This window comes from Pinus tabuliformis, chromosome 3_1, assembly GCF_031772625.1.
Source record: "Pinus tabuliformis cultivar Carrire ecotype Pingquan chromosome 3_1, CPIR1, whole genome shotgun sequence".
NCBI lineage: Eukaryota > Viridiplantae > Streptophyta > Pinopsida > Pinales > Pinaceae > Pinus > Pinus tabuliformis.
The window spans coordinates 505,917,052-505,989,140 of record NC_142301.1 but is presented as its reverse complement, the minus strand read 5'-3'; the positions used below and the strand labels follow the sequence as shown (position 1 = coordinate 505,989,140).

General features: G+C 37.1%; 1 pseudogene; it reads right to left on the bottom strand.

Moving 5' to 3' along the window:
* Nucleotides 1–25,896: 25,896 nt before the first annotated feature.
* On the bottom strand, nucleotides 25,897–59,841 carry LOC149188028 (uncharacterized; annotated as a pseudogene).
* Nucleotides 59,842–72,089: the final 12,248 nt, after the last annotated feature.

Below are 72,089 nucleotides of genomic sequence, written 5' to 3'. Positions count from 1 at the left end.
GAACCTTCTAATGACGATTCCAATAGAGGATCTAGATTATCCTCATCCAACAGAAGCTCCTTTCATGATGATGATGTATGATGAATTCCTTCTATCATGCTAGATGACTTTATTTCAACCATATGTATTATACATGTTTTCAATGAGGTTACCATGAGCTACTTCCTTTATATGATGATTGCTACATCCATGTAGACTTCTGCTTCAGCTCTCCTTTTCAAGTTGTTATAATGAGCTCTTGCTTCAATCGTATGATTCTACCATGATGCCATCTCCTAATATGATGCATCCTATCATACTTACAATGGTTCCTATCATGATAGATATTATTTCAAAAACTAAAAATAACTTAGTGGAGGAGATTATCTCAGTCATAGTAGAGATCTCTCACTTCCTCCTTTGATTTCTTCTTCTCAGGTTCTTCCACTTCTTTGGTGATATGGGCTTCTTCCCTTCCTCTTTTTTTGTTGTTTTTCTTGAGTTTAGGACAATCTCTCTTGTAGTTCCCGTATTCATGTCAACCATAGCATTGGATTTTTGACATATTCTTCTTGTTCCTTTTTTGAGGAACAAAATCTCCTTTATTCCTAGCCATGGAAAAAATTGCTCCTTTGATCCTACATCATTTTTTTCCTTTAACCTGGTTTCGTCAATTTTACACAATGAACAAAGTTCACCAAATGGGGTGGCTTCCTTCTTTCCAAGTACACTATATGTGAAGTTGCCCCATTCCACTAGAAGTGAAGTGAGCGCTATGGTGGTCATTTCTTTATCAGACATTATTTCTCCCAACTCTTGTAGTTGGTATTTTATTTCTGATACCCTCATAAAGTATGAGGCTATTCCATCTTCCTTTGAGATCTAAATTTTGTACAACTCATTCCTTAAATATATCACTTCTCTTGTAGTACCTACAGAGAACTATTCTATTAACTTGTCATATATTTCTTTCGATGTACACAACTTTGATACATAAGGTATGAGGGGATCCTTGATGGATTCTATGAGAATCATTTGAGCCCTTACTTCCCCTTTCATATAATTTTCAAGAGCTTGAGCTTCTTCCTTTGGAGGTTTAGTAATTGCACCCTTAACATGTTCAACAACTTCATTTTATATGAGAATCAAATCTGTCCTCTTCTTCCATGCAAGAAAGTTTGATGATCCAACAAATTTGTTGCTTTCCTTGCAAAACGAATTCATTTTGATAATAGATTTAGTCATAAATATAGAGGTACTTACTTTCCAAGTGAATATGATCCTTGATGAAAATATATTCAACTTGATGCCTTCTTAATTTAGAGGATGATGTTGATAATAGAAGATGTCTTCCTTCAAAAGTGATCCTTCAAAGAGAGGGAGATCACCTTCATTCTTTGATGATGATGACTATGCTTCTTCTTGATTCCCTTGGATGTATAGACTTAAATATTCTTTAATGAGTTTAAGTGGAGGTAGGGTTTTGTAGATCTTTTCTTTGCGATGATGATGTGAGCTTTTCAAGATTTCTTCAAGTATATAACCCTTCTTTGGATGAGATAGGGTTTTGAGGTCTTCTTCCTTTGAGATGTGATGATCCTTGAGATGAATGGTCCTTATTGATGATTTATTATCTTGATGATATTCTAGTGATTTGACCCTTGAGTGTCCTTATTTCCTTTTCTTGTCACCTTAGCTCTAAAACTATGTTGAGAAATCTAAGGGAAGCTAGATTAGGTGATTTCTCTTCTTTGATAACTGCTTGTGATGTATTTCTATTTAAATTGATTATCTTATTCTTTCACTTGATTATTAATAGTATTTTGTTCATCAAACAACTAGAAAACCATAAGTAACAATGAGATAAAGGGCACAAGATATAGACAATCAGCGAAGGCCAAAACCTCTCCAATTGAGAGGAAAACCCGCTAGAATTCTTCTCTTCTTATAGAATCTTCAATTGACGAATTCCAAGACCTGTGACCCTTGACCAAGACCCTCCAAGATGAAGTCTAATTTTTCTTCCTTAATGAGCTTTCCTCCCAACAAATTCTGCAATTTTGACCTCCCAACAAATTCTTCTACAACTTTGACCTACCCAACAAATCCTTTTGCAACTTCAACTTGCCCAGCAAATTTTTCGGTAACTTTGACCTGCCCAACAAATTCTTATAGAGCTTCAACCAAACCATTTCTTCATAGCACTTCGACTTTCCCGTGAACAATTTGACTTTCCCAACAACTTTCTAGCACTTTGATTTACCCAACAAATTTCTAGAACTTCTATTTTCCCATCAACTGTAGAAAACCTAGCACGAAAGAGAGAGAGAGAGGCCTAAAACTTTGATCTTGTTCTTTTCCTTATTTTTCGTCCTTTTCCAACTACTTTCTTGAGGATATCAAGCTTTCTTGAGAGTGTTTCCAAATTAGGTCGAGTTCCTTCTTATTTATAGGCTTTTGAGGGGTACAAATTGCTATATTTAGGCCAAATTATCCCTTCATGTAAGACGACTTGATCTTTGCACCATGACGAGGTCTTGGAGGGTCTTTTGACTTTCTTTTGATTCAAATAAAGTTTCTTTATAATATGTAACATGCCCAAAACGGTATTTCATACATGACAATGACTCAAATGACTAGTAGACTTAATGACAAGCCCTAGAAGAACTCAATGGGTGCTTGACCTAAAAATAAATTTCCCTTGAGCATGAAACCCATGCGTCAAGAATAAAAATAATAAATTTATTTTTCTCATTACATCAAATACATAAAATCATGATTACATATGTCATTATGAATACCAAACCTAGTTACATATTTCAACAAAGCAAATTTGGTGAAGGAAACAACCAAGAAAAAGTGGTTGAATTTCTACAAGTTTGGATTCCCAAGGGAGTTGCTCACTGATTAAGGAGCTCAATTTACCTCAAATATGATTGAAATCATCATCGAGTGGCACCACATCAAACACATGAAATCCACTTCCTATCACCCTCAAGAAAATGGGAAAGTGGAGGTAACAAATAGAGTCTTGGAGAATATTTTAACCAAGGTTGTCAGCAACAACAGAAGGGGTTGGGTAGACAGACTTGTAGAGGCCACTTGGGCCTCCAATATCACCTAGAAGACCACCATTGGATTCACCCCATGTGAGATGGTTTATGGGAAGAATGCCCTGCTACCCACTGAATTTGAATACAACACCTTGAGGATTGAAACAAAGTTGGATTTGGACATCACTACAACTCAATAAGAAAGGTTACTCCAACTCAATGGTTTGGATGAGTTCAAATTGCAGGTTCTCATGCATACTGAGGTAGTCTAACTGTAGAGGAATATTTGGCATGATAAAAACATTAGGTAAAGAGCCTTCGAAGAGGGTATTTGGGCCCTTTTGTATGATTCAAGGTTCAAGGATTTCAAAGGGAAACTAATGACAATACGGTTGGGCTCCTATCTAGTGGAAAAATGTTATGAGAATGGTTTTTTTCAAATAAGCACAATTGGTGAGGAAGGCATTCCGCTGCTTGTTAATGGTTATAAGTTAAAGTTGCATTAGAGAAATTTTGAGGTCTAAAATGGGTCTCCTATGGAATATTATACAATAATGTGGAAATAATAAAATAAGATTAGATTACATCATCAATTTTAAAGGGAAAAAAGAAAAACTACTTTTTCAACTCGTATTTTCAACTTATCTCCCTACGATTTTACTCAAATTTCGAGCAAGATAACTCATTGGATGCAAAATTTAATTCCTCATCTAAAGAGTACCCATGTTGTATACTTTCATTGGATCTTGCTACACGAAAATGATAATACATGAAAAAATGTGATTGCAATCACATTTTTTCATGTATTTCTCATTTTTTGTGTAGCAAGGTTGATCGAAAGTATGCAACATGGGTACTAGTTGGATGAAGAATTAAATTCTGCATCCAATGAGTGATCCCGCTCAAAATGTAACTAAAACCGTAGGGAGATAAGTTGAAAATACGAGTTAAAAAAATAGTTTTATTTTTTATATTTTTTAATATTTTTACTTTTTCACTTCAAAATTGGTGAATCGTCCCCCATGGTTGACATCATCATATTGAATCCTATTTTTTCTTATAAAGTTTATTTTGGTTGTACATTTTTGTTTTGAGACCCATTTTTAACCTCAAAATTTCTCTAATGTACTGGATGCCTCTCTGAAAGGAGGAATTCACTAGTTCAATAAGAAAGGAGTTGAATGTAATTGGGGATCACAACCCTTCATTCCTCCAGCCTTTGATAAAAAAAATAAGGGAAAAAAAATGCCCAAGTAAAAACCTCCATGAGGCACCCGAGGCTAACTCTAGTATTGAAAACCTCCATGATGAAACCCAAGAGAAGAATAAAAGAGAAAAATTAATGAAATGATCCCCAAGTGAAAACCACCTTTGAGACACTTGGGGCAATCCTGCAGATTTAAAACCTCTTTAGAGGTAGCGTGCAGGTCTCAAAAAAAAAATTGAAAAAGGGAAAGAGAAAGCAACACATAGGTAAAGTATCTCTTACACTAGTTCTGCTAACAAGTTTTTGCAAGGTTCCAATCACAGTCAAAGGGACAACAATTGAAGGAAGCAGAGTTCCACATCCCACTTTTCCACCTCTCAATATATCCTCTTGCATGTCCTTTATCATTCCACCCATCTCCCTACATTCCTCCATCATCAGGAAACCCATCTCACTCAATTCTTCCTCAATCCTACAGTGCTACAGGATTTTCCTAAACTGCTACAGGATTGACCATGATTGCTACAGGGTTGTGATCATCATAAGGAGAGGGGTTAGATATCATTTTTTCCTTGTGGGAATGGAAAGGGAAGTACACCACACCTCCATCATCTTTCATCCACATTGTTTAGCCATTTTTACATCCAAATATACGTCTTTGTTCATGAAGAAACTCCATTTCCACCCCTTCTTCCACATCTTTCACCTCCATAAAAATTTCCAGCTCCTATCAATGGGCTCACCATGAATTATCTGAGCTGCTAAATTCATTTCATGAAGGATGTTTTGATTTTGGAAGGGTTTTTGTGACTGCTATAGGAAAGGATCCAATCCTGTAACATCCTACACAAACCCTATAAAACCATAGTCGAAGACACTTGATAGCACCAGAACGAAGACTTGGCTATCCTGAAGCATTAAGAGACCATCCTTGAGATTTGGGAAGCTACACCACACTTGAGGAGAAAATACAGGGTTATTGATCACCTCTAATAGTAGTAGATTGATCCATCACTTGGAGAACATGCATCAGTAGACTTCATTCATTCAGGCAGCTACCAGAGGATATCTGTAAAATATTTTTTTCAGACAAAGGAACAGTTCATGAAAAAACCAGCATGAAAGATAACACCTCCAAAGACCAACAAATCAATCACCATATTGAAGCAGCTCAAAAATCACCAGGTAGGCCCAGGTATGACACTCCTTGCCTCTTCCTTTAAGTCCATAATGGCTCAAAACTATTTTTAATGAATGAGGAACAAATTTTATAGGTTGGAGGTGGCCAGTAAACTTGGCCACCCTCAAAGAGTTAAAGTGCAGTTCACTCACCCTTCCATGTAATGTGGAAAAGTCAAAATGAGAGGTTGATAATTACAAGGGGTGGGGGCCAATGGTCAAAAAAAGGAAATAAATGAATGGTAGGTAGGGGCCAACTCATAAAGTTCAATGATCCCACTACCACAAGACGAAATAAAAAGGTTCGATGGGCCTAATTTCATTTGTACTGAGAAGATCATCCCCAAAACAGTTAGAGTGGCCCATTAAGACATCGAAAATTGAGATAGCTATGACTAGGGGTCCCCTAGGGTGCCACAGGAAGTTACAGGGTCAGCTAGCAAGTGCTACAAGATAAAAGGTAGTTTCTACAGGATCGTAGAACTTGCTATATGATTGCAAAATAATGCTACATGACCTCGACGAGAAGTGAAAGAGGATTCAATTTGATAAGAATTTTCCTCCAAACCCCAAAAATATTGAATAAATCATCTAGGGAATGGTAAGTAGTGTTTTATCCTCACCTTCCATGGTCAAAAATATGAAATAATTTGGTTGAAATTCTTCCTGTACAGACATCCTGTAGCAAACCCTTGTAGAATTGAATTTCTCTTAATTTTATTTATTTATTTTTTTTTTTCATATGAGAGAGGAAAGGTGGCAGCAGAGGTAGTTTACTTGAATTTTGGCATATAATTCTCCTCCCTCTAACTAGAATAAGATTACCAACCCTCTCACCCCTGTCTTGAAACCCTAGGCTGCTCAGAACACAACCCTTCATAGAAAATTCTTTGAGAAAACTTGAGGAAGAAATAGTAGGAAACATGGGAGGGGGTTTCAATAGAAGGGAGCCCACAAACACTAACAAAATCCATCAACATCCTCCTGTCATAGATATCTTCCTAAGCCACTAATGGATGGGGTTCTTTGAAAAATTAAAGGGGTATGATGATGAGATAACCCATGAATTTTCCATGGCCCTTCACTCTCAAGGGGAAGACAGTGCCACCACTGTTGTAAGGGGACTTGCCATCCATTTGAATGCATAGCTCATTAGCAGAGTCACCACCATTCCTTTAGGATTTATATGGGGTAAGGAAATGATAACAAAAGCCATCACAACCAAGAAAAAATTCTTCCTCCCTGAAGAAAAGCTAGTTGAAGACAAGAATGGAGTTAGAAGGGAGAGCCTTCCTTACCCTTGGGATGAAGTGGCCTATAGCATCCTAAAGTACATATCTTGTGAAGGAAGGTTGAGTGTTGTGTATGCCTATCAATTTAGACTACTCTATGAGCTAAGGTTCCAAACAGAGTTTCCCATCCCAAGTAGGCTCAATATTCCACATTTTCTCCTTCAGTCAATGATTGAAATGATCCAGAGGGTGAGAGAGGGAAAGAACTCATATATTTACTATCATGGACTCATAAGGCTCATTATTATGAATGACTTAAGTCACCTCAGGAGCCCTGTGCTAGGATTGATTTTGTTGACATGGATAGGGAGGACTTCGTCAAAACACAAGCTCAATCTCTAACAGAACATGAAGAGACAACCAAATCTAGCAGTACTATGGAAGAAGGTGAAAAAGAGAAGGAAGATGAAATTGAAGAAGAATTTGGAAAAGAGAGAAAGGAAAAGGAAAGGAAAATAAAGGCATCAAAAGAGACCCTTGGGGAGCCCTCTAGACCTCAGAAGAAGAGAAACAAAAGCAACAGGTAAGACTCTTAGGAGGGGATGCAGAACAAGAGGTGGCTGCCACCATGGCAACCCTTAGCACACCCATTAAACCCAAAAGTATAAAGCCCAAGTAGGGCCCCTTATACTCAAAAGGAGGAAAATCACTAGGATCAAATAAGGGAAGCCTCAACCTCCTTCAATAGTCCCAATCACAATTGAGGAATTTTCCATCCATCGAGAAGGAGAATTGGGACGAGAAAAAAGGAAAACTGAGGAAGTCACCTTCCTCAAATCTAAGGGAAATAAACGTCAGACATACTAAAGGATTCCAACCACTAGGGTATATAAAGTCAATCAGTCACAAAAAGAAACTACCCTACTACAGGAAAGAACATAATTGCTACAGGATAAAGAGAAACTACTACAGGAAGGGATAACAACACCTCAGGAGGGAGAATGAGGTCCACAAGGACTCCAAGAGCCTGATCCACAACCTGATCTTGGATCCTATTACAATTTTGTTGAAGCAAGAAGAATTATACCTGAAAATTTTGCAATTCCCCTCCTATTTGAGTTAGAAAAGGAGAGAAGTCGAACTCACCAATGGATGCAGATTTCCAAATCGAAGAAAGTGGAGGATGTAGGCTTCATGTAGGAAAATATGCAACAAATGGGTAAGGAAATGGCTAACTTAATATTCAAAGAGTCAATCAAGAGATAGTAGTGCAACTAGAAAATCAAAGGTTAAGAGAGCACCTACAAGAAAAGGAGACACAACTTGCCAACATGGAAAGTTTGTCCATGGAGGTCATCTAGTGTAGGCAACCATCCAAATCATATGCCATCTTCCTCAAAGAATAATGGTTGAAATTTCAAATAAAGGCATTGGCACAATATGGCTCTCTCCCATTTCAGGATTATAGGAAGTTCATTGACTTCTGCCAACAAGCAAGCATTGAAGACAAGGCCAAATTGGCTGAATTCTATATGCACAACATGATCCTCATAGACATGAAATTTTGGGACCCCAATTCAAGGTTGGGATATGCACAACTGATGGCCCTATCCTCTTGGCTTGTCCATGAGGAAGCAAGGGCTGAGGAAGTGAATAAAGTTATGGCCAAGGAAGCAAGTGAGCCTCTATATATCAGAGCAAAACTAACAAGTCCCAAGGCTATCATAAGCAACCATAGCCTCATCTCTGCAAACCCTAAACTAGCCCCTCACTACCTGGAGAAGAGAAAGTCATCCTTCATTTTGAAGACATTCTTAGGCTTTTGGGGGCTGGTATTTTGTAGGTCTTCTAGAGGAGATGGCATGCTCTTCCCCACAGTCTATAGATCAGGGAATACCACTCCCTTAAGAGGTTGAGGAATGCCCTAGAAAGGACCCCACTCTACAAGAGAATTGTTCAAATATTGAAGATCAATTGGATAGGGCTAAATCTCAGTCCTCCATTTCTATTAGGCTTACAGGAGAGAAGAGATCAAGCAAAGTAAAAAAGGGAGTGGGAAGCCATAGAGGCAGATGCAAGGTTTTATCCACAGTAGGGCACACCATCTGAGGTAACCATCTGAGGTACCTTGGTATGTTAGAGAGGCCACTAGGTCCATGCATGAGCTACAAATCAGTGAGTAAGTTTCTCAAAGGGTGAGAAACACCTTCAGCGGGGGGGTGATGATGGGCTCCATCAATTGGTATATTATAAGGCAAGTTTCGTTATCCTTCGGCCTATAATTTCCTCTTTTCTCACATTAATTAACATATGTTTGGCCATAATGTGCTTAATATGAAGACTAAAGGATGTTTTCCATACTTCGTGGCCTAGTGTGGTGAATGTGCAGGAAAAAGAGCATTTCTTAGTGCATTTTCTATGAAGAGGCAAGTTGGAGGAAACTAGAGCAGATGTAGGAGGTTTCCCCTTTCATTTACTTTCCTTAAACTCAACTAGATCCCTAAAATCACTCATCTAGTTCCAAGGAGGTTTCCCCTCAATCATCTTTGTATAAATAAACAAGACTAAGGGTTCAATAGGATTGGAATTTTTGAACAACAAAAGAGTTGCTAAGAGATAATAGATTGAGACTGTCATTTTAATTTTCCTTTGCATGATGTACCTAAAATTTATTTTAAGTTAATGAAAGGCTTATTGTTGTCTCCCATTTGATTTTGTTTTAAAGGGATGAGTCCTCTTGGGCTAGGACCCAACTCAAAGGCTCCAATCTATCTTTATGTTTCTTATATATGCATTAGTTTTTTAGTAGCAACATCTCTTTCTTTCTTAGTAGAAGTTTAATCGCAAAAAATGTTGTTGTTGGTCTGGTTACCACCTCTCTTGTGTGAAGTGTGGTTGGACTATGTAGTAGCAAGCCAAAAATATGTGGTTATTTTCCTTTGCAAATTGTTAGACCTTAGATCAATGCTCTTTAACATACTCTATTTTTGCATATTTAGGAGTTAAATCACATTCTTCTTTAAGATTTCATGGATATATGGCAGAAGCATGTTGCAAGATAGATTTAATTTTGATGAAATGAAATTTAGCCCATCCTTTTGTGTTATTTGGTTTCATAAAATGAAACTCATCTTTTCTTGTTTAATTCATTTTGTTGCAATTTGATCATTAGTTTAGCATTCTTTTCAAGTGAAAAAAGGGATTTTTTGTTGGTCTACAGGTGCTACCAGTGGCTTTTAGGGCCAGCACACTCATCCTACATTCCTATTAGGGTCATCAACCTCTTCCTTTTAATCTCACATTTCCCTCAAAACTCTATCACTGAAACCATATTTCTAAGTCATTGAATGACACCATGTGCATTTTATTTTGTGCAAGATGGGCCTTTGAGAGGTGCTAGGCTTGGGAAAAGCCTCATCTAGCCTTCATATACCTTCATTTACCCTTTTCCACCTTCAAGAATCATTTTCCACCCTAAGGATGCTCACGAATCCAATCTTGTAGCAAAACAGGGAAATCCTAGAGGATCCTGTAGCAATCTTGTAGCAGTCATGTAACATTCTTAAGCATTGTGTAAACTTGACCAAATGTGCTCCAAAAGATTTATTTTTGTCTCTTAGGCTTGAATAATGGCGCCTACGCTCTGAATCCATGATTAAGGAGGACCAAAGACCACTTTAGACCTGCCTTTTCTTCACTGCAACACAATTATGTAATCAAGGTTAGAGGACATATTTTCAAATTTGTATAGTAATGATGATTTTCTTATGAAATGTATATGGATTCTGTCACTAAAGCTAAGTTTCTTTCAAAACAATGATTGAGAGGGTGATTTATCGATGCAAAGTAGATTAGACCTATTTCCTTGAATTTATGCTCTCTTAGGGTTTCAATTACAAGCATTGTTATTTCATGAGTTCATTTCCTTTTTAAAGCAACTTTTCAGCTTCTACAATTAGACCAGTGCTCACATTCTTGCAAGTAGCATAGATTTTACATTCTCCAAGTAGATTAATATTTCCATTTTTGCAAATAGCACAATCTTTACATCCCAACAACTAGGGTTAGCTTTTACATTTGGATGAATAGAATTTTCATTGCTGCAAGTAGAATAATGTTTCCATTCCTGCAATTATAATAGAACTCTATCTTTTCATGCAATTTCCTTCCTTGAGCTAGCTGAAAAAGTGGTCTCTATATGCCTTAATATGGTCCATTGCTTGAAGATGGTATGAGTAGAACTTGACCCACTGTACATATAGCACTATCACCTCTTGAGTTTGTACGAACCCCAAGTTGATAATTAAAGTTGCTAGCCATGGGAATCTCAACATTCTTATTATGATACTAAAGCTCATCACATTACAACATGATAAGAAAAATCAATTTCTTTAATTAAACCATTAATCTCAAATAAAAAAATCAACAAACACTATCAAATCAATTTCCATAACAATTGTGAACTAATTCTATCGGACCACAAGTGCCACAAGAATAAACAACCTATGTGATTTAATTACAATAGTCATATTCATGATTAAAAAGTTATAAACTCTTATGAGCTTTTATCTCTCTTACCCTATGTTGACCTTAAATTCTATCTTTTTTTCCTAATATGCACTTAAATTATTTATTTCCCATATTTACTTTCTAAAATTTCCAATGTTTGAATATTTTATGGACTTCTTTTTTATGGCTTCATTGTCACATTTCGTTGTTTATCTTCATTCCATGTTGCCTTTTTTTGGTTCACACATTTCCTTTTTTGCTTCATTCCCTTGTATTGTGTTGTCTTATTATAATTTTTCTTTTCCCCTTGAAATTAATCCATATTCTATTTTTATTTTAGAAATACATAGAAAAATCATTTATCTTTCTCAACTTGAATATTAAGATACCAAATTTTCCATGATAATTTGGTTATTATTAAAATTATCATCCTCTAATTTCTTCTAAATTGTCAATTCATTAATAAACAAGTGGTATAATCATGTCTCACGTAATTTACATTGTTTATCTTGTTTTACATGTATAAAAAACAATATCAATTACATAAAATATAGTGTATCTATAATGATATACTAATTCTACATAATAATTTCATTAATAAACAAGTGATGTGGCATGAATTAAAAATTGAGATGTGAAGTGAAGAAATTAATTATTTCTTTAGGCCAAAGATCCTACATGAATATTGGTGGGTAGTCACTGCTAGTAAGTCTATACGTTTACAATTTTACAAAACATAAGTGCTAAGAAAAACATAAATAATTGTGGGAAGTAACTCTACGTAAATATATATATATATATATATATATATATATAGTATTCTTGTTATTCATGTGCATTTTTTATGCAAAGATTTGCATAAATTATGGGGAAGTAAAGTATGAGCTATTTTCAAGGATTTTTTTGAATGGTTTTAGTGCATAAGCTCAAGAATAAAAAATCACTACACAAATAAAAATCCTACATGAATATTGCTACCACATCCATAAATTATGACATAAAATATGTAAGGGTGTTTCCCACATGACACTATATTGTGGAAAAGATGCAATAAAACCCTCAAATTATGATCCAATCAAATATTTTTTAATAATTTTTTAATAATATTAAATAAATATTATTTTTCAAAATTAAACATTATAAGTTACATTAATTAATGCTAAACTAATAATAGTCTCCTAGCAAATTGATTACTACAATCTTTACTTGACAAAGACTAATAAACAATATAATCACGATATTGGTCTGAAATAATTTGCATTATTACATTATTTTTTACATCTACAAAAAGCAATATCAATTATATGAAATAAATATATTAATAAAAAGACAATTACCATCTTCCAATTTCTACATGCATATAAAACAATATTTTTCCATATCTATACTATTTTTTACGCATAAGAATGTCTCAATGGTATGAATTAAATGTGATAATAAAAGCATAATTGCCATCTTCCAATTTCTACATGTATATAAAACAATATCAATGATTGAAATACACTGCAGCAATAAGCACATCAATGTCAAATTTTATTATCCCCACATGTTGATTGATTGGATTGACAGTGAAAACTTTGGCATACACATTCCACAGTATTAGGCTTAAACTTGTAATGATGTCTTTAAAGAATATAAAAGGAAAATAATGGATTCACATTACAAAATTCCTTTCATCTTTCCTTTCAAGGAATGATTCCTTCGAACCACATCATTAGATCTTTAATCGAGAAGTCTCTTTCCCCTCTCATAATATGACCTTCACTGAGAAAGCTATTCGGCATGTGCATGGTGGTTGTCATCTGCATCTCTGTACTGAGAATAACGATGTAGGCAAACCGTCTTATTTTTTCCAGGGGAAGTGCATCTTTCTGAAGAAGGAACAATTACATATATATGCCGAAGCGAACAGATACAAACAGCCGAAGCTATAGAGCGAATCCATCACAATACACTGATATACATTCTCATTACATTCTCAATGAAACTTTATATGCTGCAGCGCAGCGTCACAAATTGAAATTCGATCGCTGGTGGGGTGGGTGGCAGCCGACTGCCCCAACCGTTGACCCTTGCACTCCTGTGCAAACAGTCCCATGTGAGCGGTGCTTTGTTGTTTATGTGGGTTTTCAACTCTCCAATAAGTTTCTGTCAACCAACCGACAACATAATGTCAATGTAGAATAATAGTGAAGAATTTAGTTTTTGATATGTGATAAACTGAAGATATTAATAATTATATGAGATAATAATTATATGAGATGGAATTTGATGAACAAATTGTTTAAGTTATTTTTCCATAAATTAAAAATTTTACAAAATTATGGAAAAAATTTCATTTAATTTAGTAAAAAGGTGTTAAAACCATCCATTCTATTTTGAAATTTCAACCCTCAAAAAGCAACCAGTCCAAAGGAAACTTGGCGATATTCACTTGAATTTATGAGGACAAAGCAGCTTCAACGTGTCTGTCTATATACCAATCACTGAGGATTGATTGTCCTGACAAGGATGGGGAATTTGGAATAAACTTTAAAGCCTGTGAAACGAGTTAGAAATCCTGCAGAAGATTTCAAATATGTACGAAATGGTAAGTAGGAAACAGCTTGTGCAAGCTGTTTTGGGTCCCATGATATCTCTAGACATAGGAACAATAATTAAAAGGATTTGATAGACAAAAGAGAGTTCATATTTTGCTTTCACAATAGTTTTCATGAGGTTTGGAAGAGAGTCAACTTCATTCCTGAGATATTAGTTTAAAATATCAGTTGTTAAGTAGTGGCTTCTATTTTGGAAGGTGAAAACTAGCCAATGAAAAAGGTGCATACTCCATAATTATGATAAGTTGTATTTTAAATATTTTCCAAATTTTATATTCATTTTCTCATTCATTATATATATAAAAAATAAAAAGCTTATTGAGCCAATATTACTGGTTTCAATTACATTATTATATTTTAGTGAATTAATTGGTCGGATATATATTTTATCTAAATTACATTTAGATATTTCTCAATGCACTTTCCACATTTTTTAAACATTTATCCAAATTACATTATTATATTCCAGTAAACTAAGTTTACTAGATTGTTAGTTATATATTTTATAATAAATTGTATTGAGATATTCACAATATTTCACATAAGTTTTCACACCTAAATTTTTTGGTCCATAACACTTGTCCATATTACATCACTATATCGTATTAAACTAAATTGTTGTGTGTGTATTCCATAATAAATTGCATTTAGATATTAACTCCTCATATCACGTACACTTTTTTTTTGGTGAGTAACACTTGTCCAAATTGCATCATGATATCCTTGTAAACTAGATTGTTTGTATTTATGTCATATTTAATGAATTTCTTTAGATAGTTGAGGACTTTTCTCACATCCACTTAATATTGCCCCATTGGATTAGCCATAAAGTAGCCAACAACTCCCATTTATTGTATGATGTCTAGCTGTTTATTAAGCCAATCACACTTTTAGCTAGACTTTGATGTAGGAACATTTTCATTAACTCATGTTCACGATGGATTTAAAAAGTCATTAACCTTGATTGTTTAAAACTAAGTTTTGTGACCCACTTAGAAAATTTGTAATTTATTGTTTTGCATTTTCCCCCATTGTTTTTTGGACTTTCTTTTCCTTTTTCTTTTCAATTCTTAGATGTTAATATCTATTGAATTAAAGTGTTACATAAAATTATATGATTTATTTTTAGATTATAGTTTCAGCAATGATAATAAGCAAATATTAAGTTTCTTGTGAATGTTATTTCAGTTAAAATTGTTTTTGATTTTAGAGTAAGGCTTAAAATTGGTTTTAATTGGTTAAGAATTTGTTTTTTTTAAACATAAGGAAATAGATTATGTATTTCATAAGAATGAAAATTTACCTTTTTATACAACTCCAAATGGTTATTTCACATAACATGATTTTCCTTAAATAGCAATGATAAGTCAATTCAAATTCACATATAATAATTAATAATTAGTATCCACATTACTAAATAATAACTAAATTATAATAAATTTTACTACCTTAAAAAAACATTTCTATAATATTAAATCTTAATTTCCATTACTAATACATTGAAAATGTTATCTCACTATAAATTAACATGATAATCAAACCTTCACTCAACCCTATCATTCCTATGTCACCTTTGATCATAAGTTTTCATTCACATACCATATTGATTACCACATGGGATAACCTAAAGTGGATTCAGTGGTCCTCCCCGAGGTTTTCTTGAGTACATATACAAATTTTTCATATATATATATATATATATATATATAGAGAGAGAGAGAGAGAGAGAGAGAGAGAGAGAGAGAGAGAGAGAGAGAGATTTATACATCTTTATCTAAGTATGTATGAAGAAATATTGTCTTTCCAAGTACATGGAGAAATAGGAGAATAAAATCTAGATTTTTCAAAAGAATAAAAACAAAAAATAGGCCATGCAAATAATCATGGAATTATTTCTCAATTTTTCTCAAAAAATAGTTTATGGCTAATAGCTTTGGTGCTTTAAGAAGAATCATCATTGTAAAGTTTCATTATGTTTCAATGATTTTATTTACTTTTTCATAATATCCAACTACTTGTTTGTGCCTTTGTAACTAAGTGAATTTAGCATTGGTGTTGGTTTTTATGTGAAAATTGGTAACTCAAATAACATAAGTAGTTCATGGGGCATGCTTATCTATAGAGATGTACACACCAATTCTATTTATATTAACTTATCTCTCTTCACCTTCTTTGACATTGTCAACTTCAACTTGGTCCACATTGATTTCTTCATCACTAGGCCAACCACCAATCAACCAAGTATTTGTTAACTTAGTACCAAAAGTATAAACAAGGTCAAAGTGTTTTCCTTAAGAATTTTCCATATTTTTATTTAAGAGAACATCTATTCTCATTTATTTATGTTTTCAATTTCGAAATAAATAACATAAAGATACGTCTTTTTAACTTATTGTCAAACTTTGAATTGAAATTATTATATATACATCGCATCCAAACATTCTTAAATGCCAAGCATAAGGATTCACACTTATCGAAATATTCTTATAGAATGACACCTTCCACTGTACATTAGGAAATCATTTATTGAGGTAAGTCATCAATTGACTAATCTTTACCGAAAATAAGTTGTCAAGTCTTTCTTATGTCACCATGCACATAGCCTTCTTTTATAAATTCTTATTTTGTTGCTATATCACTATCTTTTGTCTTGGTGTATAAAACATTGACGGATAACTTAAACTTACTTTATTTTTTACAAGAAACATGTACACACATAATTCTTCTACCAAAGTTTCTTCCCCAATTATTTTAAGGATTGACTTTCAAATTAGCTACATTGTTATATCACATTTATAGTAAAATAATAGAGGAAGAAACACAACAATGAAGCTCACATGAACACAATCATAAAATGCACACCAAATTGGATTTTTTATTTCATTTATCTCAAGTTCAATTTATAGACATAGGTATTTTACTAAAGATAGACACACTATCTCATTGAAACTTTAAGCCAACGACAACTCAACTCCACATTTTAATATAGGAAAAAATATACTTAGAAAGAATATATGATATCCAACTAAGATTAAATAAACTTCACAATGATAACAATTGCATATATATGTATACAATTTAAAACACTCATTAGACACACCAATAATAAACTCTAGAGATATAATGATTTCTTCAACTACTAGACTCATTTTTTCTAACACTCCTTGAGGATAGTGGTAGGAATGCACAAACCAAGTTTGGTCCTACAATATTCAAATTTTGGCTTATGTAAGTCTTTTATGAGTATATCAACTACCTTATCTTCAACCTAATAATACTCTATGTGAATCTTCTTCCTGTTGATCAAGTCTTTGATGAATGTACTAGATCTCATGGGTTTTGACCTATCATGAAATAAGATATTGGTTTCAAGCTTCACAAGTGACTGATTATCAAAATAGATAAGAGCAGGACCCTTCTCCATCACTTTAAGATGAAGAATCAATTTTTTAAGCCATATTGATTTACACCTTCCAATAGTAGCAACACTATATTCAACCTTTATGACAAAGCAATAGAAGTTATCTTATTCCTCAATATATAAGAGTACAACTTTTCTCCATCATTTCAAGCTCAAGAAGCAATTTCTTAAGCCATATTGCTTCATGATTACAAGTAGTAGCAATGCTATAATTAACCTATGTGGGTAACAAAGCAACATAATCTTGTCACTCCAAGAAACGATGCTAGAACTTAATGGGAAACAATAACTTTGTTGTCGCTACAACAAACGCCCTCCAAAATTTTTCCTACATACAAATTTTGGAGCCTCCTTATGATCATGACATATTTCATTTCAAGCCCTTAATTTCATGCTTAGTCATGTCATTCAAGTGTTCAAGTCCTCCTTTAATAATTCTAAGTGTCAAAGCGACCTGCTTTTACATACCTATCTTGTCATGCCTCCATAGCAAAGTTCTTCTGAGTAAGCCTAACAGTCAATGTGTACTCTTTAAATTCAAGCATTGTGTAGTGCTTAATCATAGTGACTCTGCAGTCTCTAGAGACAATGCTTGAGCAGTCCTTGATGTCAATTCTTGCACAGTTCCTAGAGACAGAGACTATGTAATCCATATCAATAGAGATAGTGTGAGGGCATCCTATGCAGATAGAGATTTCACACTCTTCATCAATAGTTAGAGTGTAATTATTCAAGTCATTCAGTTCAATTTTGGATCCTAGTAGCCCAACAAACACTAGGCACCCTCACAAATCTTAACCATAACTACATTTATGCTTTCCCTATGTAAAGATTCTAGTCTGGAGATAATCTTTACATTCATATTTTGCTCATGAGCTCTGAACACTTTTGGAATATAAGGATCGTCCTCTCACTCATGGTTGCAAATGCTTCATCTTCTAGGTGAGCTTCTCAACTGTCACTTTTTCTTTTACAAGATTCGCTTTTTCTTTCTTTTTCTCGTACATGCATTAAATTTTCTTGCTCTATCTTTCCAAGTGTCGCTTTCACCTTCTTTCACTCTTACACATGTCATTTGTGTTTTTTTGTGTGTGTTTTCATGCATCGCTTTTGCTTGTTTTCACACATCTTTAATAGCACCATGACACACCTTATAGAGGCAGCTCCAACACACTCTCTTGCACTCATTGATGCTATCTGTCATAAGAACATGTGTCGGACACTCTCCCATGGCATAGTGCATATTTTGACTACAGTCAACACTTGTGTCACCACTTGTATTTTAAGTTTCAAAATCTTACATTTTAACTGTCGCACTCAAAAACAAGTGTCGCTTTGTTGTCGTTTCAAGTTATGCATGTTGGTTTTGGCTACTGTACATCTTTTTACCTTTTATTTGATGGTATACATGTGTGGGATCTCTTTTGGGACTTGTCTGGATGTATTTTTCTCTCATGTTCCATTGATCCCACACTTAGCCATTTTGGAGCTCTTCTTTGTCCTCCCATCAGGCATAAGTTATGAAAGCACTAACCCTCCACCAGATGATGAGCATTGCGCATTCACAAGCCTAAGTTATGAAACCATTACCTCATGGACCTACACACTGATCCTTTCTTAAGGACAACTCCCATTATTTTTCTTTGAGCACTTTCAGAGCATAGTCATTAGAACCTTGTTGCTTGTACTACCTCACTACACAAATCCTTGATCACTTATGCCCTGTATGGTGCATTAATCACTTCTAGTTGATAGTGAGTACTTCTCTATCTCCTTGTAAGGACAAACTGTGTAATACAAAATATTCCTCCCCTTCATTGTGTAGTGAGCATCCCCAGGGTATAGTGACCTAACATTTTATTACTTACGATGATGTCCTCTACAAATTTTCTTCACTAAATGTTACTCCTATTGCACATTGCACAAATCTAGTAGACAATAAGCCCATCCCTAGGGCACTGTCAAGGAAAATTTTAAGGACAAAAAATTATCTTAAAGTTTCAAAACCTTGGAAAATGTTACTAGTCTCTAATATGTAAACTATAAAATATTTGGTGGTATCTTTCTAAAAATATTCAAATTTATAATGATTTTACATATTGTATTTATATAATTTTGATGATCTTTAAGGTAAAATAATTCTACACTATAGAACTTGGGCAATTCTTCCTTAGAAAAAAAATGAAATTGGTGAATCTTATTTTTTGAAAAATGATGGAAAATTATCCCACCTGCAATTATTAGCCCCTAAAATTTTCTTTGGGCACTGTTGATCTCAATTGCACAATCCTAGAGTCTTCTCCTGAAACATTGTACATTATGCAGTTACAATGCATAAGTAAATTTGTCACTCTTGTTGACTGGATCAACCTACTGTGCAATTCCTTATCCTTCCTTGCCTCAACTACACATTGTGCAGATCTAGTGGACAGTGGGGTCATCCCTCAGTCCATGTAGATCTCAACTATGTAATCCTTGCTTCCTCTTCCTTGAACACTACACATTGTGCATCCTTAGTGAGCAAGGCTCATAACCCTTGCCTCCTGGACTTTCCCATTGTGCATGACCTTGATAAGCCTTCCCTAACTATGCATTGTACAATTTCAAAAGATAGCATGGTCATCCCTTTTTCCCTACAGTTCTCAAATGCGCAGTTCGTAAACCTTTTCTTTCAAAGCCCTTGCATATTGCCCCATCACATTCAATATATTACATGGCCAAACAAAGTTAGAATAGGTGATTATGGGATTGATGTTTCATGAGTGAGTTTCATTCGCAGGTGATCTCATGTCACCATGAAAAGGTTAAGTCAAGGAGGTCATGAAGGAGAGTTTCAAGAAGGACACTTGTAGAAGCAAGACACGAAAATGCTTTCATTCAAGAGTAAAGGAATCTTGGACCACTACAAAGAGATGGAAACTCATGTTCACTTAGAAGGTTATAACACTCATCTAGGCCCTTTTGAGGGTGAAGATGAAGCACATCCTAGATCAGTCATCAAGAGTTGAAGACATAACAACATAGAAAGGAACCTCACATCAATATGTTGCTATCAAGTCTCATGTCACAGTCACCAAACTATGTTCATTCAAAGTGTCAACACAAGAGTGTTTTTTGGTCCCATTTATTTTTCCACTTTATATGTGGAATGTAATATTGTATTTTAAAAAGTAAAAAAATGTAAAATGTGTGGAAGCCCAAGGGTCCCACATGGAATGTGAAAAGTCACTAGAAAGTTCTAAATTCATCTAGAAACTCAAAGGTTGCATAGGAATTTGAAAAGTCACATGGGAGTTAAAGAGTCATGAGGGAAGGTCAAGAGTCACAAGGGAGGTGGAGAGTCACCTAATTTGTTATATATACACTCTCATAGTTCAATAAAAGGAATTTTCACCTTGGATTTTCTAGCTTGGCATAGGAGAGAAGATCATTATTTGGAGGAGCGAGTGGTGACTTAATGTTCCACTATTGGGGTTAGTGTTGCATCGTTGTAATCATATATCTTAGGAATTTCACTTAATATACGAAGCTCTTAGAGCCAACGCACTTTCATGCATATGTCATGAATGATTGTAATATTATTCTTTCATTATTTGTGGTATATGTTTATGTTTACACATACTAATGAAAATGAACTATTTCGTTGGATTTAGTAAGCATCTTGTTGAATGTGCATTTTTACTTGCTTTCATGATTGTTGTTAATATGTGAACTATTTCGTAGGTTAACTAATGATTCTTTCCATGATATTGTGTGTCTTTACTAGAATAATACTATTATTTTTCTCTCAAAGGATCACTCTTTCTACTCTGTTTGTGGAAGACCCTTATATGCATTACAATTGTATGCCTCACAGCGTCAACTTGTTTCAAAGGTTGTTTGCATAATCTCTTATGTTGATAATTACAACCAAGGAAAATATCTAAGAAGAATGGTGGTTAGGCCTACTATCCAGATGGGGCTCCTACTCCAAACGTTTTGAGGTCTAGTTGGGACTTCATACATGAACACCCTCCACCCACATTTGCCCAAGTTAACTAGTCCCCTGGGGTAAAAATGTGACGAGAGGCTACTATGATGTGATTCAACTCCCCATGTACATTTAAAGAAGTGGAACCGATAAACCCAAACCAATATGACCTTCCACACATGTTATAGAACCTTTAGGAGCCAACCAATAATTCTAGGTGACCAACCCTTGAGGAAGCTTGACATTTCACTGATCAGGACCCCCAACCTCTCACATGACAAGCCATGCATGCAACTGAGGCCTTCCAGTCACTCCCACAGCAATGGCATCCTAGCGACTGTGGACTTTTCAGCTAGTTCTGAGCTAGCAACCCCATATTTTGTGCCACTTTTTCAAGGCCAAGACTTAGGCCACTTCCTAGAACTTCATGAAACTTTCATAAGTGATAAATGATATTAGAACAAAGGTACTAATGAAAACACTTTATAAATGACTTGACTGGACCCCTACTAGCCATGACATGAATTTTGTCAAACATATCACAAATATGTAATCTACAGGTCATAACAACATATCTGAGCATAAGGGCCTCATATTTATCCAAGAATCATAAAGAAGCATTGTTTCCATATCACAATAGATGCATTATCATTAACTAGGTCATGTATTCATTGTACTATAAATTAATAATCAAAACATTATGAGAGCCATAGATCAAGTTTGTCATAAAACAAAATCATAACCAATATATAACCAACATAAATAATAGTGAATATCCTACAATAAACTAATGAAGAGCAGTAGAGATATTAAAAAAATGAACATACTAGTAGCACTACTACACCAAGGGAACTTTTAAGACATTTTTTCAAGACAAAAGAAATCTTTTGTCTTAAAAAGTCACTTTTTATTTTAGTTATTTTATATTAAAATTTAATATCAATTGAATTGTCTTAAATATAAAATTTAAGACAAAAACAATTTGAGACAAAAATATTTTAAGACAAAACTTTACATTTAAGACAAAAATATTTTAAGACAAAACTTTATATTTAAGACAAAAATAGTTTAAGACAAAATATTTTAAGACAAAACTTTATATTTAAGACAAAAACAGTTTAAGACAAAAATATTTTAAGACAAAACTTTATATTTAAGACAAAAACAGTTTAAGACAAAATTATTTTAAGACAAAACTTTATATTTAAGACAAAAATAGTTTGAGACAAAAATATTTTAAGACAAAACTTTATATTTAAGACAATGGCCACTTAAGACGAAACCCATTTAAGACAATTAACAATTAAGACAAAAACATATCAATTTAAGAATTGACTATGAGGATACATTTTCTCTTGTAGCAAGGTACTCATCCATTAGATCAATTCTTGCTTTGGCTACACAAATGGGGTGGAAGATCCACTAAATGGATGTAAAAACAACATTTCTCAATGGGGTTATTGAGGAGGAGGTGTACATCGAGCAACCAGAAGGTTTTGAGACATTTGAATGGGAGTCTCATGTGTGCAGACTCAAGCGAGCGTTGTATGGTCTCAAACAAGCACCCCGTGCTTGGTACACCAGGATCGATAGTTATCTCACCAGTTTGGACTTCACCAAAATTGAAGCGGATGCAAACCTAAATCACATCTTGATAGAAGGTAAATTTCTTATTATTGTCTTATATGTTGATGATTTTATTTTAACTAATGATGAGCAGTTGATCAGATCTTGCAAGGAGGACCTTGCAAGGGAATTTGAAATGAAGGACATGGGTCTCATGCACTACTTCCTCGGATTGGAAGTATGACAAGACGATGGGGAGATTTTTGTCTCTAAAGGCAAGTATGCAAATGAGATACTCCAGATATTTTGCATGGATATTTGTAAACCCATGGAGACACCTCTAACAAACAATTGGAGGAAGGAGGATGCCACTTCAGGTGAAGAAGTGGATGCTACCATTTATTGACAGCTAGTGGGTTCACTCATGTATCTTATGAACACATGACCATAAGTGTGCTATGCAGCCAACCAGCTAAGCCAAGCTATAGTTAGGCCAACCAAATTATTTTGGAAGGTAGTTAAGCATGTTTTACAATACCTCAGAGGCACTACCCAATTTGGACTATGGTACAGACAGGGAAAGGGAGTGAAGTTGTGTGGCTTCACAGATGTAGATTGGGCATGAAGTCCATCATACCAAAAGAGTACATCAGGTGGAATTTTTAGTGTTGGGTTTTCATTTGTTTCTTGGTACAATAGAAAGCAAAGATATGTGGTTCTCGGCTTGACAAAAGTAGAAGACATGGTTGCAAGTCAAGCAGCATAAGAGGTGATATGGATGAGAAGGACACTTGTTGGATTGTTTGGTCAGATGATGGATCCAACTGTGGTCTACTGTGATAATAAGAGTTGGATCAAACTCTCTAATAATCTTGTATTTCATGATTGATCCAATCATATATATATCTGGTATCACCATTTACGGGACTATGTGCAGAGGCAGATAATGTTGCTACACTACATTCTGATAGAGGAACAAGATGCTGACATTTTGAAAAAAGCTTTTTCAAGAGGGAAGTTCGAGTTCCACAGGTGTAGGATAGGGGTGGTTGATAATCCCTTTCTTGTTGAGAGGAGTGTTTGAAAAATGGAGCAAGAAATTCTCAATTTGATTTTGCCTTGATTAAATTGATAAAATTTGAATTTCCACATCAATAGACAACTTGGATGCAGTTAACTTGTGTGACATGGCTTGTGTCACCCAATTTACTCAGTAAATTCAATTTGGAGGAGTTAGATTTTAGTTAAGCATGTGTGATTGATAATTTGTAGCAATCAAAGTCAGTTATCTCAAGTTATTTTCAATTAAACTAGATCCAATTGTTGAAGGAACTAGTGTAAGGTCAGTTGTGTAGTGGGACTTCAATGGCAAGACACATGTGGATGGTGACTACAAAGTGAGTTGTGAATTGATGAATCCAACAATAGACCTTGTTGATGATGGTGAAGCTTCCAATAAATAAGTGAATAACATGTGTGATCTAGTTGGTATGATTGTAGTTGATGATGACCTCTTTGCATCAGAGTTTGAGGCATTTAAGTTTGAGAATAGATTCAAAAGATAATATTATTGGTATTGACTGCACCTTATTTGGAGACATCATTTGTATTGTAGGGGTTGGTACCTTTCCATTGGATGTGGTTGGTGATGTGAAGACTACTCAACTTCTAGTAAAGATTCATACTGACTCTAACAATCCTATGGATGCTTGTTTACAAAGGGAGACCCCTCTCGACTCAGCTCATTGGATTCTTTGTTTGTTCATGCTATTTTTTGTTCTCAAATTTCCTTCTCCAAGGGGTTGAGATTGTTTTCTTCATTTATTTTACATGGCCCAGTGAAATAATAAGAATGGAGCTTGTCTCCACAACTTTTCTATTTCGACAAGTTACAAATAAAAAGAGTCCAATTCTATAACCAATAAACTAATAGCCTCTTGATACACCTTTAGTGAGCTATGCATATCTCTCACCTATCACTATAGCTCAATGAAATAGAATCTAATAGCTCTGGCAGGAAAGGGTCCAATTTTATGCCCAAAACACTAATATAAATGGAGTAGTTGTGAAGGAAATGATATCCATTGGGGATTTCCATTTTTATTACAACAGACAAGAAGAATCTTGGTGTTGGAGGAAGAGATAAAATATATATGCCAAAAACACAATATCATCGCTCTCCTGTTGCCATTATTTTTTGTTAACTCATTCAAATGCAGGTAATGCATAAGGATTCGTTAGTATCTATGAAATTTTCTCTCTTTCCAATAGAAAAATAGGTTCATCCTAATATTAATATATAAAATAAGGTTCATTAATATGTATGGTTCAATTTTGTTTGATGATCCTATTTCTCCAAAGGATATATTTTTTTTGAATTTTGTTTGGTATAAGATATGGTGATACCTTTAAATATGAGGTAATTTTGGGTAAAATTAGAAGTGGAACAATAAGTTGGGGTTTGAATTTCCTTTGTAGTAGTAGGCTACATGAAATTTCTATCGAAATGTTTTGTTGTGGCCCAACATAGAATAATATTTGGATGGAAAGGTTTGTTATGGGTGGTATGTTTTTTAGCCCTTCAACTCATTAGATTCTTTGTTTGTTGAAGGTATTTGTTGTTCTCAATTTTCCTTTTCCAAGGGCTTGATACTATTTGCTTTATTCATTTTTCATGGCCTAGTGAAAGAAGAATAATGTGCCTTGTCTCCACAGCTTTTCCATTTCACTAAGTTACAAATAAAAATAGTAAAATTATATATCCAAGAGACTAATAGCCTCTTGATACACCTTTATTGATTTAGGCACAAAGACCTTGGATGAGCGTATAACTACAATCTAGGTTTTTGAAATCAAGAGTTGGTTGTTACACATATTTAAAATCTACCCCTTTTCCCATTTGATCATTGTTTTCATACCGATGTTTTATATTTTAGATCATTTGATTAAAATTTGTAAGTCTATCCAAATGTATTCATGATTTCGCAGGCATATTTTGATGTAAATGAAGCTTCTATATCTTCAAGCAAGACCTTTCCTAGAGTGGACAATGAGGTAGTGAAAAAAGTTATATGTTCACAAATTCTTTGTTCCTAGTGTTTGGATTATTATCTTTAATTTATTGGTTATATCATTGTTTCCACTTCTTGCATCTTAAATTAATTTGTTCACATTTTATGCTCATGTTTCTTGGGCTATATTGATCTCAGTTTTTTGGTTTTGCTCTAGATATCTTAGTGAATTGTTGTCACTATCTTTTAAATCAATGGTTGTAGATTCTTCACTAGCATCATAAAGTGGAGGCAAATAGTTGCAACTATTTTTAGTGCCATGGTTATATTGTTAGTTGTTGTATAAGCACTTGAAATATCATAAAACAACCCATTATAGTTGGAACCAGATTCCCACAATCTATATATGTAACGATGATCAACAGGATCCAATGTTTCATGATGAGAATAAATTAACAGTCTCATATGCGGGGATATCATGTAGTCACTCTCATTCATGGATGATGTAGTGTAAGTCCATTACTTTTTTCTGAATTTGGATTATAACAAAAGGAGCCTTCAATTGGGTTCAAGATGTTGTAGCCATGCAATGTATTTGAAACTAGAAGTCCTTGAATCTGCAAACCATTGTGCCATTGTAATATATATTGCAAATTATTATTCTTACATTTTTTGTTTCTAGAGATGGTTAAAATTCTTGAATTTTTATCATCTTACTCTCATTGATGAGAGTCACAGATTATTCAAACAAGAACTATGGAAAATTAATATGTACTTTGGAAGCCTCAATATTCTTTGAGATTATCTCACCCTTAACAAGCTCTTTCTTTATCCAAGAGTTCTAGTAATTTTAAATATCATTATCTATTCTTCTAGGTGGATGGAATGCTATGTATGCACACCTACACATATTCAATCCATTAAAATATATCAAATTTCAATCCTTAATGCACCACCATGAACTAATAAATCGATGAAACTTAAACCAACTTGTTTCTAAAAATGGTATGCAGATGAGCGATAAGCTTTTATTCATTTGGACTAAAACTACCTCACTTGATATCAACTCTCAAGTAGTTGATCCATCGTAATCTGTAGCTCTTTCCACAATGAATGTTGAAGACCTGCCATGAAAGTAAATATGAATCGATGCACAATAATGCTAAAAAAAACCATAGTTTCGGTTGTTGTTAGGCATCTTATTGTTGGGTAAGGAGGGTTTATAGCAATAGGAATTGTTGGTCCCACATTTGTTCAACCAATATTTGCACAAGGATGGATTTTTAGGAGTCTCTTGATTTATTGGAGATTTGACAAAGAGTCGTGGCCTTACCTTTTCCACACCAGAGGAACCCTTGGAGTGGACTCACTATGCAAAGCCTTGGAAATTTATTTTCCCTGCTAGACTCACTGTGCAGAGCCCCAAAAAGTTATTTTCTGGGCTATTGATGTGATGATTAACTAAAGAAACTTTACCAACTACATTCAATGGTTATGTGCTTAAACCCCATGATGAGAGAATAACAATGTTCAAAGATGATGAGTGAAGCCCAATAAATTCCATATGGCCAGAGCTAGATCCTTCAAAGGAGAGTCTCAAAACTAACCCTATCTTCGTGACTCATCATTCTCACTCATGGTTGAGGTTGCATCCACACTTATGTTGACCAGGCTATTGAAAAGGATCTATTAGATTTTCCACAACATCAAACAAACAAAGCATGTTGAAACATAGCAGCAGATTATGGAAGTGGGATAGAGAAAGCGTTAAAGAGTTGTCGCATGTAACATCCCTCACTAGGGATTCCTCGAAAAACCTCAAGAACACTAGAGATTTTTTTTTTTTAATAACATATTTAGAGTGCACTCAAAACACACTACCTCTAAACAACAAATAACATCAACCATATATATAAGTAATTACAAAAATAAAAATCTTTCAACAGAGAAACAAATTCATTGAGAGTTTATTAATTCATTATAGTTCATAGTCTCTCTTTAGAGTTTGGACTTTAATCTATGAGACATGAAGATGGGAGTATTTTTCTTATTAGTCCTTGTCATCTACGACATGGGACTATAGTAATCAATTGTATTAGTTAGAATTAGTAATTGTGCATATTAATCCAAAGTTTTTATGAACTTTACCCTGTTCATAAAATGATCGTTGTTCTCAACCTATCAATTTATCAATTTCACTTTGAGGACTAATAAGATAATTTATGGTCTTATTTTTCCTCTTCCCAAGGCAAAAGAACCATATCATTAATATTATTCATACAATATATTTGTTCCATGCATTTATTTGATTCATATTTCCAAGATTTGAAACTAATGCTAGCATTAGTTTATAAACATTAAATGCTACATATAACCATGGATACACTGACTATAACCATGGAAACACTGAAGAGGGCCAGATATTTGTGTGCATATTGTTGTGGTGTATAAGGAACGAGACACTTGTTAGTCTTCTTATTCTTCTCCTGAGAAAAATCAGCGGCTACCTTCAGATTTAGTTGCAACTCCAGACTTCTTAGCAGGGTGCACAACCTCTCCTCTGCTTTATCTTGACAACCCAACTTCAACTCTGAATGATTTAGCTTGACAACCCAAATTCAACTCCAAGGAAACTGATTTTATCTCTGACAATGGAGTTGTGGTTAGCGTTGGTGCCAATGGGATCTAAGACTCGTCCAAGCTACCTAATGTCTGCATCTGAGCTTTGGTTAGTGCATCTCACATAAAACTGCAAACATTCGAGGGAAGACGACGTCTAGAACCATGATCGATAGAAATTTCATTTGGCAGTATGCGATGGTGGATTTGAAAGGATTGGTAGAAATGTCATTTGGAGGTACCGAGTATGCTAAGAAAAATGTCATATTTTGATTCTAGAAATTTCATTTGGAGGTACCAAGTATGCTGAGAAAAATGTCATATTTTGATTCTTGTAACACTTATCTGTTGAGTAGAGCACTTACTGGAACAAAATACCATTATAGGGATATTCCATTCTAGTTCAATAAGTTATATGATGTGGAACTGTCCAACTAGAGTAGACAACACCGTTTTCACACTTATCAACTCTCTAGTTTTATTAACCCTTCAAGCTTGTCTTCATGCAATCAAACTGTAAAACAAAAGTAAACCTAATCCACTCGCATAAGGAATCATAGCCTATATGAAAATCTCTAAAGCCACCCTATTGGAGGTGCCAATCCTGATTTCATGCATCTGTTGGACTTGAGACTAGCTCACATGTTGATTAGTCCACTAATATATCGAACTTATCCTCATGCAATAAAATTGGAATAGACTAGAGGTCATGCAAATGCTAAGCTGGGGTGGTGGATTCCATGCACCAATCCTATCTAATGTTGTTTTTTTTGTACTTGCAATATCATTTTAATGAAATGAAACACTAACCTTCAAATAATCAAAATAACCATTTGCGATGACAACCTTGTCAATGCTATAACTTCGTCTATACTCTTATCACCTTCTTATGTCTTCTATTCATTATTGTAATGCAATCAATTTAGTGTTTATTTACAAGTCATCACCATAACAAAAACCATAGAAACTTTTAACCTTTAAGCCTATTTTTTTCCCATAGTAGGATAGTGTTGTAATATTCTCTAATGTCATCTGTAACAAACCCAACACCTTGAGTGTTATCCAAGCGATAGGGTCAACTTCTCTAGAAACACACAATGGGAGAGAGAGATATTATCACTTTAAAAGTCAACTTCCTTGCGATAATGGCTATAGGTATCACTTGAGATGAACCCAACACCTTGAGTGTTATCCAAGCAATAGGGTCAACTTCTCTCAAAACACACAAAGAGAGAGAGATATATTATCACTTTAAAAGTTAACTTCCCTACAATAATGGCTATAGGTATCACTTGAAGTGTCATTTATCCAGTGATGTAGGGTATAGTGTCACATAGACCAAGTGATGTAGGGTATTGTGTCACATGGAATAAGTGTTTTCTAATGATAAGGGGGTTGGAGATCTTTCTTCATTACATCAAAATTTCCTTCTCTAGTGACATATGCTAGATATTGACATATTTCCCTCTCAAAGAAGATCACTGAGCATTATACACTAGACCCATCAAAGTTGAGCTCAAGTCCAAACTAGACCCATCAAAGTTGAGCTCAAGTCCAAACTATTGATCAATACACCATAGGAGAAATCCTTGGTGATCTTGGTCAATTAAGAGACTATTGATCAATACACCATAGGAGAAATCCTTGGTGATCTTGGTAAATTAAGAGGTTGGATTTTTCTAGACTCAAGTGTCATTTATCCAGTGATGTAGGGTATAGTGTCACATAGACCAAGTGATGTAGGGCATTGTGTCACATGGAATAAGTGTTTTCTAATGATAAGGGGGTTGGAGATCTTTCTTCATTACATCAAAATTTCCTTCTCTAGTGACATATTCTAGATATTGACATATTTCCCTCTCAAATAAGATCACTGAGCATTATACACTAAACCCATAAAATTTGAACTCAAGTCCAAACTAGACCCATCAAAGTTGAGCTCAAGTCTAAACTATTGATCAATACACCATAGGAGAAATCCTTGGTGATCTTGGTCAATTAAGAGACTATTGATCAATACACCATAGGAGAAATCCTTGGTGATCTTGGTCAATTAAGAGGTTGGATTTTTCTAGACTCATACCTAGGATTTTCATGTGAGCTCTAGGTTATTTTTTAGGAGAGTAGAATGGGTTGTGTAAGCTATGTGTCATAGTTGACTTTGCTAACCAAGAAATATGTCATTTTTGGCCCAAGGAAATCATGTTATTTATGAGAACTCACTCCCTTTAAATCATGAGTGTCATTGACAAAATAGAAACTTTCACAGGAGTAAATAACTTCCCAAATACCTTCATTCAAAAGTTTCAAAAAATGGCTTCTAGTCATTCTAATCAGTATTATCCCACTAGTGTATCTTTTCATACTACAGATGAGGGTGTAGGGTGTAACCATATATGTTATAGCCCTCAACCATTGTTTCTCATGGCCCATTTCACAGGAGTACAATGGTGGCATATATCCATATTTTCTTGGTGTCTATACAAAATGGTAGACCAAGTATTTATATTATTTTTGGTACTTGCAGTATCATTTTAATGAAATGAAACACTAACCTTCAAATAATCAAAATAACCATTTGCGATGTCATGAGAAACAATCTTGAAATAGGTTTCAAATGGGATATTTTCCATGTGTTGCTGGCAGTTGGGCCATGCTTTTGAATCTTTGATGGGTTTTACAACTTCTTATAGGGATTTCTTCTAGCATTGCTAGAATTTGTTCCTTGCTACAATTTCTTCTAGATTTTAGATAGACTATGTAGTAACACAACATTCAATTATAATTTCCTTTAATGGTCCTAAATTATCCTTTTGGTGGCATCCATGCTTATTTGGTTTATTTTGGTTATGAGTCCCACATTCATGCTTGGAATATGGCACGGGGGTGATTGGTTGAAGAGAGATTTGGTTCAACCAATCTATGGTCGGGTGGAACATGGAAGTCCCAAACCTAGTTGGCCTATTCATTCATTAATAAGAGTTTCTTCTCCTTGGTATTTTATGTGTAAATGTATTAGTTCATATGTAGCATTTATGGTTGTTGTATCCTTGTTATTTTTGTTATCTATATGTTGGTTATGAGTATGCTTTATGATAGTTATGATGTATGAATCTCATCACGTTTTTTATTTATAAATGAACGAGCAATGAATATATGACCTAATATATAATATTGCAGCTAATGTGATAAGGCATCAATGCTTCTTAGCGATTCTCATATAAGTATGAGACCCCTATGCTCAGATATGTTGTTATGACATGTAGAATGCATATTTGTGACATGTCTGACGAAATCACTGTCATGGTTGGTGTTATAGACATTTTTGTGCCTTACAGCTCTAAGCATGAAATTTCCATAAACCAAGGGATCCTAAGTCCCTAAAAGTGTTGTTCCGACCCCTAGAGGAACAAGGTCAACAAATTACAGCTTCTCCCGGAAGTTCTCCACCAGAAACTGCTCAGAATCAGTCAAATCAGGATCATTTCAGCTGCTCCACTAGCTAGCTGCGTTGCATAGCACCCAAGTACACTAGCTAGGTGCGTTGCAACGCACCTAAATGCACTACCAGGGTGCGTTGAGCGGGAAATGACAAATGGCAGTGTCATTCCGCGATGTGTACAGACAATGGAAGCTTCCAGAATCTTCCCCAATGACACTTGCCTCACTGAGTTCGACCAAGGATGAGAAAGAGGCTCTCAGTCTCCAAGTGGAAGCAAGAACTGACAGAGAGAAGCCACTAGTCAAATCATAAGCTGACTCATCCTCTTTGCATACATCTATATATGGATCCCTCATCCCAGAGATCCAGAGGCTGGAATTTTGGACATTGCAGAGAATTGTTGTTGGTTTTGAGATAGAGATCAGAGTATTGGGTGATTTATGCTTTGTTGGAGGTGAAGAGGGGATTCCTTTGCTGGGGGGTTGATGCTGGATCAGGAATCATCGGTTGTAACTCCTCCTGGACCTTCTTGTTATATCAATAAAACTATTTGAGTTTCTCCTACATGCTTGTGTATCAATGATGTTTGTTATATTTTCATGTTTAGCTTAAATCTGATCCTAAGCTATTTATGAATATAAATCCATGTCTTTGTGTAGTCTCCAAGGATGGGATTCGCCTCGACCCGTGTAAGGTCCAGGCAATCATAAATCTGCCTCCACCTTCAAATTTGCTTCAGATTCAGAAACTCCAAGGGAAAGCAAACTTTCTGAGGAGGTTCATTCCAAATTACGCTGGACTTGCTAAAGGTTATACACGTCTTTTGAAAAAGGAGGTACCCTTTGTCTGGGATCAGGTCACACAAGCTTCCTTTGATGCTTTAAAAGATTCCCTAATGAAAGCATCATTAATGTATGCCCCCGATTATCAAAGATATTTTAACATGTATCTGGCTGCAGCAGATAAGACCATCGCAATGGTTTTAGTTCAAGAAGTCGATGGAATTGAACATCCTATATATTATTTAAGTAAGAACTTAAATAATACAGAAAGAAAATATTCTTATGTTGAAAAACTAGCGCTTGCAGCTGTTCAAGCGATACAAAGATTTCGACACTATGTCCTCTTTCGGAAAACTACCATTCTGTCATATTGCAACCCCATGACTTATATATTGTCGCGACAGTTGCTGGGGGAAAATATTCAAAATGGATAGCGATCCTTCAAGAGTTTGATCTGGAATTTGTAAAATCCAAGTCAAAGAAAGCTCTAGTTTTTGCAGAACTATTATGCGATCTCCCATCGTCATCCAACGATGAAACATCCGAAGAATCAATCGTGGATGAGAATTTGTTTCTGATATCAACAAGCAATGAGTGGTATGGAGATATAATAATTTATCTCCAAACCCAAAAATTTAGGCCAAACACCTCACACTCTGAACAAAAACGTATTCGATACCAAGCAAAAGACTACATGATCGTCGGTGATACACTTTACCGCCGTGGTATCGATACAATTCTGAGAAGGTGCCTCACCCATCAAGAGGCCGAAAAATCCCTGAATGAGTGTCATTCAGGCACCTGTGGGGGGCATCAATCTGGATATGCTACAGCACAAAAAATATTACGAGCAGGATACTTCTGGCCAACAATGTTCAAAGATTGCATAACCGCAGTCAGAAGTTGCCATGCTTGTCAAATTTTTGATAGCAAAACCAGAAGACCACCTACACCTCTACAGCCAATAGTTGTTGTTGGGCCGTTCGCCAAAAATGTAACCCCACCTCGACCGGGGGGCATGGGTATATCATAGTTGCAGTTGACTATTTTACCAAATGGGCCGAGGCGATGCCTACATTAGATAATACTGGTGAAACAGCTGCCCTTTTCTTTTTCAATCATGTAGTCGCCAAATTCGGCGTACCACAGGCTATAGTCACAGATCATGGATCGCATTTTCGCAATCACATGATGGTCGAATTAGCTGCTAAACTAGGGTTGTCTCACGACAGCTCTACTCCGTACTATCCGCAAGCCAACGGACAAGTTGAAGCGATCAACAAGGTCCTGAAGCGCATGTTGCGAAGGATGATCGAAGTTCACAAAAGAAGGTGGCACCTAATCCTGTACTCAGCCTTGTGGGCTTACCGAACATCGGTAAGGAATGCAACCGGGTTCACACCCTTCCAACTGGTATATGGCCTGGAAGCAGTCTTACCAGTCCAGTGTGAAATCTCGTCTCTCAAACTCGCAATTGATCTCCTCCCCGGAACTTCAGAAGAAGAAACTCGTTTCTTGGAATTAATCCAATCAGATGAAACCCGTCGTGACGCCGCTTTGGCTAACGAAGCCCATAAGAAACGAGTCAAGGCATAGTTCGACAAAAATGTCAAACCCCGTGTCTTCTCAGAAGGTGACTTGGTCTTGCTTTACGACCAAGAATCCGATAAATTGGGAGCAGGTAAATTTAAGTCTTTATGGATGGGCCCCTATATTTTTAAAAGAGTGTTAGCAAAAGGAGCCTACGAGTTAATGGATTATGACAGAATTCCACTGGCGCAACCTCGTAATGGGTTGTACCTCAAGCGTTACTATGCATAAATAGTAACCAATATGCTTTTGTTATATTTTTGTTTTCGCTAAAGTGTTTGTTTTGGTCGAGTAATCCACCTTTTTACATTTATTGCAGATGTCAAACCTTTTGGAGCCATGTGTTGGATATGCCGACGGAGCGAGTCATAGTTCGCGGAACCTGTCCTCCGCAGCCTGGGCCATTTTTTGATCCAAGCGGCGAGTTAGTAAGTTTCAGAGGTGTATGTATTGGTCAATCAACGAATAACATCGCTGAGTATAGTGCGTTGATAGAACTTCTCTCTGATGCCATCACCCATGGTATACGCCGACTAATTGTCAGGCTAGACTCACAACTCGTAATACTACAAATCAATGGTATATATTCCGTCCAAAACCCAGCTATTTATCGCATGTTCCTAAGGGTTAAGATTTTGGAAAGACAATTTGATCTTATTCAATACCAACATATTTCCAGAAACTTAAACACATTAACCGACTCACTAGCGAACTATGTGTTAGATAGACATTTGCAACATTTATAAAAAGAAACACATCATCAATGTTTTACATGTGGATCATATAGCTCAACCAAAATAAAACCCCGAAAATCAAAATATATATAGCTGTTTATGGTCTACATATAATGTTCTGTAACCAAGACAAAATCGGTCACATGACCCAAAAACTCACAATGCTAGGGGGAACCCTAGTCTAATGATGCTCGTGATAGCAAGTCACAGCCTGTGCGATCATGCGTAAGAGACGAGTCCATCGTCTAGGCACACCAGTAGTATGCCGCTGTAACTGCAAAGGTAGCTTGTCGATCCTCACATCTGGAATACCAAGAGTAAGGCTCTCAACCTGCTCCTGCATAGCTGTGAGAGTCTCGGCCACATCGAGGTCACGAAGAATAACTCTCTCGGCGGCCTCTCCTGCCGGGGCAACAGCTGGTACTCTCAGGCAAACTACTGGACGAACAGGACCAACATCTGCATGTACACATGAGTTTGATTAAAGTCTTGATAGAATAAAGCACAAGGACATTATAAACAAAAACAGTAAACAACGATATGGTCAAAGATTTTACCAATAGCACCCCACTGCTCGCCATCCGGCAGTACTAAATCTGGATCACCCTGGAAGTCCATGCCAGCATATGGATACTCGGCATAAACCATCTCCTGACGATCAAACCACCTGAAGAAGGTATCAGAAAACAAAATCTGAGACTGGCCAGCATGTCTAGACATATGGTCAACCCATCTCTGCATACGTGGTTCAGTAGGAGAAGGTAAGTCGAGTGCAATGTACTGCGGCTGCATCAGTGGTATCTTCTCCAAGGCAAAGGCGGTCAAAATAGAACCGAACCCAAAGTTCTTCAACCTCCCATTCTTTATCTTGGTCAACTGATCTTTCATCACAAGAAGTACTGCGTCGCACCAGTTGAATACCTTCGGAGGCATTCCAAGGCATGCTGTATATAGGATCTGTTGGCTACATGAAGAGACGCACTACCGGCCATCCTACCAAAAGTAAACAGGATAGTCCTAAGGGACCTATCAGTGACATCACGGATGATGATCTTGCCGTCTTTACTCGGCTGAGATCCTTCCCTGCAATACTGGCGGACATAATCTCTCACAAAGTCACCTCCTCGGGCCGAACCTGACAAAGAGATGGGGGCACCCCGCCTCGACAAGCCAGTCAAGAAGTAGATGTCTACTGCAGTCAAGGGGATAGATTTGCCCCTAATCTGGAAAACTTGATTGATAGGATCCCAAGCATCGAGCAAATACTGCAGTAAGTTAATCTGCTATCTCATGCTAGAGATGCGGAAGAACTTCAGCAAGCCACAATTCCGCAGCGTGTTCACTGTAACTGGATCATGTAGGGCAATCATGTCCTCTTCTTCATGTTCTCGTTCTCGCCATGTAAGGGTCATCTTGCTCCGAGATCTCTGGAAAAACAAACAAGAGAGGAGTTAGATCCTGATTTTGATGAGAAACAGGCAAAAATTCCATCAAAAACTGTGCAACAAATTCCCTTTCTGCGCCCAACGCACCTGCAGTAGTGTTCCAGCTGTGTTGAATGTCAAACTGCCTTCATACAGGCCAACATTCAGCGCAGGTTTCGATGTACTAAGGGTGCGTTGATGGCAGAACGAATCCCTCAAACCCCAGGGGCTCAGAAAAGCAGGGAATGAAGCACAGAATGCAAAAAGGAAACCATGAAATGAAAGAGCTTGGGTTTAGCTCCTACCTGGTCCAGACGGCGCCGAGAATCGTCCACAAAATCTCCCGAAATCAGCTAATAAAAATCGAGGGGGAAAAGCACCTCCAAAACTCCAACAAACCAAGTTCAAATGAAATGGTAAAATGAGAGGTAAAAAACACTTTTTGATTGCTTTTACGTAGTTCAAAGTAAAATATTAGTGTTTTAATCTCATTTTCAAGCAAATATTGTTCATGTCTAACTAGTTTGATGAAGCAGTTGAAAATACAGTACTATCTTTGGAAGGACGAAGCTATTTATGGTAAAAATCAAAACAAGACCATCTAATCGAGCAGTTTTAGCACATATTTCAAGCTCGTTAAAAAATAAACATAAGACATGAGCAAATGTTTCCACCCGCGTTTAAGCTCATTAAAAAATGAAATATTCCCCGGTAAATAACCACCGTGAATGTAGCATTTCAGCCACTAAAGCCTTGGTCGTGTTTGCACCGTCACCTCCAATTTTTCCATTGGCCAATCATTCACCTCCATTTGATTGTTTACCCATTTTGAGGAACAGCTGCGAAGAGTGATTTCACTAGCCATCCTTGTGACACTGCCGTGATTGGAAAATTCCAACCCTTACCTGGAATCAGCTGCTACCCATTTTATCACTCGTTCCTCAAAAGACGAGTCTTCTTTAAGCTCTTTTCAACTGACTCACAAAATATGAAAAGATTGCCGATTTTTGGCCTTCCAGCTCGTTAAAGCAACCGGAAGTGCTATCCCTCCTCTAGATTTTAATCTTTTTGGACCTGAGGGATTATTGCACAAAAAGATCAAGCGCTTGTTTTGTTCGGCTCGTTAAAACTATCGAAAATTCATCCCTTCTGTATTATTTTATACTTTTTCGGACTTAAGGGATTAGATGACGAAAAAGGAATTTTGGAGTTATCTTTACGTACCTTTTTAGACTCTCTAAAAATGAAAAGGACCGAGTTATCTTTGTCGTTAAACTCGTTAAAAAGATTAATAGCGACAAACTTGTCTTTAGACGAGAACGAGTTTCACTATCGCTAGGCTCGTTAAAACATAGCGATGGGTTTGCCCAAAGGGAAAATTATAGAACAAGCATATGTTATCCTCCTCAAGATTGACAAAAATAAAGAGGTACTGGTCAGCAATGACTGGGGAAAAATTGGGAAGAAACTCAAAGAATCTTTATTGGTAGCAAGTCGCTCTTGAACATGACACTTCCACTCCGTGCCTGAGTCGGGTTGGGTTGTTTCATTCACCGGTCACATCACCATGGTCACGCCATACCATCCACATTTGGGGTAAATGCTACCAATCCATCACATAAGTGTCGCCGACATGTTCAAGAGAAGTCATCCAGAGAAGTCACCCGTGTCCCGTCCACTACCATAAATTATACTTCATTCTTTCATGACCGCCATCCTGAACCATATATCATCAGATCGTTTTCACCTCTATCAAAATCATTTGCTCCGTTCCGTGTCATTGATGTGGGATTCATCAAGGCCCTCCTTTGATGGATCGCTTCTTGTCGACATCAGCTCATTATCCAAGAAGTTGATCTAGGAACACCCCATTCAGTACTTTGAAGCTTGCATGCCTCAATGGCAAGTTTCTCACTTCCGGCGACAGGTATACATCAATGACCTTCGACCGAAAGATTTTGCGTGGTGTTCGACGCCAAGTCCTTTATTCACACCACATGAATTGTACTGCAGTACCTTGAGGGTCATCATCATTATCGGTGATTCCTCTTGCGCTTGTTAACAATTTACATCATTGACTGGTAATCAAGCGATGTCTTTCCATGTTCGAATTCAAAACATTTCTCACATGGATCTACTTGTACTTTGAGTGAAGATCGGATGAGATTGAAGACCCTGGATCTAGTTTCATCCATCCGGGCTGCGATATATATTCAGGAAAATAAAGACATGGAAATGTACAACGTTGCAGCATAGATAATCATCCTACCAAAATGATGATGGCTCTATCAGAATCATCAGTCTACCATCAGACGATTGTCTGTCCTATGTACATGAAAATGAATTTATAAAGCTGAGCATGGGAATGCCCGCCTCAGCTAGATCATGAAAATAGTATGAAGATAATGTATTGTATTGTATCTTATTACAGGTCTCCTCCCAACATTGAAAGAACTTCGGATCCTCCTAATAAAGCATTTCACCCGATAAACGGCCTCATACTTTAGGGGGCAACTGTTATAGACATTTTTGTGCCTTACAGCTCTAAGCATGAAATGTACATAAACCAAGAGATCCTAAGTCCCTAAAAGTGTTGTTCCGACCCCTAGAGGAACAAGGTCAACAAATTACAGCTTCTCCCGGAAGTTCTCCACCAGAAACTGCTCAGAATCAGTCAAATCAGGATCATTTCAGCTGCTCCACTAGCTAGCTACGTTGCATAGCACCCAAGTACACTAGCTAGGTGTGTTGCAACGCACCTAAATGCACTACCAGGGTGCGTTGAGCGGGAAATGACAAATGGCAGTGTCATTCCGCGAGGTGGACAGACAATGGAAGCTTCCAGAATCTTCCCCAATGACACTTGCCTCACTGAGTTCGACCAAGGATGAGTAAGAGGCTCTCAGTCTCCAAGTGGAAGCAAGAACTGACAGAGAGAAGCCACTAGTCAAATCATAAGCTGACTCATCCTCTTTGCATACATCTATATATGGATCCCTCATCCCAGAGATCCAGAGGATGGAATTTTGGACATTGCAGAGAATTGCTATTGGTTTTGAGATAGAGATCAGAGTATTGGGTGATTTATGCTTTGTTGGAGGTGAAGAGGGGATTCCTTTGCTGGGGGGTTGATGCTGGATCAGGAATCATCGGTTGTAACTCCTCCTGGACCTTCTTGTTATATCAATAAAACTATTTGAGTTTCTCCTACATGCTTGTGTATCAATGATGTTTGTTATATTTGCATGTTTAGCTTAAATCTGATCCTAAGCTATTTATGAATATAAATCCATGTCTTTGTGTAGTTTTCTTCTTTTGTGATCTTACAGGAACTTGGTGAAGCTAGGCAAGTAAGGGAGCAGGTAGCTGGAAGCTGTCAAAGAGGAGAGAGATTGGATCAAAGGACTAGCGCAAGACACAGGTTGGTTCATCCTATTCCTCTTCGTTTATAGTTCATAAAGAAGAATACAAAAGTAGTTTTCTCTGTTTGTTTCTAAGGTACTGTCACACCTTAGTGGGATAGGGTCGTTCTGAATAGACACTTTTCCCGTTAACAGTTGGTCTTGGTTATTTCAATTCCTTCATCAAGTTTTGTGTTAGAGGCTTTGTCTTGGTGTCATTCATTATCTCAGAAAGTCTCATCAAGTTCCAGGCAGAGGTTTGGAGACTAGCCCTAGAAAAGTGGCTTAAATCTCACAGTCTCTAAGACAGAACTAGATGAAAAACATTGTAGTAGCTCCCTTGCAAGCATTGTGGGAGCGACCATAGGGTTCCATTCACATGCATGCCTTTTTATGGGAGAAACTAGGGGTTTAATCCATTGAAAGGCTAGGTTAACTTAGGGTTTGGGCACCAGGAGTGGTGGATTAGCTCCTGGGGTTCCTGTAGCACCTGAGGGAGGTGTATAAAGTGTTGGTTAGTCGGTTCCACTTCCTTAACTACACTTAGGGATTTGAATCATATCATAGTAAATCTTCATCACATGTTTACCCTAGTGGATCAATTAGCTTGGGTAAATGTGGGAGGAGGGCGTTACATAATAGAAATTATTTATTCAAGCATAAGCTTGTATATTTATTTGTCTTGTGTTTGCATACTTATATTTTCCTCTAACTAACAAGAACTTATATCCCTACACTTTTTCATGTAAGAAAATTGTGTCATGACTTGTGAAATGACCCACCCAATCATGCTAGACATTGGGTCATGACTTGTCTTATGGATGCTTGTTTACAAAGGGAGACCCCTCTCGACTCCTTTAATGCAATTTCTACTCACAAGTCTGCAAAATCTATTGGATGACTATATGGATGATTCTCAAATTATTTCAATAGATTAGCTTGATTGTGTGGATATTTGTCTTCCACACTATGTTATTTGTCTTTACTGGACATATTATTTATATGCAAGATGGATCTTTTATTTCCCCATGGTATCTTGGTTTCTCTTAGATGTACTTTCAATGGTAGTTTTTGTGCAATTGACAAAAAGTGTTGTCCTTGGTGCTCCTCTAATTGAGCAACGTACTTCAATAGTTCCTTCTTTCTGACTTCAGCCAAAAGACCCAATTACCAGGTTCTAGTTCCTTCTTTCAGACTTTAGCCAAAAGACCCAATTACTAGGTTGTGGAATGATGTTGGTATTGGTACTATATTTTTCACTAAAATAACCTTTATTGGTACTATATTGTTCCAATTTTTTTACTCTTGGTTAATTCAATTTCTTTATTTCCCCTTGCCCCAAGTTAGATACATATGTCTCAAGTTTTCTTGTGAGATTTCAATTATGAGATAAATTAATAAGCATAAATATTTGTGAACACTAGGCAATCTACTACATTTTGAAAAAAAATTAGGTTGCAATTGTGATCGAACCATGTTGTGTCGATCCAACTACTTGTTTGTGTATTCGTAGCTAAGTGAATTTAACATTGGTGTTGGATTTTATGTGAAAATTGGTAACTCAAATAACATAATTAGTTCATGGGGCGTGATTATCTATAGAGATATTCAAATTAATAAAATTTCTACATCGATTCTATTTATATTGACTTATCTCTCTTCACCTTCTTTGACATTGTTGTCTAGTCAATTTAATGTCTTAAATTGCTCTACATAAATTATCAATCCAGGTATCGTAAACTAATGAAGTGTGGTGCACCATATGTGCTTAGTCAACCTTTTTCTTACTTCATTGTTTTATAGATTTTATTTTGTTTTGGGGTTTTTTTTTTGTTGGTTTCCTAAAGTTTCTAATGCAAATGGAAATCCTATTCTAAGGTCTTAAGAATACTTTTAAAGGTCAAGTATGGGTAGAGATTTCAAGACAAGGTTTATGTCCCTAATGATAACTTCCAAAACTTAGCACTTCAAAAGATCTCAAAACATGCTATTGATCAAATCAGTACCTGAACAAAAGTGTAAATATGCAGCTACTTAAATCAAACAAAAGATGAAATACTGATCATGAAATCATTGTCTCTGCTGCTTGTCTAAATACGGAAATAAAAGTTAAGCTATTGCACTCAAACAAATCAAAAACTGCAAATTAATCAAAGTAAAATCAAATCACATCATTCATAGTTCGATTCCTTGCCAGTGAGTCTAAGCTATGGCTTTCAGAGATAATCGTCAATGATATGAGCAAGTTGATATCTAATTGCAGAAAAGTATAACTAAAATCAAATCACATCATTCATAGTTAGATTCCTCGCCAGTTAGTCTAAGCTATGGCTTTCGGAGATAATTGTCAATGATATGAGCAAGTTGATATCTAATTGCAGAAAAGTAAAATTAAAATCAAATCACATCATTCATAGTTTGATTCCTCGCCAGTTAGTCTAAGTTATGGCTTTCGGAGATAATCGTCAATGATATGAGCAAGTTGATATCTAATTGCAGAAAAGTAAAACTAAAATCAAATCACATCATTCATAGTTCGATTCCTCGCCAGTTAGTCTAAGCTATGGCTTTCGGAGATAATCGTCAATGATATGAGCAAGTTGATATCTAATTGCAAAAAAGTAAAACTAAAATCAAATCACATCATTCATAGTTCGATTCCTCGCCAGTTAGTCTAAGCTATGGCTTTCGGAGATAATCATAAATGATATGAGCAAGTTGATATCTAATTGTAGAAAAGTAAAACTAAAATCATAGCATAACTGAAATTGAAAAGCTAAAAAACAAAGTCAGCGGAGAAGCAAATCTCATGTCACTATTTGATGCAAAAACATGTAAAGAAAAAACTAATCTGCAATCAACCGGTTGAACACACTTACATGAATTAAAATTGCATGAATGGAAAATCTAATCTATCAAACTTGAAAGCAATCAAATGACATAATGAAATCAAAGCAAAATTACAAAATGAAATCTACTCTACCTTACATTCTAATATGCTCCATGACATCTACTTCACATCTCCTTCCATGTTGAGAACATCAAAGCTTTATTCAAATTCTTCAAAATTACAAAGTACAACAAAGCTCTCCAAAGCTTTCCAAAGCCATCTCACAAGCTAACAAGCTTAAGAACTAACAAGCTAAGACTAACAAATGAAGGAGAGAGATCTCCTATTTATACAAAAAGATGAGAAGCCATCTCATTAATGAGAGTCCATGAATCTCTCCCTCTACCTCTAGAGTCCTAATCAAAATAGGAACTGATAAGACACATGTCTTCTTAGAGTTTCAATACAATTAGGAGATGTGACACATATCCTCATGATCCCATGATTCTTTCCACTCAAATTCGAATTTGGCCTTAGAGTGCCACATAAGGGTCTTCTAGAAGCCTCCTTTTGACCTACACATGTCAACAATCTCAACCCACTTGTTAGGTATAAGCATATGCACATTATTTTCTAATTTTTAACCACAAATTCACTTACAAATACTAAGAATTAATAAATTTTGGAAAAACATAAATGTGGCCTAATGATAATGAAAGTGAGATGAATGTGGTGATAAGAAACATGTCCACACATAGTTCTTCTACCATAGTTTCATCTCCAATTATTTCAAGGATTGACTTTCAAATTAGCTACATTGTTATAACACATTTATAGCAAAAGAATAGAGGAAGAAACACAACAATGAAGCTCAGATGAACACAATCATAAAACACACACAAAATTGGATTGTTTATTGCATTGATCTCAAGTTGAATTTATAAACATAGGTATTTTACTAAAGATAGACACACTATCTTGTTGAAACTTTAAGTCAACAACAACTCAACTACACATTTTAATATAGGAAAAAATCTACTTAGAAATAATATCTCATATCCAACTAAGATTCAACAAACTTCACAATGATAACAACTGCATATATATGTATACAATTTAAAACACTCATTAGACACACCAATAATAAACTTTAGAAATAAAATAATTTCTTCAACTAGCACTAGACTCATTTTTTCTAAGACTCCTTGAGGATAGTGGTAGGTGTGCACAAACCATGTTTGGTCCTACAATATTCAAATGTTGGCTTAGGTAAGCCTTTTATGAGTATATCAACTACATTATCTTCAGCATAACAATACTCCATGTGAGTCTTCTTCCTATTGGTCAAGTCTTTCATCAATGTACTCTATCTCATGTGCTTTGACCTATCATGAAATAAGATATTGGTTTCAAGCTTTACAAATGACTAATTATCAAAATATATAAGAGAAGGACTATTCTCCATAACTTTAAGATGAAGAATCAATTTCTTGAGCCATATTGCTTTGAACCTTCCAATAGTAGCAACAATATATTCAACCTTTGTGACAAAGAAATATAAGTTATCTATTGTTCCATAATAAATAAGAGTACGACTCTTCTCCATCCCTTCAAGCTCAAGAAGTAATTTCTTAATCCATATTGCTTCATGATTTCAAGTAGGAGTAGTGGTATAATTAACTTATGTGGGTAACAAAGCAACCAAATCTTGTCACTCCAAGAAACCATGCTAGAACTTAATGGGAAACAATAACTTTGTTGTCGCTGCAACAAACACCCTCCAAAATTTTTCCGACATAAAAATTTTGGAGCCTCCTTATGATCATGACATATTTCATTTCAAGCCCTTAATGGCATGCTTAGTCATGTCGTTCAAGTGTTCAAGTCCTCCTTTAAGAATTCTAAGTGTCGAAGTGACCTGCTTTTACATACCTATCTTGTCATGCCTCCATATCAATGTTCTTCTGAGTAAGCCTACAGTCAATGTGTACTCTTTCAATTCAAGCATTGTGTAGTGCCTAATCATAGTGACTCTACAGTCTCTAGAGACAATGCTTGAGCAGTCCTTGATGTCAGTTCTTGCACAGTTCCTAGAGACAAAGACTATGTAATCCATATCAATAGAGATAGTGTGAGGGCATCCTCTACAAATAGAGATTTCACACTCTTCGTCAATAGTTAGAGTGTAATTATTCAAGTAATTCAGTTCAATTTCGGATCCTAGTAGCCTGACATACACTAGGCACCCCCACAAATCTTAACCATAACTACATTTATGCTTTCCCTATGTAAAGATTCTAGTCTAGAGATAATCTTTACATTCATATTTTTCTCCTGAGTTCTAAACACTATTGGAATATAAGGAGTATCCTCTCACTCATGGTTGCAAATGCTTCATCTTCTAGGTGAGTTTCTCAATTGTCATTTTTTCTTTTCCAAGTGTCACTTTTTCTTTATTTTTCTCATGCATGCATCAAAATTTCTTTCTTTATCTTTCACAAGTGTCTCTTTCACCTTCTTTCACTCTTACAGGTGCCACTTATGTTTTTTTGTGTGTGTTTTCATGCGTCACTTTTTCTTGTTTTCACACATCTTAAAGAGCACCATGACACACCTTATAGAGGAAGTTGCAACACACTCTCTTACACTAGTTGATGTTATATTTCATAAGCACATGTTTTGGACACTCTCCCATGACATAGTGCATCTTTCGACTGCAATTGACACTTGTGTCACCACTTGTATTTTAAGTTTCACAATATTTCATTTTAACTGTCGCACTTAGAAACAAGTGTCGCTTTGTTGTCGTTTCAAGTTATTCATGTTGGTGTTGGCTACTGTACATTTTTTTACCTTTTATTTGATGGTATGCATCTGTGGGATCTCTTTTTGGGACTTGTATGGATGTATTCCTCTCTTGTTCCATTGATCCCACACTTATCCATTTTGGAGCCCTTCTTAGTGCTCCCATGAGGCATAAGTTATGAAATCACTAAACCCTCCACCAGATGATGAGCACTGCGTATTCACAAGCCTAAGTTATGAAACCCTTACCTCCTAGACCTACGCATTGAGCTTTTCTTGAGGAGAACTCCCATTATTTCACTTTGAGCATAGTCAGAGCATAATCACTAGAAGTTTGATGCTTGTACTGCCTCACTACACAAAGCCTTAATCAAGTATGCTTTGTATTGCACATTGATCACTTCTAGTTGATAGTGAGGAATTCTCTATCCCCTTGTAATGAAAAGTTGTGTAATACAAAGGCTTCCTCCCCTTCATTGCGTAGTGAGCATCCCCAGGGTATAGTGACCTAATATTTTACTGCTTACATTGAAGTCCTCTGCAGATTTCCTTCACAAAATGTTCCTCCTATTGCACATTTTGTAGCTCTAGTAGACAGTAGGCCCATCCCTAAGGAACTGTCAACAAGGAAAATTTTAAGGACAACTTTTTTTCTTAAAGTTTCGAAACCTTCGCAAATGTTACTAGTCTCTAATATGTAAACTATAAAATATTTGGTGGTATCTTTGTAAAAATATTCAAATTTATACTGATATAATTTTGATCATATTTAAGGTAAGATAATTTTACACTATAGAAATTGTGCAATTATTCTTTAAAAAACAATTGAAATTAGTGAATCTTTTTTTTTTTAAACAATGGAAAATTAGCCCACCTACAAATATTAGCCCCTAAAATTTTCCTTGGGCATTGTTGAGCTCAACTACACAATCCTAGAGTCTTCTCCTGCAACTTTGTGCGTTGAGCGGTTGCAATGCGTAAGTAAATTTGTCACTCTTGCTGACTGGATCAACCTTCTGCATAGTTCCTTGTTCTGCCTTGCCTCAACTACACATTGTGTAGTTCTAGTGGATAATGGGGCCATCCCCCAGTGCATGTAGAGCTCAACTATGTGCACATCGTGTTGGAATAAGGAATTGCTGAGACGAGGGGGGTGAATCAGTAATTCAAGAAACTTTTACTTTTCTTTTCTTATTGTACTCTGAGTTCCTCCTTATGTTCTTTCTTATGTGAGAGAATTCATTCATGAACCAGTAAATTACTAAACTTTTAGATACACATATTCAAACAACAATCTCATGTAAATCATACATTTGACACAGTGTTTTCACATGGAAACCCAGAGGGAAAAAACCACCAATTTGTTGTTTGTTTTATAATGTAATTTAAGCACCAAATTTGTTACATATTCTTGTTGTGAGAACCCACTCACTGGAGGCACCAAGCCCCTTAGTTTCAACAAGCACCAAATTTCCAAGAGGCACCAACCCCTTAAGTATTCAGGAAACAACCTATCACTACCACTGTTCTACTTTTTCATACAATTTTCAAACTAAAAATAGAGGCATATAATATTACAAGTAAAATAGGATCTAATGGTTGTTTGCAGACGCAATTTCTACACTCTACTTTCTAAACACTTTTGGTGGTCCTCCTCTTGCTTCTATGTATGGGTTCTATAATATTTACTCATGGATCTCCATTTTTTTCGACACTTAGGCCACAGCTCTGCTCTTTCTTCCTCTCACATCTGCTCACTCTCCCACCTAGCTCAATGGGGGTTCCCCATTTTGTACTTGTGTTGTTCTTGGCTCGATGTACTCTCTGTCCTCATAAAATCTGCCCAAATGTGTACTACTCGCATGGCTCCCCATCATTTTTCTAAAACACACTTCCCCTATGTTGTTGTTTCATTCAGGATTAGAGGAATGGGTGATGATCACTTCTCTGTCTCATTGCATACACTCCATGATTTTGCTAAAACACACTTCCCCTATGTTTTCAATGCCTTCAGGATCATAGGAATGGGAAATGATCACGTCTTTGTCTCATTGTAGGCACTCCATGTTGTGTATTAAATCTCAGCTCTCCTTACATATTTCACAAAGGCTTCCCATGATCACTTATGGCTCGTAGAGACTTAGCTTTACATTCTTACAGCACCTATGTTCTTCATTTATCTTTACAATATGTGCACTAGAGTTCTTTGGCAATCAACCATATTGAACTGCATTCAAAGCAACAAATGTTGATTCATACATCTTTAATACACCTTTGTATTATCGTTATATCAGATAATTTTCACTAAAGAACACTATTAGATAATTTTCCATATCAGTTCTTTTACGCATAAAAGTAATATAAAAACAATGAACTTTAATAGTCCTCATCCCCTTATATATAATCCCCTATTTGTGTTTTCCTCCATAGAACCGAGGGTTGTGACCGAGTTCTCATCCTTAAGGTGCTAAGGACTCCAATCCCTCGACAGGGGCTATATTTCATTTGTTGGCCTCTTAAACATTCGTTTCATAAAACTGAAGCTTTATACCCCGGGAGGCCATTTATTGGAGAATTATTTATGATGCAGCTATGCTAGCCACCAAGGATCGTCAATCATCAATTTCTGAAGTGTTGTCATCACATGCCACATGGCGTCTTTCGACCGGTGACAGGTGTCGCCCGGATATGGCTCATTAGGCCATCCAAAACATAAAAATAGCTTGCCATGGGTGCCTCCATATCATGATTTCATTCTGACATCAGCAGCCAGGTAGCATTATCGGAATCTATCAAAAGTTATCATGTGTCCTCATTGAAGCTTCTTTGATGCTATCATTCAACTACACACCTCCATGTGTCCTCCTAGAGGAGAGAGAAAAAGGCCCACCATGCTTGGTTTTGCAGTGAATTGCTTTGTAAAATTGTTTTTGGCTCTCCAACGATTTAACACTGGAGGCCTCAATCCCGACGTCACTTTTGAAACGTCGAATAACAATCATCAATGGACCACTGTGTGCTGATTGCCAAGACCTCCAATACATGATATTGAAAATCGCACACCGCAACTTTTTGTTGTGCCACACCCCTGATTCTCCATCCTCTGATCTCCGATATGTCGGGACCTCTGACTGGACACTTGTCACATGAACACTAGAAGTATTCTTTTGAAGGGGCAGAACTTCAATTGGATCTTACTTTCTAACCACAAGTCCATTTCTAGACTTCCACATATTGTTGGAAAGCTCTTCTAGAACACTTTCCAATGAAATAAGTATGATTAGCCACTAAGCCCATTAGTTGACTCAAAACATGGCTCCAAAGTCTCTTCATAGAATATCATCACAACCAACAAGGCACGAAACCCCATCATCAAGTTGAGTCTTGTTTGACATCAATGCCAACACTTGCACAAATAGCCACCTTCATACCATCAAATGTCAAAAAATCTCTCCATTTAGCATTGATGGCAACACTATAGACTCCCCCTCAGGCTTGACATGATCTGCTCCGATGCCAAATTTCTCTCCCTTTGACATCACTAACAAAGAAAACTTCACTTACACTCCCCCTAAACCAATGCAACCTACTCTCCCATGAGTTCCTCTTGCTGAGTAGCTGCCACCTCCTACCAATATGAAGTCATTTGGAGGGAGGAGTCACAACTCCTATCTACTGCCTGAGATACTCAAATGGTTCTCTTGCAAGTGGCTTGGTAAAGATATCTTCCAGTTGCTCTTTAGTGGGCACATACACAAGTTTAACAATGTTGGCTGCAACTTGTTCCCTCAAGAAATGATACTTGATGGGAATATGCTTGGTTTTTGAATGCATGACTGGATTTTTTGAGATGTTGATTGCACTAGTGTTGTCACACATTATTGGAATGGGATTAGAAAACTCTACCTGTATATATTTTAAGGTCTTCTTCATCCAAAGAATTTGTGTACAGCAAGTCACAGCAGTAATATATTCTTCTTCAGTAGTCGATAGAGAGATGGAGCTATGTTTCTTACTAACCCACGATACCAAGCAGTCACCCAAAAAGAAGGTTGCACCTGAAGTAATTTTCCTGTCATCAAGACTTCCAGCCCAATTTGCATCTATGTAGGCCTTCAAATTGAAGTCTTCACTCCTAGCATACCATAACCCATATTTTGTTGTACCTTGAAGATATTTGAAAATCCTCTTAACAACCACCACATGACTTTCTCATGGATAGGCTTGAAATCTTGCCACAATTCCCACTACTTGCATGATATCTAGCCTTGACACTGTTAGATATAGTAAGCTTCCTATCACCGATTTTTATTCAGTCTAATTTACCTATGGTGTTGAATCTTCCTTGCACAATTTACAGCATGTAGTCATGGGTTTTTTGATCAGTTTGCAGTCCTCCATTCCAAACTTCTTCAAAGTTTCCTTGAGGTATTTGGATTGAGATATAAAAACTCCTTGTGGAGACTGTGTAATTTGCAGACCCAAGAAAAAGGACAACTCACCAATCATGGACATTTCAAACTCTGTTTTCATATAGTTTGCAAACCGATGCCCCAACTGCTCCACATCGCTACCAAATATGATGTCATCCACATACACAACCACTATCAAAAGATGATCATTTTCAGATTTTACATAGAGATTGTTGTCAACTGAGCCTTTCTTAAAACCTTGTTGCTAGAGATACTTATCCAGCCTTTCATACCAAGCTCTAGGGGCCTGTTTCAAACCATACAAATCCTTCTTTAATTTGCATACAAGCCCTTCATCAGAGGAGAGTAGAAAACCTTCAGGTTGCTCTATGTAAACCTCCTCTTCTAAGTCTCCATTGAGAAAGGCAGAATTTACATCAATCTGATAAAATTTGATGTTCTTATGAATGGAAAGAGAAAGGAATATTCTTATGGCTTCTAGACAAGCTACTAGTGCAAAGGTTTCTTCAAATTCTACTCCTTCTATCTAGGCATACCCTTTGTAGACCAACTGAGCTTTGTTCCTGATTACTTGACCTTTTTCATTCAGTTTGTTCTTGAAAACCCACTTGGTTCCAATAACATTTTTCTCCTTTGGTCTTGGGACAATATCCCATGTGTCATTATTCTCAATTTGGTCTAGCTCTTCATTCATGGATTTCAACAAGAAATTATCTTCACTTGCTTTATAGAGGTTCTTGGGTTCTATTTGTGACACTAGAGCTAAATTGGCAAGATTTGTACCTCCCACAAGTTTCCTTCTAGTCTGGACCCCCTGTCTTTGATCTCCAAGGATCTGACTCTCAGGGTGTTCCTTTTGTACATACCTAGAAGGCATTTTTGGCCTTGAGGACGTGATTTCTTCCTCACCTTCATTGTCTGAATTTGTTTCATTCAGATAACTAGCCCTCAACTCTAAACTCTCTTCATTATCTGAGTCCAAATTACTTACAGAGGGTTCAAGTTGTGATCCTACTTCATCAACCACTATGTCAATGCAGTCCTCTATCTTCCTTGTCCTCTTGTTGTAACATATGTACCCTTTGCTTCGAATACAATATCCAAGCAATGTTCCTTCATCAGATGGTGAGTCAATATTTCCAAGGTTCTTTTGATTTCTTTTAATGAAGCACTTGCTCCCAAACACCTTGAGGTGTTTAACTTATGTAGGTCTACCCATCCATAACTCATATGGAGCTTTGTCACTATTAGGCCTGAGATGTGTTCTATTTGAAAAGTATATTGTTGCTTGAGTTGCTTCTCCCGAGAAGTGGTGAGCCACTCCTGCTTCATCTAATAGCGCTCTAGCAATTTCCTATATTGTTCAATTTTTCCTCTCCACAACTCCATTTTGTTGAGGAGTTCTAGCCACTGAGAACTTCCTTATAATACCTTGCTCTTCATAGAATTCCTCAAACTCTTTTGAGGTGAACTCTCCCCCTCTATCTGATCTCAAGCATTTTATCTTCAAATATTTCTCATTCTCTACTTGAGCCTTAAACTTCTTGAAGTGTTCAAATGCTTCTGACTTTTATTTTAAGAGGAGAATCTAGGTAGCCCTAATAAAATCATCAATGAACAACAAGAAGTACCTTTCTCCTTTTGATGTTTTGTTCTAGTGGGGCCACATATATCTGTGTGGATAAGCTCCAGAGGTTTGGATGAGAATAACTCTTTTGATTTGAAATGAGTCCTAGTCTACTTGCCAAACTTACATGACTTGCAAATGGTGTTATCGGGACTTGAAAATATAGGCATTCCTTTTCCTGCACCTATCTTGCTTATCTTTATCAGGGTATCAAAATTCATGTGCCTGAGCCTTTTATGCCACAATTGTGCTTATCTTTTTTTACTCAAATAACAGTTGACCCTTGAGTCATCGAACACATAAACGTTATTGTGAGTCCTGACTACCTTTCCCACTAGTTTTCCATATTTTATATTGCGGATCTCACAATCTTTAGATCGGAAGGTCACATTATACCCGTTGTCACACATCTAACTAACACTAAGTAGATTGTGTTTGAGGCCTTCCACATACATAACAATATGTTCTTTTGTCTTCTAATCAAGGTTGACCACTCATTTTCCCTTTATTCTAGCTAGAGCATTGTTACCAAAGGTGACATTTCCTCCTCTGTCTTTTTCTTTTAGTGACAGAAACTTGCTTTTGTCTCCAGTCATGTGTTTGGAGCAACCATTGTCTACATACCATTTGTTTTCCTTATCATGCACTGATAATGCGAGCCCACATGGCATGTTATTTTTGGTATTTTGTTTCCAGATTACTTTATGCTTTTGTAGGTTTGTTTGTCTATCATTTTGAGATTTAGACAAGTATTCAAGACCACTTCTACAATTGTGGATTTGTGCCCGAAATTATTACATTTAAAACATTCAACTTCACTTTGTAGGGGAGTGAAGGCATTTTGATTCCTTAAAGAGGAGTCTGGAGACTTATTAGTCCAATGCTTATTAAACCTGATATTTCCATCTCTTTCAACTTCAACACTTCTACAATCAAGAGCTTTATGTCCAAATATATGACACTTATAGCAGTGACCATAAAACAAGTAGGCATGCCTATTGTTAAAAACATTGTAAGATTTGGCAGATAAATACCTTGGTTGACTATCTATTCAAGTCATCCTCCATTGATGATATCCTCTTTGTTTGGCTACTCTTTTATATTCATGAACTCATTCATGATGATTCCTCCTCTGAATGTGATTCTTCAACTATTGCGGACCTGAATTTTATCTTCTTCTTCTTCTCGATAGAAGATTCTTGTTCCTTTTAGTACCTAAGTCTGGTTATAGTTCCTGAGGACCTTTGACAACTCAAAATCTAATTTAGTCTTCTAGTCCCTTCTCAAATATCGCATTTAGACCTTTCTTGGTATTTTCTTTTTTAAGGTCAGTTCTTAGAGAGACCACCTTTGCTTCAAGATATTGGTAGTTTTCTTCCCATTCTTAAATCATACCTTGAATTACTTCATCCTTTCGTCTAGCTTCCTCCAGCTCAACCTTCAAAGACATAAAATCATCTTTGCAATTTTTTGAGGTTGTTTCCCTCTTTAACTTGAACAACACATGTTTCAGCTGCTTGTTCTCCACTTCTAATATTTCATAGTTTCCTTGTTCTCCTTTCAACAGAAGAGCTAGACTATCCTTGCTCTTGATAGCTTCTTCAATTTTTTCTTTCTGGTATGCAAACTCCTCATTATCTGAGTTGTACATTCCTTCTTCTGCATGCTGCAATTGTTCCTTCAGCTGCTTTTTTTCTTTCTTTCCTTCTTCAACTCATCAAGGGCACTGATGAGTTCTCCTTCAAGGTCTACCACTCCTTCCTCTTCTTCCTCTTCAGAGTCCGTAAGACCCTATTTCTTGGAGTTTGTTTCAAGGGCCATAAGAAGATACTTATTTGACTCATTTTCTGATGAGTCTTCACAGTATGATTTCGGAGCCGAACTATCTTCTTTGGAATAGAATCCCTTCTTTTTGTAGGGTTTCTTCTTCTGAAATGTCTAAGACTTATTTATAAATTTCATATCTTCTTCTCCTTCACCCTTTTCTTTGTAGGGGAATTTGGAAGAGAAATTTCCAACTCTTCCATAGTCGAAACACTTAAAGGGAAACTTCCCTTTATATTTACCAGAGCCACACTTTAGTTTTCTAGCTAGTTGAGCCAGATCCTGATCATATTCACTACTAGAGCATTCTTGATGAACTTTGTGCTCCTTGCCCTTATTGGATACTCTAAATGCTGCTTCCTTTGGTTCAGATTTCTCCATTCCTACTCTCATCTCGTAGGCTATGAGAGTACCATGTATCTGATCCATTCTTAGATCCTTCAAGTTGACCATTTCCTTTATGGCTAAGATTTTGGGATTAAATCTCATGGGTAGAATCTCAATACCTTTTGAATAATAAATTCTTCCCGGACTTCCTCACCAAGATCTCTGATCATATTAACTGCTTCATCAACTCTGAGGAAGTATTAAATAATGATTTAATTTGATCTGAGTGGATATTGGTGGCCACCCACCTATTCCACCTAGACCCTCCAATTAGTTTCATATGTTTATTTCAACATTTACTATTTTTAGCAGTTTTTCGGGTCTTGAACTTCCGGAGTAGTTTTGACCACCTAAACGATGTTTTTTTAGGTTCGTTGCAAGCCCATAGCCATAGGAAGGGGCCTTTGGTGAAACATGTACTACTTAGAGAGACCTTTCCAACAAGGTACTGTACGCGCCAAATGGACATAATATGACCAAGTTATGACCCTGGGAAGTTGGGTGCAAAACTAACCCCAACAGGGCCCACAATCTCTTGGTGTTACATCTCATGGGGTTATCGTTTTGGTTGTTTATGGCTTTATCATGTTTTTCAATAATAAATAGGACCTTGAGCCTCATTGTAACACAGTTCAAATGCATGTAGCCACCACATCTCTTCTTAGAGATAAGCTACCATTTCTCGAGCTATCTTATTTCCATTCTTTTTTGTAAGCATAGTTCAGTATTTTTCTATTAATGAAATAAGTGTTTTTTTGTTGCATCTCTATAATTTGTTGTGTTCCTATTTAAGTTCAGATTATTCTTCTCTTTCTTTGTTTTTCTATGCATTTCCCCAACTAGGTCAGGGTATAAGGAGTTAGGGCTCGATTTGGTTGAACCACTACAAGATCAACCTCACAAACCTCGACGACCTCCCATGGCGGAAGAAAAGAAAGGTGATGGGGTAGGAGATCCTTTCAAAATTTTGTTCGATGGAGCCCTCGAGTGACAGAGGAATGTGATGATAGATAACTTTGCTCATATCCTTCAATGGCTACCCATAGGCGACACATCTTCATTCAGCAACCACTCTAGAGGCTCCACTCCTTTTAAGGTACAAGTTAAATTCGATATTCCCATATTTGAGGGCCTAATAGATGCAGATGTCATAGATAAATGGTTAAATCTATTGGAAGGATATTTCTCAGCTCGTGACTTTTCTAATCAAGAAAATATTACTTTTTCACTTCTCAAAGTCGCCCCACACATCAAGGACTAGTGGGAAACCTACTGTGAAAAAAATGATGAGAGTGAACCGTCATTGTTTTCAACCGCACCCACTTGAGATTCTTTCTGAGACGTCATCAAGGGACAATATTACCCTGTCGGGAGCTATGAAGATAAATACATAAAATGGACCATGCTACAGCAGTGAAGGGACCAATATGTGCAGGAGTTCACAAATAATTTCCATACCCTTCACACAAAGCTAGGTATCAAGGATATTGAGCGGAATTTGGTACTCAAGTATCGCAGGTGTCTACACAAGTACATCCAGGACAAGATGGAGTTCTTGGACATTTCCTCGCTCAGCACAACGTACCGATACACTGTCAAGATTGAGCAATAGTTTAAACAGAAGAAGTGGGACTTTGGATTTGCGAATCCAAAGAAAGGAAAAGTTGACCCCAAACCACAATGAAAAGGACAGAGCCAAGGCAACGCTACCCAGGATATCCCACCAAAGCTACAAGAAAAGAACAACACCACGAAGACAAAGAAGGACATGGGAAAATGGTGTGAGTTCCATAAGATCTCCACTCACAACACAAGTGAGTGTCGGGCCAAGCAATCACTAGTGTTTGAGCTGAAGGCCTCTAAATGAGATGCATGTTACGACTCTGAATCAGAACCCGATAAGGGGAATGAAAAGGGACGCAGATCATTGATGCAAAGCCTAGTGCCACTATGGCCACCACCAAGATCTAGAAGATTGAACCTGAAGATCCATAGGAGGGGGAACACCTCTTCCACTCACAAATGTGGGTCAAGGGTTATCCACTGCAGTTCATTGTCGACAACAGGAGCCAAAAGAACCTCATTTCAATAGAGGTCGTGAAGCGGCTGGGCCTAAAGACTACAACACATCCACATCCATACACCATTGAGTGGCTTCACCAAGGACGAGATCTCCATGTCAGCGAGTAGTGTCGCCTTCCCTACAACATCAAGCCCTTCATGGATGAGGTATTGTGTGATATTGCTCCTCTTGAAGTTTTTGATGTATTATTAGGACAACAGTACTTGTGGAAGAAACATGTTGTATATGAGTCTAGACCTCTCTATGTGATTATTACTTTGGCCAATAAGTTGTACAGGATACTGGAGGTAGCCCCACCTACGGTCATCTCTTTGATCACTACAAAGCAATGCAGTAAGATCATTTCCCAGAACAAGAAATTTGTTTTCCTTATGATTAGCCCTTAGGGCAAGAAGAAGGTTGTGGCCATGGCTTACAGGCAAGGCTCTTCTGCAAAACAACATCAGATGGACAAGGTCATGGAAGAGTACAAGGATATTTTCACCTCACCTACAAGGGTACCTCTACACTGTCAAGTCAAGCACTCCATTGATCTGACCCTAGGGCCGTTGCCGAATTGACCAATCTATCGATGCTCTGTTCTGGAGAACGATGAGATCAAGAGGAAGATTCAGGAACTATTGTAGGAAGGGAACATCATGCCAAGCTCATCACCCTGTGGGAGCCTGATTGTATTGGTACAGAAGAAGGATGGTACCTGGAGACTCTGCATTGACTATCGGGCGCTAAACAAGATCACTGTCCAAAATAGGTACCCAATCTCGCGGATTCATCACCTTCTGGACCATCTCAAGGGGGCCAAATATTTTAGCAAGATTGACTTGAAGTCAGGTTATCACCAAGTTCCTATCAAACACTTCGATGTGTGGAATACTGCCTTCAAATCCAAGGAGGGCCTTTTTAATGGTTGGTCATGTTGTTCAGATTGATGAATTCCCCTACAACCTTCATGAGACTGATGGAAGACATCTTGCGACCCTTCATCAATGCATTCGTGGTGGTGTATTTAAATGATATCTTTATCTTCATCCAAAGTTGGGAAGAGAACCTCCACCATATTCGACAGGTCCTTCAAACCCTATGACAACACAAGTTATGTGCTTTCTTGGAGAAATGCACTTTTGGCCTGACCAGGGTTCAATATCTAGGGTAGATCATTGATGAGCAAGGTGTACATGTGGACCCAGCCAAAAGACAAGTCATTCGGGATTGGCCAGCCCTGACCACTCTAACAGAATTCCGCAACTTTTTGGGTCTTGTCAATTTCTATCGTAGGTTCGTGTTGGGGTTCTCTCATATCACTTGGAATTTAAGTCAAGTCACCAAGGGCAGAGCGAAGGAAAAACAAATTTGGTCAAAGACCCAACAATAGGCGTTTTCTGAGTTGAAACATCACCTATGATCGGCACCAATGCTCACATTACCAGACCTGCAACAACCATTTGAGTTTGAGACAGACGCCTCCAACTATGTTATTGGTGTGGTTCTTACTCAGCATGGGCGTCCAGTGGCTTACCACAGTGAGACACTTTCAGACACAGTCTGAAAGTATCCCATTTACGAAAATAAAATGTATTCCATTGTGTAGGCCTACCATCAATGGAAGCATTACATTCAGGGGAAGGAAATGGTCATCCAAATAGACCACTAACCCCTATAGTTCATACAAACACAAGGGAAGTTGCAGAACGATCGCCATCAGAAATGGTCCACCTACCTGCAACAGTTCGATTTGAACATTAAGGATAAGAAGGGAAACACCAATAATGTTGTTGATTTTCTCAGTCAACCATTGGTCATGGCATTGATCACTGTGCTCGACTCCTGTGGACATGAGACTTTGGGGTGGCCGCATCTTTACAAGAGCGATCCAAAATTTGGTAGCACATAGCAGACACTCCCAGAAGGGAAGCAAGTTCCAAATTTTCACCTCTAGGATGCACTGTTATGCCACCTAGGACACATCTATGTTCCTTCAAGCGAGTGTGCCAAGATTATCTGGGAGGCGCACTACAGTTGGGTCACTGGACATTTCGGAGGAGAAAACAGTGACGGTATTGCAAAAATATTTTTATTAGCCGAAACTTCATTAGGATGTTGGGAAGTACATTAGATCTTGCACTGCTTGCACCATTGCCAAACCAACCATCAAGAAGAAAGGCATGTATACTCTTCTAGCTACTCCTAGTCAACCTTGGGAATCTATCTCCATGGATTACATGTTGGGCCTTCCTTCTACTAAGCACAGAAACAATTGTGTTTTCATAGTCGTCGATAAATTCTCTAATATGGCCATCATGGTTGCCTCCAAGAAGAGTATCACAGCAGAGGCCACTGCTAACCTCTTCTTTGAGTGAGTTTGGGTACACTTTGGGATCCCACAGTCCATTGTCTCAAATTGGGACAACATATTCCTGAGTGCATTTTGGTCCAGTCTCTGGTCGATGCTAGATACAAAACTTACCAAGTCCATGACTTTCCATCCCCAAACTGATGGCTAAACAAAGGTTGTCAAGAGTATGATCTACACTTTTTGCACATGTAAAACTCGAAGCATCCACACACATTTGTGAAAGTCTCCCTTATGTCCAACACAGCTACAACAAAGCTCTCCACAACTCAACAGGCCAAAGCCCCTTTCTGGTAGGACTGGGATTTCAGCCATTATGTCCCATTGATGTGATGATACCATTTGCAGCCACTCAGGCAGCTTCAGTTCACATCCAGTCCGCAGCCAAAAGGGATAACAACTTCATTGAGTGCATTCAACACATCTGTTAGCGGGTCCATGATATATTGGATAGAGCCAATGCTAAGTACAAGCAGCGCCATGATCAGCATCGAGTGTCGCACAAGTTGAAGGAGGGTGACAAAGTTTGGCTACATTTGCAGAAGAAGTGCCTCGCTCAACCCCACCACAAGGTTCGCCTACTTTGATATGGGCCATACACCATCACCAAGGTTTTCAGTGACAATGACTTCGAGCTCAACATCCCACCGTTCCTTGGCCTGCACCCAATGTTCAATTTACACCGCCTTCGGCCATACTTTCCACCATTGTTGGACACATCCTACATTGCAAAAAAACTCACACCAACAAAGCTCAACCCGGATTGCATGGAATAGGCCACAAATGATCAGATCATGGATACACAAATCAATAACACCCACCAATATAAGATACAGCTATATCAAGTTATCAAAGCAGTCTAACTCCTTCACTAGGGTAAGTGGTTCACTAGGGACCAGGTTCAACATAAATTTCCTCACCTAATGGAGGCTTTGCACGCAATGGGGACCATTGCTTCCTAAGGGGGAAGGAATGATCCAAGTGGATATTGGTGGCCACTTGGAGCAGTTTTAACCCCCTAAACGGCGTTTTTTTGAGGTCTGTTGCAAGCCCATAGCCATAGGCAAGGTCCCACGGTGAAACCTATAGTACTCGAAGCGACCTTTCCAACAAGGTATCGTATGCACCAAACAGAGATAATATGACCAAGCTATGACCCCGGGAAGTTGGGTGCGAAACTAACCCCAACCGGGCCCACAAACTCTTAGTGTTACATCTCATGGGTTAGGATTTTGGTTTTTTAGGGTTTTCTCATGTTTTTCAATAATAAATAGGCCCTTAAGCCTCATTGTAACACAGTTCAGAGGCATGTACCCACCACATCTCTTCTTAGAGACAAGCTACCATTACCCGACCTATCTTATTTCCATTCTGTTTGTAAGCATAGTTCAGTATTTTTCTATTAATGAAATGAATTGCATCTTTGTATTTATGATTATATCTATAATTTTTTTGTGTTCTTGTTTAAGTTCGGATCATCATTCTCAGTCATCTTCAAGATTTCAAACCTCATTCTGAAGGTCTGAATTTTTTCTTGCTTCACTTTCTCATCTCCTTCATAACACTGGTTAAGCTTCTCCCACATTTCGTAAGAGGACTTAGAGTGCATGACTTTCACAATTTCATATTGACTAGGACCAGCCATAATGGCATGCTTGGCTTTACCATTGCTTAAATACAATATCTTGCCATCTTCATCTATGGAAGGTATATCTGGGACATTGTAATTTACTAGTACATAGGTCAAAACATCTACCCCCAGGGACATGAGATATGCCTCCATTCTTACTTTCCAAAAGGCATAATTGGCTCCATCAAGGACTGTTACCTTACTCGAGTAAACTTCTTGACTCTCTTGCTTATTCATAATTCCTTAAGGATCTACCTTCTAGAGGTTAAACTGTTACTAAAGGAATCTTGCTCTAATACTAATTGTTGGAATAAGGAATTTTTGAGGGGGCGGGGGGGTGAATCAGTAATTCAAGAAACCGTTACTTTTATTTTCTTATTTTACTTTGAGTTCCTTCTTATTTTCTTTCTTATGTGAGAGCATTCATTCATGAACCAATAAATTACTAAACTTCTAGATACACAGACTCAAACAACAACCTCATGTAAATCATACATTTGACAGTGTTTTCACGTGGAAACCAAGAGGGAAAAAACCACCAATTTGTTGTATTTTTTATGATGTAATTTAAGCACCAACTTAATTACATATGTTTGTTTGTGAGCACCCACTCACTAGAGGCACCAACCCCCTTATTTTTAGGAAGCACCAACTTGCCAAGAGGCACCAACCCCTTAAGTATTCAGGCACCAACCTGTCACTCCCACTGTTCCACATTTTCATACAATTTTCAAATTAAAAATAGAGACATATAATACTACAAGTAAAATACCATCTAATGGTTGCTTGCAGATGCAATTTCTACACTTTGCTTTCTGAACACTTGTGGCAGTCCTCCTCTCACTGCATTCTCTATGTTCTGTAATGTCTACTCAGGGCTCTCCATTGTTTTCAACACAACGCCCATTAGGGGATTTTTGAGGTCTAAAATGGGCCTCCTAAGGAAATTATAAAATAATAGTGGAAATAATAAAATAAGATTTGATTACATCATCAAATTTTAGAGAGGAAAAAAAAAACTATTTTTTCAACTCGTATTTTCCACTTTCTCTCTATGGGTTTACTCAAATTTCGAGTGGAAACACTTGTTGGATGCAAAATTTGATTCCTAATTCAAGGAGTACCCATGTTGCATACTTTCGATGGATCTTTCTACATGAAAAATGAGAAATACATGAAAAATGTGATTGCAATCATGTTTTTTCATGTATTTTTCATTTTTCGTGTAGCATGGTCCATGAAAAGTATGAGACATGGGTACTCCTTGGATGAGGAATTAAATTTTGCATCCAACAAGTACTCCCACTCAGAATTTGAGTAAAAACTTAGGGAGATAAGTTGAAAATAAGAGTTGAAAAAGTAGTTTTTTTTATTGTATTATTTTTTAATCCTTTTACTCTTTTACTCCAAAAGTGGTGAATCATCCCCCATGGTTGACATCATCATCTTGAATCCTATTGGTTATTATAAAGTTTATTTTGGTTGTACATTTTTCTTAAGAAACCCATTTTAGACCTCAAAATTCCCCTAATGACCCTTGCAACACTCTACACCTATGTCTTAGGCCACAGCTTTGCTCTTGCTTCCTCTCACATCTGCTCACTCTCCCACCTAGCTCAATGGGGGTTCACCATTTTTTTCTTGTGTTTCTCTTGGCTCGATGTACTCATTTCCATCATCAAATCTGTCCAAATGTGTACTACTCGCATGGCTCCCCATCCTTTTGCTGAAACACACTTCCCCAGTGTTGTCGCTACATTCAGGATCAGAGGAATGGGCGATGATCACTTCTCTGTCTCGTTGCAGGAACTCCATGATTTTTTTGAAACACACTTCCCCTGTGTTGGCGTTGCCTTCAGTATTAGAGGAATGGGCGATGATCACTTCTCTGTCTCGTTGCAGGCACTCCATGTTGTGTATTAAATCTCAGCTCTCCTTACATATTTCATAGAGGCTCCCCATGATCATTTATGGCTCACAGAGACTTAGTTGGACATTCTCACGGCACCTTTGTTCTTCATTTATCTTTACAATGCATGCACGAGAGTTCTTCAACCATCAACCATATTGAATTGCATTCAAAGCCACAACTGTTGATTCATACATCTTTAATACACCTTTGTACTAGTGTTATATCGGTGAATTTGCACTAAAGAAAATTATCGGAGCCTTTTCCATATTGGTGCTTTTACACATAAAATTCATACAAAAACAACGAACTCTAATAGTCCTTAGCCCCTTATGTATAAGCCCATTTTTTTTTCCTCTATAGACCCGAGGGTTGTGATCGAGGGCTCATCCTTAAACTACTAAGGCCTCGAGACCCTCAATGAGGGCTATATTTCCTTTGTTGGCCTCTTACACATTTGTTTCATAAAACTGACGCATAATACCCCAGGAGGCCATTTATCAGAGAATTATTTATGATGCAACTATGCCAGCCATCATGGATTGTCGATTGTCGATTATCAAAGTGATGTCATCACATGCCACATGGCGTATTTCAACCAGTGACACGTGTCACCCGAATATGGCCCATTAGGCCATCCAAAACCCTGAAATAGCCTACCATGTGTCCCTCTGTATCGTGATGTCATGCTGACGTCAGCAGCCAACTGAAATTATCAGAACAAATCAAACGCTGCCATGTTTCCTCATCGGAGCTTCTCTGATGTTGTCATTTGTCTTTATCGAAGCCAACCAGACAGCTCCACATGTCCTCCTGGAGGAGAGAGGAAAAGCCCGCCTTGCTTGGTTTTTCAGCGAATTCCTTTGTGAAAATGTTTTTGGCTCTCCCAACGGTTCAATATTGGAGGCCTCAATCCTGGCATCACATTTGAAATGTCGAACACTGATCGTTGATGCACCACTGTTTGTTAACTGTCGAGACCTCCGACACGCGATATCGAAAATCACACATCACAACTTGTTGTTGCATTGCACTCCTGATTCTCCATCCTCTGATCTCTAATATGTCAGTACCTCCAACTGGACACGTGTCACATGGACAATGGAAGTTCTCATTTGAAGGGGAAGAACTTCAACTGGCTCTTATTTTCAAACCGCAAGTGCATTTTTGGACTTCCACATACTGTTGGAAATATCTTCCAAAGCACTTTCCAATGAAAGAAGTCTGATTAGCCACTGAGCCCTTTTGTTGTGTTAAAATATGGCTCCAAAGTCTCTTCATATCATATCATCACAACCACCAAGGCATGAAGCCCCATCATCAAGCTAAGCCTTGTTTGACATCAATGGCAACACTTGCACAACCAACCACTTTCATACCATCAAATGTCCAACGCCTCCTTAATGAGCAAGGCTCATCACCCTTGTCTCCTGGAATTTCCCATTGCGCATGACCTTGATAATCCTTCCCTAACTATACATTGTATAGTTTCAAAGGATAGTATGATCATCCCTTAGCCCATGCAGTTCTCAACTGCGCAATTCATAGACCTTTTCTTTCAAATCCCTTGCATATTGCCCCATCATATTCAACATATTACATGGAAAAACAAATTTAGAATAGGTGATTATGGGATTGATGTTTCATGATGAGTTTCATTCGTAGGTGATCTCATGTTACCATGACAAGATGAAGTCAAGGAGGTCATGAAGGATAGTTTCAAGAAGGACACTTGTAGAAGCAAGACACGAAGACACTTTCATTCAAGATTAAAGGAATCTTGGACCACTACAGAGAGATGGAAACTCATTTTCACTTAGAATTATCTAACACTCATCCAGACCCTTTAGAGGGTGAAGATGAAGCACGTCCTAGATAAATCATAAAGATTTGAAGACATAACAATGAAGAAAGGAACCTCACATCAACACATTGTTATCAAGTCTCATGTCATGGTCACCAAACTATGGTCATTCAAAGTGTCAACACAAGAGGGTTTTTTGGTCCCATTTGTTTTTCCACATTATTGGTGGATGTAATATTGTGTTTTAAAAGGTAAGAAAATGTAAAATGTTTGTAAGCGCAAGGGTCCCACATGGAATTTTAAAAGTCACTAGAAAGTTCTAAAGTCATGTAGAAACTCAAAGGTTGCATAGGAATTTGAAAAGTCACATGGGAGTTCAAGAGTCATGAGGGAAGGTCAAGAGTCACAAGGGAGGTGGAGAGTCACCTCATTTTTTATATATACACCTTCATAGTTCAATCAAAGGACTTTTCACCTTGGCTTCTCTAGCTTGGCATATGAGAGAAGATCATTATTTGGAGGAGCACGTGAATGTTCAACTATTGGGGCTAGTGTTGCATCGTTGTAATTGTATATATTGGAACTTTCACTTAATATATGAAGCTCTTAGAGCCGAAGGACCGTCTTTCATATGCCGTGAATTATTGTAATACTATTCTTTCATTATTTGTGGTATATGTTTATGTTTATACATACTAATGAAAATGAACTATTTCGTTGGATTTAGTATGCATCTTGTTGAATGTGTGTTGTTGCTTGATTTCATGATCGTTGTTACTATTTGAACTATTTCACAAGTTAAATAATGATTATCTCCATTCTCTTATGTGTCTTTACAAGAATAATACTATTACTTGTTAGAAATTATATATTATGGAGTAATGGAACACATAAAATATTGCAGAAATATAAACACAGAAAACGCATAAAAAAAGAGAGACACAGATATACGTGGTTCACCCAGTTTGGGCTACGTCCACCCCAAACAGCTAGTCCTTCCTTTCTATTATCCAGCAAAAATGAAGAGACACAACCTACAGCAGATCCGCTGTAATATCCTCTGTTTTCTCTCACAGTCTCACCTCTCTATTTCCCGCTCACAGAATACACATCTATCACACAGCCTCAAATACAATGCCCTCATACATAGAGAGGGGTTGCCTTCTAGGGCAAAAAACCCTAAAATAAACATAAGTTCTACCGTCAGATCATCCGCCTAATGAACGGCCCAGATTGACTAGAAATTAATATACTTTTATAAGGCAATTTTACAGTTGTTTTTAGCTTCGGGGGCGCTGCCCCCGAAACCCCCCGCCAAGGCTCCCAAAGGTCGCAGCCGCCCCCCCTGGACCCCCCCTGCAGCGAATATTTTACGGGCGGCGTTGCTGCCCCCATTTTGAACTAGGGTCCAATGTGGCGTTACCTTTGAATATAGAAGATAATCAAGCTCCACACCCAACAATCTCCCACTTGGAGACTGATTGTAGCAACTCCACCGCTGCTCCATTTGTTGGACAATGACTCCTCTTTGGACCTGGTTGTTTCTCATCTTCATCGTCATCCTTGAAGACCAATTGAAACTGAGCATATTCTCAGTTTCTCCCTGGTTACAACTTTTGTTAGCATATCTACAGGATTCTGGCTAGTGTGTATCTTTTCCAGCTTCAACTCTCCATCTTCCAACGTTGATCGTATGAAATGGTACTTAAGCTGTATGTGTTTAGTCCTGGAATGAAATGTTGAGTTCTTTGCAAGATGAATTGCACTTTGGCTATCACTATATAACGTGCCCATATCATGCTCCTTTCCCAATTCACCCATAAACCTTTGTAACCAAATCATTTCTTTACTAGCCTCTGTAGCAGCAACATACTCTGCTTCTGTTGTTGAAAGTGCAACAACACTTTGGATTTTTGAAACCCAACTAACAGTTGTTCCTCCAATAGTAAATACATATCCTGTAGCGCTCCTCCTGTTATCTCTGTCACCTGCCATATCTGCATCAGCATATCCTTGTAGGGAGATGTTTGAACCACCAAAGCATAATGCTTGATTTGTGGTACCTTTCAAATATCTGAGAATCCATTTCACTGCCATCCAATGTTCCTTTCCTGGATTGTTCATATACCTGCTTACAACTCCCACTGCATGTGCAATATCAGGCCTTGTGCAGACAATTGCATACATTAAGCTTCCAACTGCTGATGCATATGGAACTTTAGACATATAATCCATGTCTTCTTGGGTCTTTGGGCACATTTCCTTGCTAAGTTTGAAATAGCTAGCAAAAGGTGTATTAACTGGTTTTGCATTGTGCATGTTAAATCTTTTCAACACCTTTTGTATGTACTCATTCTGAGACAATGTTAATTTACGATTTTTCCTGTCCCTAGTTATTCTCATACCAAGGATTTGTTTTGCAGCTCCCAAATCCTTCATTGCAAATGAATTTGCCAATTTTCTTTTGAGCACATTTATTTCCTGCATGTTAGATCCTGCAACAAGCATGTCATCTACGTACAATAACAATATAATATAGCTGCCATCATTTTGCTTTTTGAAATAAACACAATGATCAGAGTGACATCTAGTATAACCTTGTTCAGACATAAACTTGTCAAATTTTATATACCACTGCCTTGGAGCCTGTTTTAAGCCATACAAGCTCTTCTTCAACCTGCACACTAGTTTCTCCTTCCCTTTCACCTCATATCCTTGTGGCTGCTGCATATATATCTCTTCCTCCAAATCCCCATGGAGAAAGGTTCTCTTTACATCTAACTGCTCAAGATGCAAATCTTCAGCTGCTACAAGACTTAAAATAGTTCTGATTGAAGTCATTTTAACAACAGGAGAAAATATTTCATCAAAATCAATACCTTTCTTCTGTGCAAACCCCTTCACCACAAGTCTAGCTTTATACCTCTGTTTTCCTCCATCTTCTTCCTTCAGCCTGTAAACCAATTTATTCTTCAATGTAGTTTTTCCTACAGGCAACCTGACTAAATCCCAAGTCTGGTTATGCATTAAGGAGTCCATCTCTTCTTCCATGGCTACCTCCCACTTCTTCCTGCTTTCAACCTGCATTGCTTCTTCATAACATTCGAGTTCACTGGAATCAGTCAACAATAAATAATATAATGAAGGAGAGTATCGTTCAGGGGGTCTACTTATCCTGGTAGATCTTCTAACACCACTTTCAGGTGTTTGGGGTGCCTATTGTTGTTGTGGTGGTTGTTGTTGTTGTGGTTGTTGATTATTATTATTTTCAGGCACCTTTACTTTTTCAGTGATTTCATCAAGAACTGCGTATTCCTTGTTTTCCTTTTCCTGTTTCTTTTCCTGCAACCGATTCTTATACAAGACCTTTTCATTGAATATTACATCTCTGCTCCTAATGATTTTGTGATTTGTGTAATCATATAAGCGATAACCAAAATCATTAACACCATATCCAATAAGGGTACATTTCTTTGACTTTGCCTCAATCTTTGTTCTATTTTCTTTATCAATATGGACAAAGGCCTCACAACCAAAGGGCTTTAAAATAGAGTAGTTTACCTTTTTACCTGTCCATGCTTCCTCTGGAACACCACCATCCAAGGAACTTGAAGGCCCTCTGTTTATTAGATAAACAGCAGTATCTACAGCATCTGCCCAAAACTGTAAAGGAAATCCTGCATGCAATCTCATGCACCTTGCACGCTCCATGATTGTTCTGTTCATCCTTTCTGACACACCATTTTCTTGTGGTGTTCTTGGAACTGTCTTCTCTCTGCGAATTCCATGCTCTGAACAGTACCTATCAAACTCTTTGCTGCAATATTCACCTCCATTGTCTGATCTAAGACACTTCAATTTCTTTCCTGTCTCAATCTCAACCAAAGCTTTCCATTTCTTGGAAGTATCAAATACATCAGATTTATTCTTAATACAATAAATCCAAGTTTTTCTAGTTGCATCATCAATAAGAGTAACATAATAACGAGAGCCACCGAGAGATGATACCTGAGCAGGTCCCCATACATTTGTATGCACAAGCTCTAATTTTTCATTCTTCTTTTCTTTCCCAACTCTGAGAAATCTGACTCTCTTCTGTTTTCCATAAATGCAATTCTCACAGAAGTCCAAATCAACATTATTCAAACCTGGCAACAAATTCCTTGAGTGAAGAATCTTCATCCCTTCTTCACTCATGTGTCCGAGCCTATGATGCCATAATACTACATCTGCTCCTTTGGAAGTTAAAGCATTAACAGAGTTAGAAATACCATTTCATAAATACAATGTACCAACCTTTTCGCCTTTTGCTATTACCAGGGCTCCTTTGGTGACCTTCCAAGCTTTATCTGTGAAATTTGTCACACAACCTTCACTGCCTAACTGCCCTGTTGAAATCAGATTTTTCTTTAGATCTGGAACATGCCTTACCTCCTTTAATAGCCATTGGTTTCCATTCTGCTATTTTACAAGAACCTTACCCATTCCATATCATCACCCAAACGAACTTGTCCAAAATCTCCTTGAACATAGTCATGAAAGTATTTCTTATCAGGTGTGGCATGGAATGAAGCCCCTGAATCTACCACCCAGGAATCAGTAATATTTTTGAAAGAAAGAATCAAAGCATCTTGTAACACCTCACCTGTCACATTTGCTTCATGATTGTTTTCTTGCTATGCATCTCCTTCTTTTCCCTTCCGAGATCTACAGTCTTTCTTTAGGTGTCCTTTCTTTCCACATTTCCAGCACACTATCCCCGATCTGGACTTGGATCTGCCTTTCCTTGATTTACTGTGATATCCTGAGCTCTTTCCTCTTTCCATTTTTCTTCCTTTAGACTCTGCACTCAAAGCATTTCCCGATGTCTCACTGGAGCTTTTCCATCGCATTTCCTCGCTAAGGATAGCACCGAAAACATCGTCAAACTTTAAAGTACTAGATCCCAAAACGGAGTTACTAATGGCCATTACCAAACCATTCCAACTTTCTGGTAATGAGCACAAGAATAACAGAGCTCTAACTTCATCATCAAAGTTTACCCCTACAGAACTTAACTGACTTGTAACTGTATTAAAACCATTTAAATGGTCTACAATAGATCCACCTTCCGACATCTTCATATTAATTAACCGTTTCATTAGAAACACCTTGTTTGAGGCCGAGGGTTTTTCATATACTTTCGACAACACTTGAATCAAACCCTCTGTCGTGGTTTCCTTCGAAATGTTGAAGGCAACTGACGCAGCAAGGCACAATCGTATTTTTCCGAGTGCCTTTCTATCGAGAAGGTTCCATTCTTCGTCTGTCATACCTGTCGGCATTTTTGATTTTACGCCCAATGGTAGGTATAGATCTTTTTGATACAGATAATCTTCCATCTGCATCTTCCACAACGAGAAGTTTTGGCCGTTAAATTTCTCGACCCTAAACTTATCATCTTCCGCCATTGCTCCCACTCGAACCAGGAACCCTTCTTTCCTGTGAGTTTATCAGCCAAATAGACCTTCGGCTCTGATACCAGTTGTTAGAAATTATATATTATGGAGCAATGGAACACATAAAATATTGCAGAAATATAAACACAGAAAACGCATAAAACAAGAGAGACACAGATATACGTGGTTCACCCAGTTTGGGCTACGTCCACCCCGAACAGCCAGTCCTTCCTTTCTATTATCCAGCAAAAATGAAGAGACACAACCTACAGCAGATCCGCTGTAATATCCTCTATTTTCTCTCACAGTCTCACCTCTCTATTTCCCGCTCACAGAATACACATCTATCACACAGCCTCAAATACAATGCCCTCATACATAGAGAGGGGTTTCCTTCTAGGGCAAAAAACCCTAAACTAAACATAATTTCTACCGTCAGATCATCCGCCTAATGAACGGCCCAGATTGACTAGAAATTACTATACCTTTACAAGGCAATTTTACAGCTGTTTTTAGCTTCGGGGGCGCTGCCCCCGAAACCCCCCACCAGGGGGGGGCTCCCAAAGGTCGCCCCTACTATCCATGAATTAACTGGACCCCTACTATCCATGACATGATTTTTTTCAAACATACAACAAATATGTAATCTATAGGTCATAACAACATATATGAGCATAGGGTCTCATACTTATCTGAGATTCGTAAAGAAGCTTTGTTTCCATATCACAATAGTTGAATTATCATTAATTAGGGAATGTATTCATTGTATTATCAATTAATAATAAAAACATGATGAGAGCCATACATCAAGTTTGTCATAAAAAAAAATCATAACCAGCATACAACCAACATAAATAACAAGGATATAACAACCATAAAATCTGCATATAAGCTAGTACATTTACACATGAAATACCAAGGAGAAAGATTTGTTATTAATGAATACAAAAGCCAACCAAGTTTAGTACTTCCATGAACCACCTGAACATAGATTGGCTGAACCAAATATTTCTTTCATCCAATCAGCCCCGTGCCATATTCCAAGCATGAATGTGGGACTCAAAACCAAACCAAACCAATTTTCCACAGGCTTTATCGCAATCCCCACTAGATCACTAGGCCCTAAACAAGCATGGATGTCGCCGAATTTCTCCACCTACACCGTGAGGAATTTTCCTATCTCCGAGTCTTTAGGTTTTAGCATATATCCCACCATACAATGGTCGAGGATTCCCAAGCCTAATCAAGACTCCACCCTCCAGGATTTACCATATATCCTGTCATTCACCAGTCAAAGATTCTTAGGTATGATCGAGGGCACACACCTCTAGGCTTTACCGTATATCCTTCCATTCACTAGTTGAGGATTCCTAGGCCCACCAAGACACACAAAATGTAGCTTTACCGCAATCCCATTCCAGTTCAAGGATTCCTAGGCCTTGTGTTCTTTCTTTCATAGACCACCTCACTCAATTTTGAAACCATCCAGAAATCTGGCTTAACCAAATAAAAGAGAACCCATCACACCATGGATAGTAGTAAATGGCAAGGAACAATTGAACAATATTGTCACACTTGGAAAAACCCATGCCAATGATAGCAAGAGAACAAAATTCATACATGCATGTACCACGCATGCCAAATCTATCAAGGAAATCACACAAGCAATTGATACCTGCAAATAATCCCATTGTAGATGCTTGATCTTGCTCTTCGTTGCTTGATATTTTCTTTGTCTTTGCCTTCTTTGATTTCATTGATCCAAAGTTGAAGTGCTCCTTGAAAACTCTAAGTGTCCAAAAGTGTGAGATAGAAAGAATAGAGAGAGAATCCAAAATTGAACTAACAAAAGGTACCAATTGATCCTCATAAGCCTTTCTATTAATGATGCCTCTATTTTCTTCAATTTCCATCAGTTTTCCTTAATTTTCCTGCTCACATGCAACCTATGACCTTTCACCTTCCTTTTCTTCTAATTTCCATTATTTTCACAAATAAATTGCCAAAAATGCCATTTTGCCTTTCTAAAGCCTTTGCCAATTTCCTTAGCCATAATAAACAAAATGGACACCCAAACTAGGATGTTTTCCCAACATTCAGATTGGAATACATTTCCCATGACCTTAGTTATTATTTTTCCTTTATTAACTTTATTTACATGGAATTTTGACCAGGGTTATTATACATACCGAGGAGACCCCCTATGTTGGAATATTTATAGCCTCGTCAATGAGTGGCGCTAGAAGGAGGTCTAGATGGCAAGTTGAGCCCACTAAGTATGTTTTCAATATGTTATATTGAATTGATTCTTCCCAAATCATTATCTTGATCTGTTTTTCAAACAGATCAAATCTTACAATCCCCACGGAAATCATTCATTTCTTTCCATATATCAAGTTTGATGAAAAGTGTCCAACAACAGTATTTTGGTATATGCTTTTATTCATTAAATTTTTCATTCCTAATGGAATATATTGTAATGATGCTCAAGCCAAAAAATTTACCATCACACTTGAAGGTTGTGTTAAGCATTGGTTTCATACTTTACCAGGTGCTTCTATTCATTCATTTGAGCAAATTTTTAAGGATCTTCATGAAGCTTTTGATAGGTATGATAAAGATGTATATAAAAGGATCAATCAACTTAGAATGAAACCCGAGGAATCATTAGAGGATTTTATTAATAAGTTTCTTCACCTTTGCTATGAATTTTTTGAAGAAGATGTCAATTGGTATTTAATGAGTAATTTGCATAAGATTCTTCTAATGATTTTACTCTTCTAACTTTTCTCGATCATGAGGCACCTCCATTCTCAGAGGAGGAATCCATCACTCCTTTTATTACTTGTTCTCCTCCTTTCTCATTACAAAACAAAGGGGTTCCTTGTGTTGAAGTTGGAGTTGTGAAATCTAAAAACCAAATTGTTGAACCATTTTTCCCACATTCATCTTCTTCCCATGAACCAATTTTCATTCAAAAGGGCTTTCATGGTTCTTATGATTCCATCAAATCTAATCCCTTTATTCTTCAAGATCACACTATCATGCATAATCTTAATCTTAATCTATGCAGAGTGGGTACACGTTGAATGTGTAATTTAAGTCTGCATCCAATGGGTGTCTACACTTGAGATTTGAGTAAGACTGTAAGGATATAAGCTGAAAATAAAATTAAAAAACTAGTTTCCTTTCTTTTTCTTTAAAAATTCATAACTATTATTTTATTATTTTAACTATAATTACTTTATTG